This window comes from Pleuronectes platessa, chromosome 7 (genome assembly GCF_947347685.1).
Source record: "Pleuronectes platessa chromosome 7, fPlePla1.1, whole genome shotgun sequence".
In the NCBI taxonomy this organism is placed as follows: domain Eukaryota; kingdom Metazoa; phylum Chordata; class Actinopteri; order Pleuronectiformes; family Pleuronectidae; genus Pleuronectes; species Pleuronectes platessa.
In genome coordinates, this window is record NC_070632.1 from 17,527,642 (window position 1) to 17,599,242 (window position 71,601).

The 71,601-nt window shown below is 41.3% G+C and overlaps 3 protein-coding genes and 2 long non-coding RNA genes across 7 annotated transcripts; 1 reads left to right on the forward strand and 4 right to left on the reverse strand.

Annotated features, from left to right (window-relative positions):
* Nucleotides 1-12,834: 12,834 nt before the first annotated feature.
* On the reverse strand, nucleotides 12,835-20,831 carry hbp1 (HMG-box transcription factor 1). Its single transcript, XM_053427422.1, has 11 exons — nucleotides 20,736-20,831; nucleotides 18,860-19,038; nucleotides 18,590-18,770; nucleotides 18,065-18,188; nucleotides 17,797-17,911; nucleotides 17,153-17,271; nucleotides 16,620-16,776; nucleotides 16,246-16,390; nucleotides 15,375-15,662; nucleotides 14,186-14,327; nucleotides 12,835-14,087 (listed from the first exon to the last, which is right to left on the reverse strand). Exons 2-11 carry the CDS (start codon nucleotides 19,011-19,013, stop codon nucleotides 14,073-14,075), a joined length of 1,440 nt encoding a protein of 479 aa, XP_053283397.1. The 5' UTR covers nucleotides 19,014-19,038; nucleotides 20,736-20,831; the 3' UTR covers nucleotides 12,835-14,072.
* A 1,508-nt stretch (nucleotides 20,832-22,339) lies between these two features.
* On the reverse strand, nucleotides 22,340-30,345 carry LOC128443875 (cAMP-dependent protein kinase type II-beta regulatory subunit). Its single transcript, XM_053426066.1, has 11 exons — nucleotides 29,698-30,345; nucleotides 28,648-28,683; nucleotides 27,041-27,096; nucleotides 26,814-26,897; nucleotides 26,499-26,605; nucleotides 26,235-26,388; nucleotides 24,455-24,556; nucleotides 24,296-24,370; nucleotides 24,134-24,202; nucleotides 23,909-24,044; nucleotides 22,340-23,798 (listed from the first exon to the last, which is right to left on the reverse strand). Exons 1-11 carry the CDS (start codon nucleotides 29,969-29,971, stop codon nucleotides 23,665-23,667), a joined length of 1,227 nt encoding a protein of 408 aa, XP_053282041.1. The 5' UTR covers nucleotides 29,972-30,345; the 3' UTR covers nucleotides 22,340-23,664.
* LOC128443876 (uncharacterized) lies at nucleotides 30,136-36,281 on the forward strand. Its single transcript, XR_008339090.1, has 2 exons — nucleotides 30,136-30,441; nucleotides 32,720-36,281. It is a non-coding gene; the product is annotated as an uncharacterized LOC128443876 (long non-coding RNA).
* hsp90b1 (heat shock protein 90, beta (grp94), member 1) lies at nucleotides 33,359-40,567 on the reverse strand. Its single transcript, XM_053426065.1, has 18 exons — nucleotides 40,407-40,567; nucleotides 39,779-39,881; nucleotides 39,325-39,466; nucleotides 39,097-39,213; nucleotides 38,673-39,004; nucleotides 38,289-38,400; nucleotides 38,050-38,178; nucleotides 37,819-37,935; nucleotides 37,565-37,702; nucleotides 37,143-37,220; nucleotides 36,965-37,030; nucleotides 36,438-36,707; nucleotides 36,093-36,338; nucleotides 35,821-35,957; nucleotides 35,610-35,688; nucleotides 35,253-35,408; nucleotides 34,886-35,008; nucleotides 33,359-34,790 (listed from the first exon to the last, which is right to left on the reverse strand). The coding sequence occupies exons 1-18, from the start codon at nucleotides 40,453-40,455 to the stop codon at nucleotides 34,764-34,766; spliced, it is 2,421 nt and encodes an 806-aa protein (XP_053282040.1). The 5' UTR covers nucleotides 40,456-40,567; the 3' UTR covers nucleotides 33,359-34,763.
* A 4,168-nt stretch (nucleotides 40,568-44,735) lies between these two features.
* On the reverse strand, nucleotides 44,736-46,823 carry LOC128445048 (uncharacterized). Of its 3 annotated transcripts, none has more exons than XR_008339236.1 (4): nucleotides 46,769-46,823; nucleotides 45,920-46,043; nucleotides 45,630-45,807; nucleotides 44,736-45,138 (listed from the first exon to the last, which is right to left on the reverse strand). It is a non-coding gene; the product is annotated as an uncharacterized LOC128445048 (long non-coding RNA). The 3 variants fall into 3 exon arrangements; XR_008339237.1 differs by lacking the exon at nucleotides 46,769-46,823 and adding an exon at nucleotides 46,178-46,249; XR_008339238.1 differs by lacking the exon at nucleotides 44,736-45,138 and adding an exon at nucleotides 45,302-45,521.
* Between the last annotated feature and the right edge of the window lie 24,778 nt (nucleotides 46,824-71,601).

Here is a 71,601-nt window from a genome sequence, read left to right on the forward strand (position 1 = left end):
CCTCAGTAAGTGGATCACAGCCTGGAATAAGTCCTAACACAGCAGCAAATAATTAGGTGCAGTGGTAAATGGTGCTACAACTCCACTATGTTATTAAATTAACTCGGACGCCATGCATACCACTGTATGAGGCTGCAAAGCTCTGTGGGGAACATGCAAACATCTTGAATGCAGATCGTAACCACTCAGAAAGTGATGGTACAACCTGCAGCTCTAAACGCTCTCCAGCTAATCATGCAGAGGCTGCATGTCACGCCGTGTCTTCGACAGTTAGAGCAGCGGATCTCTCGGTAGTTCCCTCACACATTCACATTCTACATTTGCACCCAAGTCTGTTTAAAAAAAATGAAAGTAGGAGAACGGGGTTAGTCTCACGACACATGGTGCTCCAGGAATACCGGCAGGTGATAACTAGCTGAGGTTTTGTAGCAGGTGTCCCGTCACCTTCGCCATTTTCTACGCATCCCACCTGTGGGTGGAGGTGGTAATTAACTGTTGCTTTGTCATTTTTAGAGCGTTGCCATGACAGCTCGCTCTGTGTCTCTGCGTCCCTTTACTTTTCTCAATTACTGTCTCCTACTTCCCTCGTTTTCCCCTCATCCTTTCGTCCCTCTTATTACATTTTCTCTTGTCTTTAGCTAATACATTCCCTGTGTACAGTTTTCATTATATAAATATCACAGGAGTACAGTCAACATAGAATCTCCTGTGTTTTAGTGGGTGTCTGAGTGTGTTTTCATGAGTTTGTGGTGGTCCTGACGGGCTGACAGTGCCATCCATCATGCTCAGATAAGGTCATAGGCTCGGCCCAGTGGGCTGCGGCCTACAGGTAACAGCAGCTACAGCACAGTGTCTCTAGCGTCATCCATCCACAGGATGTTCCTGTGACAGGTCCTGTCCACTTCACTTTTTCTGCACTTCAAATAAAATAATATTTATAGCTGTTTGATGTAGGTCTGTGGCTGATTTACAGTCTCGTGAGTCAGTGTTTTTTCACGAGTTTGTGCCACTTTGTAGTTCAGCAGTTTCTTAAGTTTCAACCCAGTGGATTAGTTTTTCCTAAGTTTGACCTCCTTGATTAAGAATTACTTTATGTTGTGTCTCTCTGGTAATTCCAGAGAACTGCAATGATTAGTAAACTAATGAAATGGTTAAATTCACAGAAAATAAATCTACAACAATGCTAAATTAGTACATTTTAAGTCATTCAATCAATAACATTGTATTTGTATAGCCCATGTTCACAAACCACAATTCGTCTCATAGGGCTTTAACATTGTGTGACAGCCTCTGTCCTTAACCCTCAGCAAGAGTAAGGAAAAACTACTAAACACCTTTTTAACACGGTAAATTACGTAGAAACCTCAGAAAGAGCCACATGTGAGTGATAAGTCATTTATGAAATTAAAAAGTCAAATGCTCCCTTGTTCCAGCTTTTCCATTTTTTTTCTGCATTTTGAGACAATGACAAGGCACGGAGTAGCCAGGACGGAGCAAGGTCATTGCTGGTGCTTAAAGAAATCACACACATGGCAAAAAAATCTGACAAAAATCCAGGACCAAGTAATCAAATTATAGGTCATACACTGAGAGGCAACACTAGAAAAAAGGGGAGAAACATGAGAAAGTATGAACACAGAGTTATCAATCTGGAGGAGATAGACTAACCACATGTAGGCTGATATAATTGCTCTATTGACTGGAAACACATGAGTGGGAGGTGTATTCTACATCCATGACCTGTGTCTGCTCTATTACACATTACATATCCATAGTCATGTTATACTATGTTGTGAAGTCTACTTTCAAAATATAATCAAAACATTTTTAGGAAAAAAAGCAGAAGTCATATTAAAGTCATTAGAAAAATATGAAATGGGATCCCAATATACAGGTGTTGCTTTTTAATGCATCCATCCCCCTGCACAGTTTGTTCCATTAAAATTACGGTCTACCCTCTCGTGGCCATCATCGCCAGACAAATTGAGTAATAAAATGAAAAACTGCCTGTGGTGAAATATTTAATAAGGCGGGTAGTGAATATTAATGTTTGAAAGTGGAAGTGCGATATCATTAAAAGATTCAGTTCAAGAGAGTGATGACATTTGAGAGATGATATCTGAGGCCTGCGAAAGCTCCTCTTGCTGTTTTTTTTTACACTGGAGATGGAGAGCGGAGCAGATGAAGACCAGACATGCCAACAGCTCCATGCTGCCGTCCGTCAGTCACGCTTCTGCCTCTCTCTGTCCGATTTGAATGATCCCCTGCAACACTCAATCGCTTGTTATCTATTGAAATGTAGAGGTCAGAGGAAATTGATTGTGTTGTCAACTTGACCTTCTCAAGTTGTACAGCCTTTTGATGCTGAAATACAAAGTCATCAAATACAGCTTTGGCTCTTTTGTTTATGAAATGGCCATCAATGTATAGACTTTACAAAGAGATGCAGTCAATAATACTAAAGCACCAGTACCTTCTCACAAACCTACTTTACCAGTGTATCAAAGAGCTGGCATACATCTGTATAAAGACCAGAGATAAACAATCACCTGAGGTCAATTTACAGTCTCCAATTAACCCGACCCAAGTCTGCATGTCTTTGGACTGAAGGAGGACATGAGAAAAAATGTATATTCTAATAAATTTTGCTGTCACGTGTGTGTTTATGCTATTATTTAAACTGGAAATACTGGAAATAGACATTTTACTGCTCAGTATCAGAATATGTCCCCAACATCCCAGCTGCTTTCCTGTAAAACCAGCACTATTTTTTTTACAGTGTTTGAGGTATTACACACATGATGGGCAGAGCAGTAATCACGGATTTGCTCAAGGCTTAGAGCAGCTGCCGATTACGTTTTCACTGATGTCTCCAAAGAATCAATGAAAAATAAGGTGCTCATATCCAAAGCAGTGTCTGCTCTCCTTCTATTATTCTTGGCACAGAATAACTCTCACTCACGGTGGCATATTTACAGTGTGGAACATAAGCTGACTGCCAAGTTACTGTGTTCACCTTCAGCTCCGACACGACGTGCAGGTGGAATCAAAGCAGAAACAAAGTTCAAACAGCTCCTTGTTCTATGGTTGGATGATTGGACAGTAAATTTCATGACATTATATAAATGTATCAGCTGTCAGAGACTTTTAATACACTGGTTGGACACCGTGGGTTTATGAGGTCATTGCGGGTAATGTTAAAAACAAGAAGAAGGATTTCATTATGATGATACAGGATTTTGGGACCTTCTGGTGGTACAGCCCTAAGAATGGAACTATCAGTTGGTCTCCCACTTGGTAAAGACTTAAGTTCAGACTAATATCTTAACAGATATTATTTGAGTATACACTTAGATATCTTAATATTTAAGATATCTTAAAACGTAACTTCACCCAGTTTTGGAAATTCAAAATAGCCCTTTAGAATGCAGTGCTGGGGGGTTGGGGTAAGATGGTTTACAACACTAGATATCATTATTAGTTCAACCCATAAATGTATGTTTTTATTCAAATTTGGTAATAAAATAGTTTAGTTACAATTCAACGAACACATTAAAGTGTGTAGTATCAGTTTAATAGGAGTGACCCATCCTCTAACTGGATGGATTGCTGTAGAGTTCTGTTTTAACATTCATGATCCCCAGAGGATGATCTTAACGCCTTTGGCAGTCCCATTACATTTTATCTAATGCCTCAAGCAGGATTTTTTTGCATATTCTGTGAAAAATGCCTTGTCTTCCTCTCTATAGCCTGAGAGTGTCTGTACAGACATTGCAGTTTCAAGTTCCCCTCAGAATGAACCGTAAAACTTTGTTGATCCTCTTACATTTCCTCAAGTGCCATCGTCGGGTCAATGTTTATTTATTCAATCTCTCTGTTTATTACCAAATACCCCAAAGTCATGAATTGCAGTCAGTCTCAGTTGCACTTTGTATTTAGTGCTTATAAGCAAATGATAACAAACTGAAAACAAACGGAAGCAATGTGATGATGTACACAGTTATTTGTGTTTTATTCAATGATTTAGCCAAGGACCTTTCATCTGGTTATCTATCATTTTGTAAATAATTATCCAGAAGCGGCATTTCACAAAATGTTTTGATGAAATATAAAAAAAAAAGGGGTATAGGGCTCAATAAGAAGTCACTTCTCCCAACTCAACTTCGGACATGATGTATTTATTGTGAACATTTGTTGCTAAAGATCACTTGTTTCCTGTGCCTTTTTCTTACTTGCATGAATTTTTAATTTGAATTTTAAATGTGTTTTTTTATAAAACCTAAGCAATACAGCACAATACATAGATCTTTCAATTTAAAGTTACATAGTGCAAAAGATTGCATGGCTATAAAAGTGAGTGCCAGCTGCAACTGCAGTACACACACACACAGTGATAACCACTGACGGCCTCTTTCTAATTCATATGTAAATTGGTCAAGCCTGATTAAGTCAGGATTAAAATAATGAAATTAAAAAGCGAACGATCAGAAATGCTAATAGGTTTTGGGAGGAGTGCGTCAGACACCTGAGGGAATTTGTTGCCACGAATGTCTGGGTGGGTCAAAGCAGAAACTTTTTGTAATCTGCATTGTTTAAACTTTGTGTTTCCCTGCACTTTTGTTTGGATAATTTAACACTGTAAAACACATACAGTACTAAAATTATTTCCCACTGCACAGGCACAGCCAATGTACAAACACTGTCACTGCCCCTGCACATAAGTTAAGCAGTATACTTTTGAGTGCAATAGCTGTTTTCCTCTCTGTATTTTTTATAGCTCTTAAATAAAAAACTTCATCCCCCAACCCACATATTCAAATTGCTTTACAAAGACTTGGACCGGCCTGCCTGTCATCCAGCCCACATACCATCTGGAATGATGGCACTAGGGCAGTCCACTCCTGTTTGCCAGATCTAGGCCACAAGTAAGCCATAGCACTACCACATGTCAACCAAATGTGCCAAAGGTAACACAAATTAGTTTTGTGGTCATAGTCACATTTCACCACATGGGTCACATCCAGAATGCGCCTTGCCTAGAGCGCTGCATGTTTGCCAAAAAAGGCCCCTCGTTTCTTTTGGGATATTTGGGCCACTTACGGCACCATTGCGTGAAGTGGCCCACATCCGTATGCTTTCTGGGCTGAAATGATATCAGCATGTCGTGGCTGTGATGCTGCCGTGGATGAGATGTCAGACCTGTTGGCGTCTCTGCCTTGATGAAATAGAAACACGTTTATTGGTCCCCTGATACCTGCAGCTTATTTCAGACTTCTGAATAAGAAGCAAACAATGGTGAGTTAATGGCAAGGATTTAATCATCTATTAATTCAAATGTATGTTAAATATTGCAACAATCGATAATAAGTTCCTGTTGTGATCCTCCTACCCAGGACTGCACGACACACAACATATGCATATTAAGCTCCCATTCTCCCAGTTGATCATCAGAGCATGACGTGAGTAGAGTATCTGACTGTCTCTCTTTCTCATCGCTCTGTCTCTCTCTGTCATGTCCTGATGTCTCATTAGCTGTTTACCGTAGGGTTATTGATCTCCGGGAGACGTTGATTACATTATCAAAGCTTGAGTTTTCGATATCGTAGACGCAGGAAATGAGGAACCGAGGCTGATTGTGTTTACTGTTTTCAGTCATGAGCCTCTGTCGAAAACAGAGTATATTTTCTGGGAAAATATTAACCAATTAATGTACTGGAAGTCATAACGGCTCACCGCTTTATTTTATGACCATTTTCACTGGAGCTAAAGCTTTTTGTTTTCTAACTCCCTCTCTTATTTCCATGGTTTCAGGAGAGCAACTCAATTATCTTCTTTATCGATCAATGTGATGATTATTTCTTCAATTAATCATTTCATTTATGCTTATCACAGTTTCTAAGGACGGTCTTATCCAACTTTGTCTTTCTCTGTCAGATCTTAACACCCTAAACAATATGTACCTTTGTATCTGATACATAAAATAAACTGTAAACATCTAAGTGAGGAACTGAATGGAATTATTCTTATTTAGGGACACAACACACAAATATTTTATAGTTCCTTAGTTATAAATGAGGTCGTACTCGCATCATCATTCTTTTTAGGTTTGAAAAAAAATTATAATGATAAAGAATCAAATACAGCACTTTTCAACAGGTTGCTGCACAACAAGAAATCAATTGTTTTAAATTAAATGAAAGTACTTCAATTATAAGTAGTAATAACAGAGATAAATGACCAATATTAACCTGACACCTATGAAAAAAGTATGATCTAGCAGAGACTTAAAGACAGACACTGTCACAGTCATAATTATTTCCTCCTCACCTTCAAGGCCCTGAATAATATGGCGCCATTTTACCTTAAAGAGCTGTTAGTACCCTATCAACCCACTAGAGCACTCCGCTCCCAGAATTCAGGCTTACTTGTCGTCCCTAAAGTCTCTAAAAGTAGAGTAGGAGCCAGAGCTTTTAGCCATCAAGCCCCTCTCCTGTGGAATAATCTCTCACTTTCAGTTCGGCAGGCAGACACCATCTGTTCGTTTAAGAGTAGGCTCAAAACCTTCCTTTTTGATCAAGCTTATAGTTAGAGCTAATTAGTGCGACAGAACGTTACCTGTCCTATGTTCTAAAATAGGAAGCGTTTAGTTTAAAAAGGCATAGAGGTATTGATGGCTGATCTACTGAGTGGGCCACATGGTTTTCATCGTACTACCATACAAACCAGTAGCCAGTCAGATTGACCTTGAGCCTCAGTGTACCCCCAAGTTCGGCCTGGCAAGGCAAAAAATACCTGATGACGCTAAGACGCAAAAGGAATTTATGACACATGACACACGGAGCTTCTCTTTCCAGCTTCTCCTTCCTCTTCTCCATCCCTATCACATCGAAGTAAGTCATAGCTCATCAGTACATGTTACTGACTTGACCCCTTCCCCGAGTCCCTTTGCTTTATCGCCCGCAGATCCGGGCCCGCTGTGGCCGCACCATGGATTACGATTGTGGATCAGAGGTCGAAATGGTGGATCCAGTATGGCGGATTCGCTATCGTGCGGGCTGATCGTAGAGGTAATGGCGTAATGTGTCGCGTTGGCATCAGATAATGGTGGTGGACCACGACCGAGGCGGCAGCTTATGATGGATCTTAATAAGCGGCATTGGACAATGACTGTGGACTATAGTGGATCCGATCTTGATGGCGGATCATGATCTTGCTGGCTGCTAACCATAGACTATGATTGCAACAGGACTGCTTGACATATAGTATTGAAGTTATCCTTCAAAATGTTTACCCTCATCAATGCTGCTAAAAACTTTAATCTTGATGATGGTTTCCTACACCTCACATCTATTGCACTTCTGTCCGTCCTGGGAGAGGGATCCATCACATGTGGCTCTCTCTGAGGTTTCTATGTATTTTACCCTGTTGAAAGGGGTTTTAGTAGTTTTTCCTTACTCTTCCTGAGGGTTAAGGACAGAGGATGTCACACCAATGTTAAAGCCCTATGAGACTAATTGTGATTTGTGAATATGGGCTATACAAATAAAATGTTATTGATTGATTGATTGATTGATAGCAAACCTTCTGCCCCCCTTCATTTTTACTAGATTGTAAAATAAGTAAAATCCTGGCCTGAGGGCAGTCAACTTGTTCATCTAATGTGGATTGATGCCTCTGGACTGCTGCCGGATCCAGATAATAAGGTCAGTGCTTCCCTAACAGTTTACCAGATCAATATTCAATTTCCAAAGATATAAAACAGGGTAAAAACAGCAAATAATCACATTCGAGAAGTCAGTACATGTAAACCGCTCAAGGGATGAATACATCAGTTTGTCAGCTGATCAGAAATCTTTCCAGATGTGGATTGAATTCCCTGGAAATTTGTACAGACTTTCCTGGTCTGCAGAGGATGAATCTTAATCACCTTTTCCACTGGGCAAAAAATCCTACCAACACCCACTAACACCTTCATTTTGTCTGCACTGGGAATGGATATAATCTGCTCTCACTCCCGGCGCCAAATGACTTGGTTTTTACAGCTCTGATTGGCAGTGATGAAAACATGACACCTGGGTGGACGTGCTAATGTGGAAAGACAGCAGGTGAGAGAGCTTCTCAGTTTCTAGTGCGTTTGTGACTTCCAACATGACACAGTGGGGAATACACATAGGAAACTCCTCTACTGTCAATTCGAGAGGAGTTAATCACTTTTTTAGTACGTTTACACGAACACACAATTTTTGTGTGAAAGAGGTTTTACTGACACTCGTGTATTTTACACGTTTTCTCTGTAGCGCCACCTGCAGGTTGACATTGTTTGGCTCATAGTGAAATAGTTTGCCAACCACCGGCTGGATTGGCATCAACATTTTCACACTTCCCAGATGCTGTTTTCTAAACACTTAGTTGATCCCAGACTTTTCTCCCAGGGTCACCACGAGGTTGCTGTGTGGTTTTGAACAAAAGTCAGCTGTTAGATGGATTGCCAAGAAAATTTGCTGCAAACATTCAAGTTCCCCTCGGGATGAATTTGAATCCCTTTAATACCCCAATTTTTTTATATGGCACCATCATCAGGGTTAGGGTTAGGGTTAGGGTTTTTTAACATCAGCATGTTAGCATTGTCATGTCTTAAATTCTATACGTACATGATACATTTTGTGTTCATCAATTGATTGATTAATGTTGAGTAATTACTATTTAAAGTGGTATCGAAAGGTTATATCACATAGTGGTGACAGAGCATTTTCTGTTGATCTACAAAATCATTCACCTGGAGGCAACACGGCCCGATTTATGTGTGTGTGTGTGTGTGTGTGTGTGTGTGTGTGTGTTAACAACTGTGTAATCCAGGCAGAAGCTACAGTATGAGTATTAGTGTGGATTAGTTTGCCATGCAGCGGTTGTGTCCCCAACTCCTCTGGAGCTTTGTTAGACTCTTATGTGATTTCTGTCCTCTCGGCCGTGCTGTTGTTCGGCCGCCAGACCAAAGTGCAAATTCTATCAGCAGGGGTTTATCCAATTCGGTTCTCTGCTGCTTGAAACCTGTGGACCAAGAAAATGGAATGATTTCCCCCTTTTCGCAGTGTTCACACACCATCCAATTATAGCTCTGAAACAAGAGGGAGGGAGTAATGGGCAGACAGAGATGTGGGGAGTATGAAAGAAGAAAGTCGCCGAAGGAAAGAGACAAAAGAGCAGGGGAACACAGTGCCTGTGAAAACCATCACAATCTCTTATATGCAGTGTGTGCATTGGAAATCAATGTACTGCTGCTAACCACTGCTTCTCTCAAAAGGTGTTCTACACTAATAAATCAGACAGTAGTATTTTATTGAAGATATATACGGTGGCCCTGAAGTTCAAATCACTACCACAAACTACTACAAATCACAAAAGCAAAGCAGCAAATCAAAAAACACAGCAGCAAATCACAAAATACACCAGCTTATGAGAAACACCAACGAATCAGAAAACACGTCAAAACAATGGATTTGTTGTGGTGTGGCCTAGGGGGTAGAATAGTCGTTCTCCAACAAGAAGGTTGCTGGTTCAAACCCCACTCTTCCCCATCTGCATGCCGAAGTGTCCTTGGCAAGATACTGAACCCCTTAATGGCCCCTCATAAATGTTGAGTGACCTAATTGTAAGTCGCTTTGGAGAAAAGCGTCAGCCAAATGTAATGTTGTGATTTGCTGTTATGTTTTGCCTTCTATCTTGTTTTCTTATTTTCCGTTGTGTTTTCTCATTCCTCTTGTTTAACATTTGCCTCAGGTCCACTGTAGATAGGCAGTATGTATATGTGTATAGGCTGGACAATGAGTAACCAGAAACTCTAGTGTAAAATGCCAAAGATGCATTTGAGGCCACAAATGTAAGGGATTCAAAACCGTTGTATGTACAATTTGTTTATATCTGTATTGTGTAATATCGTCGGATCAGATTGTATCTTTTCAAATGAGTCCAGCTGCTGGTCACTGAACGCAAATGTGTCATTTATGTCCGGTAACATTTTAATTTCCTATAGCTCAAGTTTCATATCTCTGACAGGAATTATGCTGGTTTGGTCCAATCAGATCGAAGGGTTTTCTTCACTGCATCGGAATCTGTGCTGCTGCTGCCGCTTCATCTGTGAGATCTGAACTTCACAAAATGTCACAGTATCAGTGAGCTGCCACTGATGGCTGAGAGAGGAGAAATCCACTTATCTTTTTTACCTGCAGTCTTTCTCCAAATGTCATATTCTTTTTTTTTCCAAATTGACACAGTATGAAGTGTGACAAATGAAAAATGAACATGAAAAAGGATCTCTCAGGATTAGTGCAACAAGGGATCGATAATCTAATGATAGGGATGATACCTAGAGTTCATAGAAACTATTTTCCTCATAAAACAGCCTTATTTAAAGTCATGTGCTCTCATGTTTGCCATGACAGTGAGTGTGTCTGTAGGTTTGCAGGCTGTCAGGAGATGTTACACACCTCGAGAATTAAAAACGTGTGATCGTTGTGTCAGTGGACGCTGCCACAGGAGGTTATTTCATCCTCTTTTCTTTTTTTTTTAAGTTGCAGTCACCACTGTCACCTTTGCTGCTACAGGAGCTCGCCACACAAAGGCCAAGTGTCAAAAACAACAATGCAAACCTCAAAGAATTTGGGATGCAGCTGAAGATTATTTACCTCATTGGTTTATTTGCCCTTTTTTCCTTAGAATAATATTTGTTTATTCAGATAAAATGTCAATGTATTGAGAGAAAACTCGTGAAAATGTCCCACAAGCCAAGGTGACATCTACCAATCGCTTGATTTCATGTGATGTCTTGACCTTAGGATATAAAGTGCCTTGAGATAATGTTATGATTTAGTGCGATACAAATTAAATTGAATTGAATATGTCAGATTTCATTGGGTGTTACATTTCAGAAGTAAATGCAGCTGATATTTGGCATCTTTTTTTTTTTAAATGACCAAATTTAATTTATTTTAATTGTTTTACCAATGCATATCTGAAAATAAAACATTTGTTTTAATCTGTCGATGCATCAATTAATATCATGATGCTTATTTGGGTTTCATTCATTCAATTAGTTACGATAGCATATATTGTTATATAATTGGGAAAAAATCGTGAAAAAAACTTGATATATGACAAAATAAGTCTTGGCCATTTGGTCTTAATTTATTTATTCATCCTTTTCTATTATGTATTTTGACCAAAAGGACCATAACATGTATTCACTTAAAACATTTATGGTGTTTAATGGGTCTTGAATGTTTCAAAGTGTCTTAGTGAACCCTGCAAGCCAAAAACATGCACTGCATTACTCACACCCCTGCTTTTGTTTTAAGCCTCAAAACGTGCCATAATTACAAGAAGCCGTGTAAAAGAAATGAAGACATGTGTCCGTAGCAAAGTGCCAATTATAGATGAGCCAGACCCAGACACAAACAGGGCTCTAACACAGAGACACAGAGAGTCTGCTGTCTCTCAGTGAATTACTAAAGTTAATTGCCCCTAATTAGGAGGCTTGATTAGGGTTCGGCTCCTGATTTAAGAGGAAACCAGCAGTGATGAGCCCCGTCTGAATTTCACTATATAACTTCCTTTTAATGAGTTGGTTGTTTAATTGTTCCTCTTGAAAGACCTGATGCATAAATACAATCCATTTGTCACGGCTAAGATGGAGCCTCGCTTCCTATATAATGTCATTATATATGTCCTTTACTGATGTTAGCTGTGGAAGCATTTTTTGTAAGCTGAGAACATCAGCCTCCGAAAAATCCCATGTGAGAGGACACAGATGATGTGTGTTCTTCTATAATATGTTTATAGACAGAGGACGTTGATCCGCCTCGCACGACATTGACACATGGCTTTAATTTCGACAAGATTTGAAAAATGCTTTTAATTTCCGATTCCCAAAGCTGCTGCACGGCTCCGTTAGTTCTCCCGTTTAAACTCCAAACCTAGAGCCAGAAGCACATCGTCAGACCAAACTTTCCATTTACCCAGTATAAACACTGCATAAAGTATTCACGTCGGATCATTTCGGAGTTGCCTGTTACGGAGAGCTATAATTAGATTGCCTGGGCTTGAAAGGCTTGCAGGGTGTTGATCATTGTTATTTCATGAGGCATGCAGTGCTATGCATCTCACTCTCAGACCAACCGGCTTCCACTTCCAGACAAGCAAGGCCCTCAAGATATTCATAAATACAAAAAGAATAACTTCATAATAGCCATTAATCATTTGAGGCATTTCTTTTTTTTTTTTTACACTTATAGTTAGAAGATTTTTATTTTTGTGCAGTTGCGTGTTTGTTTCCTAAAGCAGATACAGAATACATGCAGGGTATATGGGTGACTCAACATAAAGTTTCTGAAGATGTTGGTCCACCACAAGCTGCCAGATCACCTCCAGTGCACACTGACATTCATTTGTTATCTGTTTGGACTCTTCCAACAGGATACTCCTTTATTCTGTGTTTTGATCATGACCCCTACAGATTGTATCATTGTCATCATGCACCTCTGAGCATAAATTGTGTGACAGCGCCCCCTGGCTGTATTATTTTAAACGTATTGAAATGGGTACAAATGCTGCATGTTAGCACCAGTTGTTTTTCAGATTTTTAATGATTGCACCGACATCGACCAGTGAGGGACATTAAGCAAATATTTCACTTCTAACTGCATCACTGCCTGTTTTTTGTAATAAAAGTACTCCTTAGAAAAGCTTATTATCTTATTCTGTGACCTCGTGAATATAAGATTCAAATAAAACATTCTATATTGAACTGAGTCAGCCCAGGAGTAAATAATCTTACCACAGTACAATTGCTACTTTGGAGGCTTTATTAGCATCTGTGCCTGATCGTTTTGATGTGGCAGGAAAGAATAAAAACACTCCAACTGTGTTGTTACCTGGAAACATCAAGCTTTAGACTAGTTGATATCCAGAGCTCTTAAAGCTTCAGACATGCCTGGGTTCAGAGTGTCAGAGAAGGACACGTGTTCATGGGAGGAAGCTAAAGGGACAGACAAAAGCATGAGACATAACACAGACCCAAGCATCCCCACAGGTTGTGATTACAGCTTACAGTTTATGAAAAAGAAACACTTGGATAAGATGCAAGTTTTAAAAAACAATTATTTATAATATGATACAAAGGATATTCTGTGCAAGAGGTTGTTTGGGGCTATGAAAACCTGTACATTATGGACAAAGCACTTAAAACTCATTTAGCAACCTGACAGCAGACCATGGCCACTGAGCCGCGACTGTGTCGAACAGCAAACTACCGAGATACTGTTTTATACAAATGGTTTCCACCTGTATACAATGGCTGTATATGATTAGATTACATATTTATATAAAGTGCAAAAGAAACAAGCACTTGCAGTGAAGGCCTGAAGTGCTGAGTGTAAACCCACCACCACATGCTCGATGCCTTCACATCACATGGCCGGGTGGCTGAGCAAAAGAAAACCCATGAACAGACTTGGCAGGACAGTAACGCAAACTGTTGGCCATATAGTTCAGCTGCAGAATATAGACTGTAATACAAAAATGTATGAAAGGGTTACCAATCTGTGCAATAGATTGAATCTTACAAATATAATCCATATGAACAGTTGTGAAAAGTTACCTAAAATTCCCCTTTTTGAATTATTATAAATAGACACTTGTTGTTTTCCTGCTCCTTCTACATTGAAGCATAGCACCACATGATGTCATCTTTATGTTCAACCTTGAATATGAAATAACCTGAAATTCGCCGGAGGATTCATTCCTCCTTATTTCAGGGGAATAAGACATCTTGGACGTTAAAGATATAAGAAAATATATGCACTGTTAGTGACTAGATTACATGCTTTGTTTATAGTTCATAATCTGGTTTGACTCTATAAATGTTTCAAGGTTAAAAGAAAAGGGATGTGAAGCCAGCATCACAGTTGAGTATCAAGAATACAGGAGAGCAAAGAGGCATCAAGCGGTCCATCAGACTCTGTCCAGCACCTCTCCACGCCCCAAAAAAGTGCCAGCAGCCAGGGATTCTGGGGGATTGACTACTGCTGGGAACCCTGTTAAAAGACGTGAACATCATAGTGTCAGGAAATGTTTCCGAGTACAATCTGTGTTTTGTTACTACAGGTCATGGTTGTGTGACTTTGGTTCTTACTGAGTTGGTTCTTTTGCGTTTCCAGCAGTCTGGATTGAGTCTCTTCTGCTCCTCAGCCAGAGCTTTGGCCTCCATCGTGTACATCCTCCTCTCCTCAGTCTTCATCTTCTTCCACTTGTCTCCCAGGATGACACTAATGGCTCTGGGGTGAAAAGTAAGAGATGGACTATGAAGGATTTACCTTTTCATACGTTTACCTCAACCGGATCTGTCATACTTTCTTTTACTCGATCATTTTCCATTCCCTTTACAATGAAAATATGTTTATCTCCAAACAACGTTACTAACATAACTTTGAACACACAGAATGTAAATGGTCAAAAAAGAAAACACAATGCTGCCTAATGATATTACTAAACTGAAATGAAAATAACACTTAGAAATAACATATTTGCTAGAGGTAGCGAGGCAGGACTCTAAATTATCTATAATAAGCTGGATACAACAATTATAACAGAGTGAGAGTGGCATCAAAGAGCGACAGAGCCCTGTCACAAGACGAGAGCAGAGTTGACCAAAAGCGGAGGATTTGATGAAAACAAGGGTGTCCACTTATTGTAGTATTACTTTGGATATAAACCCAAAGCCAAAAGGGCAATTACACATGTAAAATGAGCAAATATGCAAACTACAATCTGCTGAAGTGGTAGAAACACTCGAGGCAACACTTAATCTCCACATTGTCAAGTGCAACTGAAGTAAGCACTCTGAAGAGATTGAAGCGACACGATTCTCTTGTAAAATGTCCTTTATATTCAGTAACACTGATGTTGTGTGCCTTCATACTGGATATTACAATGTAACACGGCCACACTACAAACTGTAGCAGTGCTCTCATAGTCTTTTTTAGAATTTGGGATCGCTCTGTTCAATGTTTAGCTGTTTTGGAACCATTGCTAAACAAATATTTCTCTCTGCATTCGGGCCTCTCATGCTCACGATTTCCATAGTGTAGATTCTAACCCTAGTTTCTGTAAACTCTTTCTCTTTCTAGACTTTCTCATCCCGTACTTGGCAGGCATGCTCGCTTGAGCATTTGTAGTCGTTTTAGTCTTCTTCACTGGTCGGAGATGTTTTGTAAAATAAAGGTTGTGTGACACCTTGATAGAAACACTAACCTAAATTAGTTCTGATTTCATATATATGACAGTGTGGATGACTGCAGCAGAGGCTAGTGTCCTTTGTTTACCTGTTGTCCTTCCCAGGATACATCTGTGTGTACTCCACTCTGTACTTCTTGGCAAAGAGCATGAAGGCATTCATTGGCCGCTTGCATCTTGTGGGCGTGGCAGCGATGGCTGTCCCTGAGGTTTGGCTCCGGTTTGATTTGCTACTTGAGGATTGCGGGGAGCTGGAGCGCTCGAGCTTGTCACAGTCCAGACTCACAGCGCCTCCACTGGACAGGGAGGTCCTGCGCTGACGAGCCATGCTGCTGAGAACATACACTGCTGAGGAATCTAGTGGGGTGAAGTCGTAACTGCAGGATAAGGAAGGAGAAAACAGAAACATTGGTAAATATTATGAGTCTCTAATCATACACGTTTTTATCATTTAGTTTTTTGTAGTGTGTGTGATGTCACATCACACACTCCCATAAGTATAAAAAAATATCCCCTTGTCAGTTTCAAATTTTGCATCACACTCATTGAAATTTTCATTCGTCTTTCTTTTAAAAAGGTTTCAAATAAAGTCTTAAATCGTCTTGTAAACCATTGGAGATGTGCTATATAGTCAAATATTTATAAGCCAGATATTTACCTTCTTCAAAGAGGTTGTGCTTTTATTTGGTGTCTGTTTGCTAGCAGGATAACTAATACTAAGTAAATAGTGGTTATATTGAGGGTTCAGGGAAATACCCAGGAAATGCATGCAAGTCTGTGTAAAGTGACCTGTGACAACGTGTGTGTTTATACGTGTGTGTTAGAAAGAACTCAATACAAGTATAAAACAGTTCTTCAGACAGATGGATACAAAGCCCTCTTTGCTCTTCGGGTGGATAACTCTACCCCACAAGTCTGATACTTACACAAGGTAAGAACCGATTATTTAGAAGTGTGTACCTTCTGAAAGTGTCAAAAACGACTGAGTCATCACAGTTAATGGCATCTGGGTGGTTTGGTGGCAGGCACACGTCACCGAGCTGCATCTCATAGCAAGGGATCCCATGGTGCACCACAGTTAGGCTTGGATAAAAGGAAGACCAACCTAAAAACAAAGAAGGAAAATTAAGGATTACCTTAATCTAAAAGCTATTTGCATTTGGCAAATATTTCAAAGAAGGATAACGTCACATTCTATTATCTCTTACCAACAAATCTGACATTTATTTAATTATGTTTCTCAAAACACAGAAAGCATAACCTGCTCTCTTTTTCTAGTAAATTAACACTGTATTTCTATATTTACCTTAACAGGAAATATGAAGTTATTTTACCTTTATTTCTGACAAAAAATGGGTGATCTAGTCGGCATTCAGCTGTTAAAAAGCTCTCATCAGGTGAGCCGGGGTCAAAGGTCAGTTTAAGAGCCGCCTGGCCAAAAGATACTGTCTCCTCATGGCTCACCAGCTTCAGCCCCCCTAAGCCATATCTCTGTAAATGCAGTAAAAGCCGATTAAGACAAGGTTTTACTTACACACAAGTTGAACTATAAATGAACCCAACACTCAAGAAATTCTGAAGTAACTTAAATTTGGTGCCTCATTAACTGAAAGGTTAAGAAATTTACAAGAATGAAAAAGGACATCCCCACTGAAAATCACCAAGAATTTGTTTTATGACTCATTCAGTCTGTCCCCTCGTGGCCATTCCAAGCCATAATAATTTAAAGTTCACAGACAAACTGGGTCGATTAAAATTGCAAAAATAATGCACATAAGGTCTACACAACTGGACGAGTTTTCCACAGCATTACAAATTCTTATGAAATATTTTCAAGACATACAGAAGTTATTTATCTTTGTCTAACCTTGAGAGATGAGGGGGATGGCATCATGGTTTCATCCTCTGAGTCATCATCTGAATCCCTGAGTTCATCGGCTTCCTGCCACTCTACATTAGGGCCGCGATGGAAGCGCAGGCGAGTTCCTGAATAATAAGATGATGAAAGAGCAGATGTGTGTTGGTATCGATAAGAGGATATTAGGAAATGAGTGCAATGCTGCTGTTCAGACACCAGAGGTCATTAAAGTCATTTTTATCCTTGTTCAGATACTTGTAAAAGGGAGGATTCATTCAAAAAAGTGAAAACTAAAACTTCACCTCCACCCCTCCTTGTCATCAGCCTTTTAAGGCCAGAGCCGATACAGGAATAATCTGTACTTTTTTATACCATTACTCTACTGATAAACATGAATGAAAAACTTGACTTTCAGAAAAAAATAAATTGTGTGTTTTTTGTGAATTTTTGATGAAATGACAGAGGCATACATTTAGAGATTCATGAAAACATCATTGAATGAATTTACTGTCTTTTCATGGGCGGGGTACATGTCTTCACTAGACTGGATTGTGCCTTTAGGCTATAACGGCATTCTTTTCAAGAAAGGTTGACAGTCACTTCAGCTGGTGTGAATGTACTGTAATAGAAGCATATGCTGTGAGAGTGTGTACCTTTCAGGAAGCAATGCCAGGCTGTAGAGGGCCAGGAGTGAGACCAGGCCATGTCTTCATCATCAGAGAAGGACGAGGACATTGAGAAAACACCCGACTCTGATTCACTACTAGCCTGTCATAGATGATAGAAAACATCTTACAATGACTTGAGTAAAACAACGAATTTCAGTTTGAATGTCATGCAGAATTTACTGTTTATGGATAATTATGATTTTTAGGAATAGGGGATTTTTTAGAGTTTCAGAAGCTGGAAGAGAAAGGTTACCCTGATACGCCTGCTGCGCTCCCTGAGGTGGCCTCTGGACGGGTTGGGTGCGCTGCTGGCTAATGGTGGCCGTGCGTAGGAATGTAAACTATTACTGTTGCCAAAGATGTGGACTGGAGCTGATCTGTAAAAATGTAATAAATAAATATATATGAATTAGTAAGTTATAGTGTAATACACCACACATATGCTTACAAGATAACCAACAATACTTTTGCAGGGCGGATACATTTGTAAGACATGAGCATACATTTCTTACATTACATAGACATAAAGAAATTGATAAGTGAACATATTAATGATACTGTCTATAACATATTTGTAGCTGAATGTTATCCTGTAAAATACTTGGTTATTGTAATTTGATATTAGATTTCAGTTATGTGGCTATTCCTGCTTTCTGGAATCCCAGGTATACTAGTGGGCACTTGTTACTCTGTGCGATGACGTCTCTTTGTGTTTATGTCACATGTAGACAACCGTAAGACATAACTTATCTCCATACTACCACATATTTGTACAAACCTCTTATGTGGGGCATTCTTTAGCAAAGGGCTCTGAGGACTGGTGGCAATGTTGGCCAGTTCAGTGAGCCAGTTGGTCCTGGGGGAACAGCTGAGCTCCTGGTGAGACACTCCTGCTCTGACCTGAAATAACCCAGGAGCCCTCTGGTCCTCCTCCACCTCCTGTAGCTCTGGCATGTCATCTAAAGAGAGGTTAACAATATTATTCATAATACACATGAGGCGGGTAAAAATATAAAGAATGTGACTTGTTGCTGCTGCAGTGTTTTACCGTAATCCATGTGGCACCCAGGTGAGGAAGGCAGGTCTTCGTTACACTTGAGTGGATCAAAAGACTCGTCCATTCCCACAATGTCCTGTAGTTTCCTTTTTTCTCTTTGCCTATTTTTTAAAAAAACTTGGCGACGGGTCCGTTTACTAAGCATCCATCACCATGTTCTGCCACGTCGGCTGGTTTTAGACACAACAAAAACACAAAATTAGAGCTTTCACAGACAAAGTGTTGAAAGGTCTACTAAAGCCATTAAAAAGGAAAAATAGTTAATATTAGGAGAATAAAGTTGCAAATTCACGAGAAGTAGGTGATAGGTTTTTGGGTTTGTGTCATTATAGAGGGGGCATATCAGATCAGCATTTAGCCTGTTTTAAAATGTCCCTTGTTCAGTTATACTTTACTGAATGTTTCACAAATAAGAAAAAATGTTAGCTTATCTAATCTTATCATCACATCAGAACCAAATCATCATAAGTATCAGGACCTTGAAAAGATTGTGTAAGTGTCTGTTTAAAGTAAGAAACACAGACTCGGAGGAAGTTGCCTCTTTACTTGAGGACAAAGTCACAATGTTACAAAATGATTCTCGAACAAAAGAATAATATAGCCCAAATACATACAGAGTGAGACTGTAGCACAGTTTTTTTTTAACAAATTGTAATTGCATACATAAGACTAAGTGTTAATATGTGGATTTTTTTTTTTGTAGTCAAATTTAGGTTTTCATTGACACACGATGAAAAGATCCATTGAGTGAAGACACTAACACAATAAACATTGACTGTCAAAGATATGTGAGGACTCCAGTTAAATAACAACGGGTCCGATCGCCACAATAGAGTCCATGTATGGTATGGACATGCTGAAAAAGGATAGGCGGTCTGTGGGGACTCCTTTGTCTGTGAATCCACACAGTGCAGCGCTGTGGCTGGTCACGTGCCCCGCTGCGTGGAGGCCTTGTTTATAAACTTGAGAGGATGTCGCGCATGCGCAGCAGAGCTCATTCATTCATGGCTGCGTAGCAAAAGTGATGATTTTAAGGAATTCGCGTTGAAAAGTGTTGAGTGAATGTTCAAAAACAGCGAGAGGATAAAACTACGAAGGGATATCAACGACAGGAAGAGACAATTGTGTGCTTATATGGAAATTGTCTCGTGTTTGAAGACATGCAAAGTATAAAAAACAGTGTAAAGTATCAAATAAGCGGTGGGCCTTGTACTATACGGTTTTTAAGAGAATAAATAATGTTTATAAGCGATCTGACAAGCGAACCACAGTCGCTGCGGGGTCGGAAAACCCGTCGCTCCTTCCCCGTAAAGGCGTATTCACTTGAAAGACGTCGTGTGCAAAATGTGATAAATGCATAATGCTGGTTTAAAGTGCGTGGCGTGGTGGTTTAAAGTCGGGGCCTGCTGCCCCCCCCCCGTCCTCCTCCACAGCAGCAGAGTCCTCCGCTCAGACCCACAGGCCGTGGCTCTAACACTGTAAACAAAAGAATGTCAACAAGTTGAGGCATGACGCAACCACCGAGCTCCGTTCGAAATGAATGACAACGAAGCGTCCCTGAGCTTTAACAAATTCCTGACCACACGGATCCCAGGGGCTCAGGCGCGCTGGGCTCACTGGTTTCAGCCCACGGAACTGCTGTCGGGTGGGTTTGCTATCATCAAAACAACAAGCGTCACAGCGAGAGATAGAGAGAGAGAAAAACAGTGGCGAGCCCAACCTGTGATTCTACGTGGAATAAAAAGCGTGACAGCCCGGTTCAAATACAGCGCTAGGCTCGCGGAGATGTGGACGACACGATGCTAACGATAAAAGCGACTTTCGACGGATTATTTCTTGGGGAAAAAGTCAAGAAGTTCCCACTTACCAGACCTGTCGCCATCAAAAAACTATCTGGCATTCGCTCGATGGGTGGGAATGAATGTCTCCAGAGGAAGAACGCTATTGGTGGGCAAGAACGTCAATAACGAAAGTTCTGGTATTCTATTGGTTGAAGCTGTTGAGAAAAATACAGAAGGCGGCGCCACGTTTGTTGCTCATCACGTCATTGGATGAAAGTGCGTGCCTGTTATTGCCCAGTAACAGCTGATTGGCAATAACAGGAACAATACATGTTATTTTCCTCTGCAATGTTGCGACTAAAGCAAAAAGAACTTGGACAAATGTCTTTCTAGATTCTAATGCTTTTTTCCCCTATTGTGATACAATCGTTTCAGTTGCCGGGGTACAAGATCTAGTGCGTGGACAAAAGAATGACGATGAATGAAAAAGGAATGAATGGTGAAGAAGTGAGTGAATGCACATCTGTGAACTGGTGGTATTTCCTTTGTTTTATTTCCTGTATTACGTCCTGCCGGAATGAAATCAAAAGCTGCATGGCCCAAAACTTTTCTGTACATAAATGATTGGAATTCAGAGGTGATTATAATTACACCCCCTGGCCGTATAGCATTATTAACAATCTCTACTCTAGTCTGGGTGCCCTATTAATCAATGAATGTAAAGAGCCCTGTAACCCAGGAGTAATTTATGATTCTGAGCTGTGTTTTCATGCTCAAGTGACCAAGTGGTGCATCCTGCTTTGCCCAGCAGTTTAACTAAAATTAGATCATTCCTTTCTTTTACAGACTTGTCATCCAAACTCCTTGAGATCCTCCAGCAGAGCCCTACTAACTGTATGTTCATCATGCCTGGTTTCTCTGCGATGAAGATGGTGTAGTTATATTTCATAAAATGGAGCAATATTTGCTTTATTATTTTTCATATGCATACTTATATATACGTTTGAATGATGTACTATTGCATGCTGGCTATTTCAGAGGTCTGTTAAGTAAGTGGCACAATCCTCAGACCCCAGTTAGCAGCTTCTCAAAATAAACTTTCTAAAGAGGAAGTGAATTTTGCTGCCATGGTGGCGATCACCATCCATGAATTTCTGTATCAGTCTCATAGGGTGAAATAAATAATGATAGAATTAGCAGAATAATGTGGTGGTGATTTTGCCCCACCCCCACTGACTGCTACAGAGTGCTGGCCAACTGCTTATTCAATTTGTATTAATATTGAACGTATCATGGGTCAAAATCGCCAGTGCACTTCCTTGGGCCCTTAACAATATCAACCACATCTTCATCCCCCACTCTATCCTCTTTCAAGCCCGTCCCCCAATCAAGTTCTTACCCTTTTAACCCCTGCCCAGCCAACCACCTGCCCCCTTGACCCCATCCCTTCTCTTATTCTCCAATCTATTGCTCCTGACCTTCCTCTTCTTCTCAACCATCTAATTAACAATTCCTGGTCAACTGGCTGATTCCCTAACTCTCTCAAAGAGGCAAGAGTGAACACGCTACTCACTGTATAGGCTGAAAAGATGAAAGTGTCTCAAGAAATGTGAGCCACAGACAGAAAGACATTTGTGCAATTAGTAGGCAAATTATTAATATTATTATAACACTAGTATGACACGAAAACTATATAAAAATGTCCTTTATTGTCATGAAAAGTGAAACATACAGTACTTTCATCCAGTATTATGGGTTCTGCCCTCAGAAATGACCAGTAGCCTACAACCTGCACAAAGGGGGGAAATCAATTCATAATGTTTAAATGTTAAAGCAGCTTCAAACAGTTAAAGCTGCAGGAAAGCACAGACAAAATACAGAATAATTATTCATTTTAGAAGAAGAGAGAGGGAGAGTCAGAGCGACTTAGATTCCTGTTGACAGGGAACATCAGAATATGTGTTTCCATAAAGAAGAAGCTGCTGGCAGAGGTAGACAGCAATAATGAATGTCATAATTATAAATATATGTTTCACCGACACAAAAACAGACTTAAATTTGACATTAAAACACAGGAAAATCAATTGTCTCAAGACATTGCCCATAATGGCTGCAGTCTAGTGGGGTAACTTATCAAATCAAAGGTGGGTCTGAACATCAACAGTAAATACTCAGTTCTAAATTGTATAGCAATGTGTTGTATATTCTTACAAAACTATCAGCTATCTCTCTGAAGACTCTTTTTGTTTTTTTTATTTATTTTCAAAAGGCTAACAGCCACAAACAATTTCCAACAACGATGTACATCTTATGAACACGTATTTAAGGGATTAAAATCTCATGATAAACAAAACGTGTTTTGTAAAAGTACTGCCAAGTGTACATTCTCATGTGATCAAATATGTGAAAGATGCTATTTAAACACAGAATCAAATCCACTCTCTTTATAAATTGTTTATCCGTTCTCGTGTTCTGTTGCCTCGTGCCGTCACTGTTCGTTCTCTTGCTCCAAAAATATTGACCAGAGAATATGACGTGTTTTACTCACAATTATCCAGTAAGAAATTTGCTTTGGCATCTGGTTTTAGCAAACAATATAAAAAAATGTACAAACAATATAATACTGTGGGTGTAACGATAACACTGTGGGATATAAGGTGAGAGTTAACAAAATTGTTCGGAATACAAATGAACAATGCATCTGACACTGATGAGTAAAATGTACACGTACGTCTTTTAGGTGAGTGAGTCGTGACAAATCGAAATTTAAAGAAGCTGTAAGCAACTCTGCTTTGGCTCACTTGTAGTCGTAACACTCTGTGGCAAACTCTGCTGAAATGAACCTCGTCTCATCTGGGAATCTGAAGCTGTTTGTTCTATTTACCTTATACACAAATAGCATCATGGGTATTCGCATTTCTTGTAAGAAAAGCCGTTTAAGTGACTACAGGGGGAGAACCTCCATTTAAGCCTTCTGTTTTTTCCTCCACTGATTCATGGTCCATTGGAGCCATCTTATGCACTGTGTTGCTCAATCTCAGGGCTACTTCCAAACAGGGTGACAAGCTGCTCCTCATAGTTAGCAATGTTTCTCTTCATGATGTCCATGCACGGGCCCAGCAATCTCTCGAAGGCTTTGACATCCATGACTGAAAAACACATCAAGACAGAGGTCAAAGAGAGTAACATCAAATCAAATCAAAGTGGTACAGTGGAACATTTACGTTCTGGATTCAATTTATAAATGATCATCAAGTACCCAAGCATTTCACACTCCCCACAGCATAAGCCGATGCCGCTCTGGGCTTGTTTGTGACAAGTGCCAACTCCCCAAAATACTGGCCCCTTGAACATGTGGCAATGTCCACCTCCTCTTCCTCCTGGTCTTTTTTCGTCTGGTAGGGAAAAAAAGACACAATGACATACCAGAAAACACCACTGTTTTTTTAAACCTAAAAATTAAAGGGAGACCGTGCAAACACACCCTGCTTCTTTTCATGGTGATTCTAACTTGGCCAGACTCGACAATGTAGAAGGAAACCGCTAAATCCCCCTGTAACACAAAGCATGTGATGTTGAATGAGTGGCTATGGGATTTTATAAATGCTTCATCAGAATATAAAATAAAAGGAGAGAGACTCTTCACCTGTGCAATAATCTGCTGTGAATCATTGAACACCTTGGTGGACAGAACATCTACAACCTTCATTCTCTCAGAGAGCTGTAAATGGACACATATTTGGTTATCAGACGATTCACTGTAAATGCATTAAGCAGTTTCCTTACAGAAAGCCAATCTTCTAACCTCTAATGATGTGAGCAGTGGTAGCGTTTCGATGAACGCCTCATACATCTTTCTCTTCTTGGCGTTATTCTTCACTATGATCCTCCTGAATGTCAGACGATCCTGCAACAGATATTTAAAAATGATTTCAAGACAGTGTAAAAAGGAATATATTTTACTTTATCTGATCCTGTGGTACTAGGTCAATGATATGTTATGTACATATGTTTTACTGGATGGATGGATGGATGGACATATGTTAATATCTTATTTTCCAATCAAAAGCCCTTATTATTTTTGATATCTCCTCTTGAACTAGGAGGTATCTACTGAACATAACAGAATAATACAAAAAATACACCTAATGGAATGGAAAAACAATCCAGAAGTTCCATAAAGTCAGGTACCATCACCTTTTCAATATTGCACTTGTTTTCCTTAATTTACTAAAATTAAGTATTACTGGGTTATGATTCTCTGGAAGCCTTTCACCATATAACTGATATAAATCCACATTTTGCATTAGGGTTCACTGTAAACCAGATTTTAAACAAGCAGAGAATCTTCTGCAAACAAGACACTACTCTCGACATTTCAACCATATGTGATTCTGACTGTTTCAATATTAAATATTCAGAACTCTTCAGGTTTTAAGTTACTTCTGCGAGATTACAAGCAGCTTAGACACAGGTTATAGCCAGCAGAACAGCAGAGGTTCTAGCTGACATGACACAACCAATCCCATCCAAACAAGCCAGCACAGCTCTGACCTTGTGGTAAAGTAGTCAGAGTCAGTCCTTGTCCTTAGAACTCAGAGTACTCTATTGTTAATATGTGACCAGGCTGCCCCTAAATTACAGAGCATTTTAAATCAGACTACCATAGTGATAGTACTATTCGTTCAGAAGCTCCTCAGCAGTGCCATCCCTCATCAACCTGAGGGGAGTTTAACAGGGCTGGATTCTTGTAAACACACAGTACAAGTTACCATGCAGGGGATTCAGCTGCAACCTGCCCAGTCTGCACAGACACGACATTACAAAGAGGTTAGTCACATTTTAAAAGGACACAACCTTCACTGAGTCATTAATAAACAGGCTGGGATTCGGTAGCAGCTGAATATTCAAAACAACTGTCGTGGCCACAGTTCTTACAGTAGTTTGGATTTGTTTAAGGAAAAAGCCTTTAAATAGATGTCATTACATTACATTACATTTCAATTAGCTGAAGCTTTAATCCAAAGCGACTTACAATAAGTGCATTCAACCCCGAGGGTACAGACCCAGGACAACAGGAATCAAGAAAATACAGTTTCTTCAAAATAAAGCAAAACTACAAAGTGCTATAAGTAAGTGCTACTAAATTGTTAGTTTCAACATTTTTTAAGTGATAGTATTTTTTATTTTTCTTAAGTCTGTAGGTATGTTTTTAGTTTGCAGCGGAAGATGTGTGTTCTTTACATATTACTAATTTCTAACAACTTAAATCATGAACCTAAATTCATCAGAAGTGTTTGCTCACTAAAAAAGATACGTAAATATTCTTCATCTAAAAGCTGAGCTCTCTATTTGCACCACAATATGATCTTAAAGGTTCTGTAGTTATATACAGGGGACTTCAGTGGGTTTTATTCAGTAGCATGTGTCAGTACTTCACCAGATTATGATCTCACTCATGATACCAGGTACTAACACTGCTAAAGACGACCTGGGTGTTTACTGTAAATCCTGATGACAGCACAGCGGGTGACAAAAAGCTGAGCACGGAGCAAACTGTGCTCCTGCGTGACGATTTAACTCACTAGGCACCAAAGGGCTCCAGGCGAGACAGCGACTATGGTGGCCGCCCTGGGGGTGTTGTACATCAGTGCTAGCTCTCCAAAGCTGCCTCTGTTGTCATAGCAGCCGACCAGCTTATCGATCCCATCAACCTTCACGAATATGTTAAACTTCCCACTGAAAGAAAATACAAAAGCAAAATAATGAATCAAATCTTGTCATCAAAGCTACGTTTCTCACAACCAATGATCTGAATCAAGAGCAAGGGCTTTCCAGTCAAAATGTACCTTTCGAGAACATAAAAGTTGTCTCCGTCATCATGTTGATCAATAATGTGCTCGTCTTCTGTGCAGAACTTCTCAAACATGGCATCCAGCACCTGAGACATCTGTTCCTGTGGAGTCGTTACAGAGCAGCAGCGTTGAACAACATCACAATGGAACAATCGCACGGAATGAACTCTGCTGTTTTAGCTGCTTAAAAATAATTTGCACGGTGCACTGAGCTGTGGCAAAAAGCTGCTGGCCTCAGGGCGCGCTCTCCTCTGTGTCATTTAAGAGACGGCAGAGGACAAACTGGAGCACATGAAACAATCCACTCACTTGATCCAAATTCTTGAACAGAAGAATGTCCCTACATGCTTCCTGTAGTCTCCGTCTCTGCTCATCGGTTTTTGGGTGGGTGACCTGCAAAACAAAGCACACACATGTGTTGTCACCCTGAGGGAACTTATACAGAATCATTATTCAAATCCAGAGCTACAAATCGGGATCCTGCCACATTCAAGAGAAATTGAAAGTAGAAAATTGTGAGGTGGGGCGCAGCCTACCCATGGCTCTTTATCCTCATCATCATCATCATCAGGATTGAATGCTTCAGCACACACTGCAAGACATAAACAAATAAGTGTTCAGTTAGACAATACATTTTTAACCAACTTATACTTCTCAGAAGTTTCAGAACCTGAATATGTAAGACATGTTTTAATCATTGCGCATAGATAAACTCCTGTTGATCTTATTTGTTATATTCTGACAAAAATGTCTTTGATTTGGTTGTAAACTTGCTGATCTTGTATGGTAAATCACATATGGAGGATAACCAAAATGATCCACAACTTCACTGGCTTTTTGCATAGGTTTATGAATCATTACGAGACGCTTAAATGTATTGATAAGAAGAAAAATAACATGACTGTAAGAATATTTAATAATCTCTTTATGAAGGAATAATGTGAGATTTGTATTTCCTTTCCTTTTTATCTATTTATGTGTTGATTTGTCTTCTGTCCTCTATTCTCTTTGTCTTTGTAATACTATCTATTTTTTTTGTATTTAAATACAAATTTTCATCTACCTATCTGTAAAGAGAACATTGCTGTTTTGTAAAAGAAAAAAATACTACTACTATATTATAATAAAAGCCTTTTGCTCATATTGCAATACCACTGCCTGTCAAAGGTCTGTGAGGTCTCTGCCATTTTAATCAACTTTACAGGGACTTACATCTTTGGGTAAATAAGACAATGTTCTTATTGGGCATGTTTATATGGGCATTGCAGTAGCAAGGTATTTATCACATAACTGTGATGGTCACAGTTGGACTCATAGCCAGGAAAACCTTGCTGCATGGAATACCTGCTCTGTCTAACACCAACATTTCAAGCATTCTTTCTCTTGCCAATTTTTTAAAAGTCTGCTGGCTATTTGTCTTTAGCAGAGAGGATATTAATTTCTCGTCTGAAATGACAAAAAGTAAGAAAGAATCATGATTCAAGTGCTACTGAATATTTTCTCCTCCTTATCCTTTCTAGCGTGCAACCATCAATTTATCTTCCCCTTTTTATTTAGTGAAATGCAACACGTGAATCTTGATTAGACACCTTACTACAATGTGTGATGAGACAGAGTTAACAAAAAGGGGACTTACATCGCATATAATATAATATACGATGTTGCAGAAAAAGGAAAAATTAAAAAAAGATAGAAGGAATGCAAATGTATTTGTGTGTGTAAGGTGGGGCTTTTTTTGTGTGTGAGTGTGTGTCTGAGGCCACCATTAGCCCTAATTCAACAAAGTTGTTTTATGAAGCTACAACCTTACTATAACCATGACGAAAAGATTATTAGAAGTCGTACATTGCCGTATCTCCCCGTCGTTTTCACGCAGTGATATTATAAATAAGTATTGATACAAAGCACTTTTACAACCTCTAATTAATCAACTCTGTTAGAATAAACCAAAGACAGTGAGACAAGACAGATGGAAAAATACTTCAGTCCAGCTCGTGCTAGATCAAATCTGACGCAGCCTACATGTTCATGTGTCAAACAGGTTTTGTACAGTACATCTCAACACTCACACAGTCCAGAGTTCTCCTCTTGACAGAGAAGGCTTTTAACTGGCTGTTCAGACAGGAAGCAAAGGACAACTCACCTGATGCTCTTCTGACGAACCGGTTTATGACTGGGGCTGCAAAAGCATAGAAATGTACAATTAAATTCCACCATTAAGTTACTGCTTCTTCCAGTAACTTCATTATTACTGGTAATTATCAATTTATTGCTGCATCTGCAGTGGCACATGTGCAGCAGAGTGTGCCAAGCCCTTAAGGATCCAATCTTCATTTGGGTAAAACCAGAATAAGGACGGTTGCTTTGAAGCTTGTCTGCCACTTTGAATCTAATTTGAATTAGAATAACACATTTAGATGTAAAACAAGTCCAAACCTATGAAATATACATAAGACAAGAGGTATCATTCATTAATTGTCGGCCAGCCAGCGTTTTCCGGGTACACTCATGGAAAATATCATCATGACAAGACACTGGAGTTTAGATCGATACACAACTGTGACTCAAAAAATACTAAAATATGTGATTTGATGTGAGAATAAAGAGCCCTTATGTAATCATTGCAGCCAGCCTTGGGGACCCCACCGCTCATTGGGATGCTGTGTCAGGGCTCTGGGTTGCTATGCTACTTGCTGCATCTTCTCTAGCTATTGTGATGAAAATGAGCAGTTTATGAAAACATCTCATCACATAACATCATGACATCACATTAGAGGTTTAGGTCCTATGTCTATATCTGCAATTGGTCTTATTTTTGCATGTATAACCGGGGTATAGGCCCATCCGGCCTGCAACTGAAAAATAACAAATGGTGCAAGGTGTTACTTTAAATAGGGAATACATCTCTGGTTGCTTCTGATCCTGCAGCTATTTTAAAGGCTGTCCCTCTTTTGAAAACGTGTCTGCACAGATGGAGGGCAAGTCATGTTCTCTAGGCATCATTCAGCCTCTGTGACCATATATGGAAAATGACAGTGCCGTGGTGGTGGTGGATGCAAGGTAGAGAAGAGCCGGAGCATCGCTGCGCTCAATGTGTCCCACATCATCTCCAGCGATACACGCTCACAATACGAATCAAAGCAAGACCATCCACCTTGCCCATTCGCCATCTTCTCGAAATACATTCTCCTACCTATGAATTCCTCGTCATCGTCGTCGTCCTCCTCCTCCTCCTCTCCGTTCTCCGAGTCGATCTGCATGGCTTCGTCAATGAAGTTGACCGCTTTCCCAGGTCTCGGGGCCGAATTCTGGTCATTGCCACGCGAGGCCTCTTTGGTCTCCCGGTCCTTCAGCTGGGTGAAGTACTGCAGCGCGAACTCGAGCAAATCCCTGGGCTGGCTCCTCAACACTTCCACGGTAAAGCTCTGTAGCAGCTCCGTCAGTCCTTCAGGAATTTCTATACTCATTCCTGTTCTCAGTCTATGGATGTGGACTAAACCGGTTTGCTGCGATTTTTCCTTTTTTGAGAATTCAATCAAAGGCACATAAGCATGCACGCAAAGATCGGATGAAAAAACAAAACAAAAACAAAGCCAGCGGATCGTAGCAGACGGGTGTAGTCAGACCACCCAGTCAGTCAGCAGCAGGCCATCAGCATCAGCGGCGGATCCTCGCTTTTTCCTTCAATGAAAATGGCTGTGGGTTTTTTGGTCCAAGCATCATCTTCTGCTGCTTCTGCTTCTGGCTACAGGAAGCCCACGCATGTGACCCAGGAAACCATGGCAACCACCTATCCAGGGATTGCGCACGAGCAGCAGCAGAATCCGGCAGCCGGTCGCAAAATACAAATGAGAGACACCCTCGGCTTTCATCAGTCACACACCGATTTTCACTGAGAGAGATGAGACCGAGAGGACAGAGCCTGGGTCCATGTTATGTGAGTTGCATATGTCTTGTTTTGGTGCTTATGTTTATTCGCACAGGCAGAAAATGTCTTCCATATGTAATAAGAAATCTACTTAAGAATAAAAAATTTGGTGAAAATGGCCATTTAATATATATAGCATATACAGTGTGAAATGTATATTATTAATCATTTCTAAAAAGATCAGACTGGTACAAATTATAACTAATAAATAAACAGCTTTGCACTGACTCTGTAACCACAGCAATTATTATTCATTTTATTCATAATAGCCTTAAGGCAAAGGGTTATTATAAAGGGACAGTCCCTTTATAATAGTGTCAGGACATTATAACTCATTTCTTATTCCGGAGAGAAAAAAGTGGATGCTTCCAGGACATTGAAAGGGAAATTTAGTGAAAATACAATTTTTGACTTTTTTCAAATGTGATGGTAAACACACATATAGATATAAATAGATAGATAGATAGATAGAGAGAGAGAGAGAGAGAGAGAGAGAGAGAGAGAGATAGATAGATAGATAGATAGATAGATAGATAGATAGATAGAGAGAGAGAGAGAGAGAGAGAGAGAGAGAGAGAGAGAGAGAGAGATAGATAGATAGATAGATAGATAGATAGATAGATAGAGTAATATATATAATGTTGTGTTTTGTAACGGACAAAACTGAACAATCTGAACAGTGGTTCTAAAATGGGGTTCCAAGATTCCAGATTCATCCATTAAAATTATCATGACGATATATTTTCTGTGTTGATGTGATATATTTGTAATAAATGTCTAATATCTTGCTAAGACAATTCTCTTTTGCTCTTCGTTCACATAAGTAAGTGTAAAAAATATAGGTTGAGTCAAGTTATTCAATGGGACATGAGGCGGTCCCTGAATATATTTATATAGGGGGTCCTTGACTGAGGAAATATTGACAACCTCTCAATTACACATTGACATTTAGACTTTCTGACAGTAGCATAAAACCTCTACATCATCTGTGGCCTTACACCTGTAAAACCAGTAACTCTGTCCAGCTCTAAACTGTAACTTTAAAGTTCTCATGTTACACAAAACAGCTTATGTATTTATAATGTCCCTTTAAACAAGTCACAGTTAATCCGAAGTGCAAAAGTGAGCAATAACGTATAACCCAGAAGAAATAGTGGAACAGATTTGAATGAGATTCATTCAAAAGCCTGAATGCAAAAGTGATTTAAAGTGAAAGAATCCCATATGACATCACCAGAGCATTTAATCCTTGATTGATAGAGAGAAGTCTGTGGATCTGAAGTTCGTGAGTTGTTTGGGACACTGGTGCAACTGGTTATGTATAACTAAAAAAATAAACAACGCTGCTAAATGTGCAACATCCTTGTTGTATGTGGGCTACATTAAATAGTTATTATATGCTTATTATAACCTTGATGAGAAGAAAATTGCATTTGATATCTACTGTTTATATAAATTCTCTGTGCCTCTGTGGCTCAGTTATGAGACCCCTCCCCCGCTGTGTCCCATATCTGTCACCCTTTATTAAGAAGGCACAACATTCTCTCATTCGTGCCAAACGTATGCCTTGTCCACGGAGTGACTTCTGCTATTATTTCTCAAACTCTACATTCAAAACTGCAGATGTCCTCTGTAAACTGTCCAAAACAGGTCCACTTTATCTGGACATGTACAGTAAGCTATTAACCCATACAGGCATCGAGTGTAAGAAGACATAAGAGACAGTTGTTATTAGAGAACAAACACAGTGCACCACTGCTCACTGAACCGTAGATCCCGAAGATTTTTTCTGCTTTGTGCTTCTCAACAGACCATTGGAGCTTTAAGCTGTGCAATTACTACACTTCAAATTAAAGTGAATCATCTTTAGGCTGGAAGAACACTGGATCGGTCACTTGATGTGGTTAAGTAATGCGCTCCGTTAATATTTGGAATAAGGCTGAGTATTTACACATTATAACAAGACATATTCAATTGACTGTATTTGACATGTTGATGACAGCATTTATTAGATACATTCAGTTTAATGTTATCTAACACAACAGTCAAATAAATCATTTAAATGTCTTTCTTCTGTTTGCAAAAGCCTCCTGCAGAATAATACAATACAGTTCATCATCCTGTGTGTTTGCTTATTCTCAGCAGCTGATAGCTGCTACAGAGGCAGCGTCTGGACCTCTCAGTTCTAAATTGTCTCTGGTGTGAAGTGCACATGTAGTGTGTTCATTATAAATGTATTAAGACAGAGCTGATTATGATCAGTTTTTTCTTTCTTTTTTTATCCTAGTGGCAACATTTCACACATTTTAAACTCAAATCACAAGTTGGGGATAAAACCTCCTCACTGACATGATGAATGGTAAAGAAAAAAAGAAAAAAGACTGTCCTTAAAGGTAAAGTATACATGAATTAGGTCATATTTCTAAAATTGTGGAGAGCTACCTGGGAACAAAGAGTTATTTCCTCGCTTTGTTTGGTTTTGGGACAACGTGAAGCATCATTGGTGAGTATTGTCACTACTCTGAAATAAGTAAAACCAGTATTGCACCAAAACGTAAGAAATCTGATATATTAGAATCAATTGTGCCACTGAACGTCTACTGCATATTTGAACTTGTCTGCCAATTCAGAGTCTAAAAAGTGACACACTGAAAGTTATCTTTTTGTGCCATCCATATTTTCAAAAAGAGTGACTGTGCCACCTGCTGGACATGGCATGGTATTTTACAACCTTGTTACATTACATTATATTTTGTCTCTACATGATCAGTTCTGATTAATGTCTGGTCTGCGTATACACCAGATCGATAAACACCTACAACCTTATCAAAGTGTTGCTCTATAAAGAAACATGCATTAGATCATCAGTTATACCCTGTGGCATTTATATGTGATATTACACAAGAAATATAATGTGAAACCTCACTTTGGCTGGTGGCAATTTTTATTATTCCGTGAACTATGCAACCATAGAATGACTTGAATTAAAAACAGTTATAGGTATATTTTAAGATGCCTGTATCACACATTTTGGACATTTTAAATAGTACAAAAATATCATACTTTGTTGCAAAAACCTTTGCAAACATTCTAAGTTTAACAGCAGTAGCTCCCACTGAACAGTAGATACTAAGTCGATACAATATATCAGATTTCAGAGGTGATACCAAGCCACATAGATGCTGCTGATGTGGTTGATGCAACAACCATGCAGTACACATTGTATTCATGATTACCTGTGACAACAATGACCCTAACAATTCCCAGATGCATATAGGGTTAGTTTTGATGATAGTTTCTTTTATCATTTTTTAAAGTGATGGCAAGTTAACATGATCTGTTAACACAATATATCTGATTCTGCAAAGGTGTAAAGCTGAAGTGCAACAAGAAAACATACCACAGTAAAATATAAAATAAAACTTTGTCCTGTTTTTCTTCCACAATTATAGCTTTTCTCTTCCTGCTCTTGTGTAGTTACGTAGCCGCTGCAGATAGACGTACAGCAGTGGTCCAGCTGCCCGGCTGGACAGCCCATGGTACCATCAGAAATAATGAACCACCTGAACCCAACATTAAGGCTGAATGTGTCTGTTGTCAGGGTAACACAGGTGCATGTAGTGGTGGACTGACGTGGTGCAAACATGTCTATCCTAACTTGGCGTTGATTATTGTGACAAATGATAATTGAAGTTTGAAGAAGTACTGGAGCAGATTTAGATGTAATTTCAATCGCTTGTTTATGAATGGTTTTTATATACAATAACCCCTGGCAAAAAGACGTGTAGGATATGCAATGATTTAAATATAAGAGAATATTTCAAAGCAATCATTTCCACAGAATAAACCCATAACCAAGAAACCGCTTCCTTCCTGTGTAAGATTTTACAGCCTATTACCCTCAGCATTTTATTGATTTTGCAATCTGAAAACAATGATTTGATCTCTAGGGTTTGTGATCATCTGATGTTGCTTTTGATTGACAGCAACGTTGCTTGCTCTGGCTTTACTTCTTAAAACATGTCATCTGCACTTCCAATCAGGTTGTTCACCTACAGCGCATTTCACACACAAAAAAGAAAAAACTGTTGCTCCTTTTTCCAGGAGATATTTATTCGATCAAGAGACAGGATCGCATCTTTCCATAAACAAGTCAGTTAAATATTAACAAATTTACAGTCATGAGGAATGTAAAATAAAAAAAACAAACAAACAAACAACGCCCTCCCTTAAAAAACCCAAACCTCAAGGACCCCTCCCAGGATAACGACCACAATGGCACTGGAGAAACTGTCCAGCTCCATTGTTAAAGCGCTCTTCCATTCAGTGCTTCACAGTTCATCTTTGTCAGATTTTGTCTGCAGAGGAACAAAATCAAAGTGATGAGTAAATATTCCAGAATATGAATTCTTTACATCGTCAACATGGCACAATTCTAGTTAAGTGCTCTCACCGTTTCTTCATCGTCATCGTCGTCTACGATTTCATCTTTATCTTCAGAGTCGTCCTCCGCTGGCTCCTCCTCTGGCTCCTCCTCTGGCTCCTCCTCTGGCTCCTCCTCTGGTTCTTCTTCAACCTGTAGAACAATGACATGATTTTAATCACAAGTAACACTAAACAGACAAACCTATTATTACACTTCTGGGCGAAATAAAGAAGATGGGGTTTGCATAAGACAAAGGGAAAGTAGACACTGCTTAATAAAATCAAACAAGGGTGTGTTCACTGGCTCTGGAGGAGATGACTTGAAACTGAAACTAGAAACCATTTGCTATGCATATGCAAAGTAACCCAGTATGTTGCAGCTGGCATTGACTTGCCTGTTCATCCAGAGGTACATTCATGCTGAGTCGAAGCATGCGCTCTATCCTGTCTCCGTAAGACTTTGTGTCCACCAGCTGGTAGCCTGAGCGCAGCGTGGCCGTCTCAAACAGAACCACGGCCAGATCTGATGCAGTCTGGTCCTCAGCGTCATCCTGAGGGACAAATGGAAATTAATTATTGATTCTCTGCATGGATAGGAAGATTTTTATTCAGATTATTCAACTACCATGTTCCCATATGAGATGGGCAGTGTATTTTATTGTATTGCTTGATGAGAAACCTTACCCACATTATTTTCTAAATCACATTATATGGCACAATCAAAATGGTTAAATTATAGTGGTGAAACTTACATTGACTCTGTTGAGCATCTGCTTGATGAGAGGGTGTTTAGGGTTGATTTCTAATGTTTTCTTCTGGCTGGCGTAATAGCTGAGGAAGAGAGAGAGGAATTACTATACAAGCTTAAAAAGTCAAGCTGACCAAAAAAATCTCATAGATTTAGATTTCACAACTGTGAAAATCAGCATATATTGTTTGAAAGCAAATATCATCAATACTAACTTTGTGGAAATGTCTTTTCCTGTCTGGTACGCTTGTGCCTTCATGATCCTCTCCATGTTTCCTGACCAGCCGTACTGACTGGCAACCAGAGCGCAGGGTGAGTTGGTCAGCCTCTGAGAGAGGACGGCCTTCTCAATCTGTAGGAAAGAAGCCAGGATATGAAATAATGTGGCTTTTGGAACAGACGTAACCAAGCAACTGCAGCCAAACTATCACTTCAGCGGCTGCTACTCATTTACCCATGGACTGAATTTGAATAACTGAATCTCTACCTTGTCCTTCAGGGCCTTGTCCTTCAGCCAGGTAGTAAGAGGCTCGAAGCTCTTCTCCAGGGTCTCCCGCTTTTCCTTGGCCATATCGCTCTCGTCGAATTTGATGCCCTCCTTTGCCACGTTCTGGAAACGTTTTCCATCAAACTCGGGCAGCGCCTGAACGCAGTACTCATCCACAGGCTCAGTCAGGTAAATAACCTCGTACCCCTTTTTCAGCAGCCTCTCGACGAAAGGAGAAGCCTCAGCCTGAAGAGGAAAACAGTTTATCAATGGTGGGATTCCTACTTGGAATTTACCATATTTAGTTTTGAATTGTTTGTATCATCATTCCAACTCCCTTCTCACCTCTTTCCTGCTGGTTCCAGCCATGAAGTAGATCTTGTCCTGCTTCTCCTTCATGCGCTCAACATACTCCTCCAGGCTGGCCTGGACTGTCTCACTGTTGGAGGTCTGGAAACGCAGCAGTTTGGCCAGTCGGGTCCTGTTGGAGTGATCCTCAATGACACCCAGCTTGATGTTGGTTCCAAACTCCTTCCAGAACTTCTCATTGTACGTGTCCTCTGCGATCTTCTTGATCATGTCCAAAGTCTTACGCACCAGTTTCTTACGAATCACCTGAACCCAGACAAGATAAGCAATTTCTTATTTGACAGTTTCCACTTATAATAAATGTAATGGATTCTGAACATTTTACTTTAATTTTGAACTTTTACTTGGTCCCCTTCTTTCCCCAGACTTCTAATTTGAAATGTGCTACATAAATGTTTGTTTTTCCATGATTAAAAGACCAGATAAATAAAAAATGGGATATGTTTAATTAAAGAGAAAAATAAGGGGAATTGAGATGTATTCATTTTAGCTGTGAAGCTCACCTTGAGCAGTTTGTGCTGCTGCAGAGTCTCTCTGGACACATTCAGGGGGAGGTCATCAGAGTCAACCTAGCAAAATAAATATAAATTAAATCACAATGCTGGCACCATTACATCAATGTCTGTCCGGGTCATAATAGTACACTTCTCTGCCATAACATTAGCATTAGAAATCACTTACCACTCCCTTGACGAAGTTCAGGTACTTGGGCATCATGTCGTTGAAATCGTCTGTGATGAAAACTCTTCTGACAAATAGCTGTGACAGAAAGAGACATTTATTTACAAATGGAGCTGATGAAGCTGTTAAATAATTTGGAGTAAGGCTGGAAGCTTTTGCTTGAGACTTAATTATAACTCATTGCTGTTAAATCCGTTGTTTTGACTTGAGTTTTATTCACAATTATATTGTTTTGTCATTGTACATTTTAATCTTGCAAAATTGTCACTGTGTGTTTTAATCCTGCTATGTGAATGACTTTGGGCGTCATATTTGTATGGAAGGTGCTTTCTAAATAGAATTAAGTAGAAATTCCTTAATGCCATCCTTTTAGCACATAAGATCCCTTAAAATGAAGACCGAATACTGTACGAGTAACATACCTTAATGTAGTCGTTCTTCTTGGAGCCGTACTCGTCAAACAGGCCGCGGGGAGCTGCAGTTGGCACAAAGAGGATTGACTTAAAGGTGACCTCACCCTCAGCTGTGAAGTGGATGTGAGCCAGAGGGTCTTCAGTGTCCTGTTGGAAAACAAAACATTTGTTTTAGAACTTAAATTTAACACTTGGTGAGTCTTCAATGCACATGCTCAATCTACACTGAGGTACAACATCAGAGTTACTGTGGAGGTATTTACCTTAGAGAAGGTCTTGTAGAAAGCTTTGTATTCATCCTCCTCAACCTCCTTAGCTTGTCTCTGCCAGATGGGTTTGATATCATTCATCAGCTCCCAGTCCCACACGGTCTTCTCAACCTACAACAAACACGATAAAACATTTTCAAAAATAGCCCACAAATATGCATTTTCAAACAATAAGATCAATTTACTAACCTATTTACATCAACCACTACTTAATGAACATCCTACCTTCTTTGTCTTTGGTTTGTCTTTGTCCTCTTCCTCCTCTTCTACCTCAGCCTCCTCTTCGGGTGTCTCTTTCTCTGGTTCATCTGTTGCCTCAGCATCTTCCTCGATGGGCTCCTCAACTGTCTCAGTCTGGCATGTAGAGAGGAAGAGATGAAATGCCACTTCCATATATGCAAGTGTCCTGATAGACGTATACCTGGGATCAAGTCTGAGTCAAGGTGTGGAAGGAAATGTCTTACCTTGCTGGCCCAAAGGTAGATGGGGAAGTTGATGAACTGAGAGTATTTCCTGATGAGGTTCTTGATGGTCTCAAGCTCCAGATAGTCTGAGGCCTCCTCTTTCAGGACGAGGCTGCAGTCAGACAGAAGATGAGCAAGATTCAATTTCACAGTCAATAGTATTCTAACATTTAAGACTAGAGTAGTAACAGTAGAATAGCATTGAAGGTTTGAGTAAGTATAATGGTTCCATGTAAATTGTAATGTATGGACATTCATAGAGTATAATGATTCGATTTGGGAACAGACAGGGGGACTTGCAACCTGCTATTAGACTGGAGGAACAGCAGTTGATAATGACATCAAAAACCTTTAGCAAAAGGTAAAAACAAGTTGTTAACGTACGTGATGGTGGTTCCTCTGCCGAGCGTGTCCCCGCGGGGGTCCTCGACGACGGAAAACTCGTTGGAGTCAGATTCCCAGATGTGCTGAGTGCCGTTGTTGTGCTTTGTTGTCACAATGACCTTGTCAGCAACAAGGAAAGCCGAGTAGAAACCCACACCAAACTGTCCAATCAGCTCTGAGCTGGACTCTGCCTCAGACTGCGAATCTGTCATCTTGCTGAGGAACTCGCTGGTGCCGGACTTGGCGATGGTGCCCAAGTTCTTCACCAGCTCTTCTTTGGTCATTCCAACGCCAGTGTCAGTTATGTGTAGCATGTTCTTCTCTTTATCAGACTGGAGATGGGAAGAAGACAGACAAATTACCAACAATGCAAGGGCTTTTTACATCAATACTATAGGTTGTATCATACAGCAAATGTACACACTTTTATTTTGATGGTCAGCTCTTCATTGGAGGCCATTGCATCTTCATTGGTGAGAGACATCAGGCGAATCTTATCTAAAGCATCTGAGGCATTTGAAATCAGCTCCCTAAGGAAAATCTGCAACAGATAAACACATAATTTAGGCTTTACTGTCACACATAATAGAAAAGAGGTTATTTTGAAAAATGTTAACAGTATTTCAAACATATATTGTTTATTCCTGCTCACCTCCTTGTTCTTGTAGAGGGAGTTGATAATCAGCTTCATCATGCGGTTGACTTCCGCCTGGAAGACGTGTTTTTCTGACTTGTCTCTTATATCCTTAATCTGAGCTGCATTCAGCCCATCCAGCTGGATAGCCTCCTCCTCTCTGAGGACACAGATGTACACACAGGTTAAAATCATAGTGCACACGAACTCCCCGCTCTAGGAATCAATAACCAAAGTTAAAGGCCAGACACATGGTTCCCTGGTCTCAACGGGGGCGTGTATTAAATCCTTCAAAGCTTGGCCACCACTAACAATTCCAAGGTTGATCTGAGCGTTTGTGTGCACAAGCATGGTCAGGCCGACCTTGTTGTGTTAACTTAAGGTTTAGTCAACCTTCTCTGATAAAAACACTGGCGGTGCATTCAGTGGGCACAATATGAAAAAGAAATATTCCAAAACAAGTACCACCCACCTCTGCACCACCTCATCATCTGTCCTGGAGCCATCCCTGCTTTTACCCAGGTCCTCCTCTACTACGCCATCTACGTCAAGTTCATCCTCTGCCTTCACAGCAGCTGCAGAGGGACAAAACAGTTGTTAGAAATATAAGACAAGGCACACATATAGTTGCAGATATGGCTGGAGAAATGTCCAGGATGTCAGTTTTTTTTGTCAATGAGTCTGAAACGCTACAAAGACACGTTGAAAATCACTACATAGGGATGATAGGATGTTAGGAAGGCTGGCTTGTATAGGCTAAAATATGGATGTGCGTGGATGCAACAGCAAATTAGCTAGCTTCAGACAGCTTTAACATTCATGGTGTTCCAGCTAGGAACTTCTGGTAAGGCACTAATGAAGAACAGATACTGGCGTTGCTCTGTGAAATGACTGGTGGCCTAATAATTGAGAAATATAGGTAACAAACGGACGACATTGAGCTTGGGAAGTGGACGTATTCAAAAACTGCAGTCACGAGTCACAAAGAGAAGCAGAGCAGAGAGGAAGAAATGTAAGTTAGCTCGCTGGCTAACCGTGCTAGCTACAACCCTGGGGTAATAGAAAGATAAATGTGAGATAAGAATGTTTCTGCTACTCACCGAAGGCTAAGAGGGCGAAAAGCAGCGCTGGGAGCCAGACTCGTTTCATTTCGACTGACGACGTGAGCGTGGAGCTGCTGTGAGACAAAAGCCGGGGAGCAGCGCACGCAGCACAGCCTTTAGCTCGGAGACTGACAGGCTGCCTCTCCCACAGCGGCGGCACACTCTGTCAGACCCGGGGCGGCCGACCAATGGCTGCGCACCACGCACAACGTTCCGCCAACCAGAGCGCAGCACACGGCACCGCGTTGCCCAATCACCTTCTTCAACATAAGTCGAGAGCCGAAAATCGTGGCCCGACACCATTGGCTGAGAATGAACGATCAACACATCACTTCCGAAAATGTACCTCTCATCGTGGTGAAAAAAATATTGGTCAACACATTGTTTGAACTTTGATTTGGTTCTGCGATGTCACAGCAGTGTAACAGGATGATGTTTGTGTTGTGGCTCTGACTCCACCATTATTCTTTCTCTATACTCTTTCCTGTAGCCGTTATAGAGACATACATATAGTCATAGTCCTCTATACATGTGGATTCATATTGATAACAATTTTATGTGTAGCCTTTTTTTGTTTTTGCTGCCACTACACTTTGGGTTATACATAAAGTGTATTGTTGTTATTTTTTTCAATTTTACACTTCATAGTATATGAGGATATGATCACACACCAGCTCCACATCTCAGGGAGACACTGCTCATCTAGTCAGATTAAAATGCAAACTTCTGAGATTATGGCGTTGTAGAGTCACATGTGAATATGTAAGGACATATTATCATCAAATGTGCACATTCTGTTTGCTCAACCTGTCTCAGGAGATCTGGGCCACAGGTTTCGAGTAGCAGCTATTGTTACACTTCTGGGTGTGCGTGTGTTCATGTGTGTGTGGTCCAGGTATTACTCGGGTTGTGGGGACCTAAACTTGACTTTCTTATGGAGACAAAAGTAAATGTCAATCATTAAACATGAAGGTGAAGACATGTAATGTTAGGTTAAGTTTGAGGTTTAGATTGGAAGTAAGGTCAGGGTTAGGGTTACACAAACAGTAAGTATCCAGTAAATAAATGTAATGTCCTCTGAAATCATAGAAACACAACTCTATCACTGTGTGTGTGTGTTAAAATCTCCAGTTTATTGAAGAAGAGAACTGTGTCGGAGAAAAATGTTGATACATTAACGCACCACTATAGTGCATTATCAAAATTTAGTAAGGCCTTCATCTTTTTAGTTTTTCTGGAGCTCGTTTGCTGTAAAGTTGATTTTTTTTAATCAAGATCCTGTTCATCTCTGTAATTCTATCGTAGCACGACCATTTGCTGCTACATACGGGAATATCAACAATTTTTACTGAATATATTTGGAGATTTTTCAAAGTAAAGTCCAACATTTTCACTGTTTACAATTTTTCAAAGTAGAATAGATTTCAGGATACTTCAGAGTACTGTAAAAACACGTGTGCCTGTGTTCAGGACCTCCCTGTCTACCTACATACATGAATATCAACGATTTTTACTGGATATATTTGGAGATTTTTCAAAGTAAAGTCCAACATTTTCACTGTGGAATAGATCATTTAAGGATAATTCAGAGTACTGTAAAAACACTTTGCTCAATAAGTTCAGAGAGAGACTGATATGCCTGTGTTCAGGACCTCCCCGTCTACCTACATACATGAATATCAACGAGATTGTTCAAATTTTCACTGTTTCCAATTTTTCGAGATAAAAAAAAAAAGATGTCAAACGCGCGCCATCGTACTGTCTTTTCTTTATTTGCAGGAGCAGGTTCGAGTACACAATGCAGGGAGCCGGGTCAGTCCAACATCAATAATCTCAGGGTCACGGATAGACGGCCCTCAACGGGAGCGACCGGGCGAGCCCCGAGGCGCGCGTTTTCGGGTCGCGGAGACCCAGACCGGAGAGATGCCCCCCAAACCCGGGGGGTCGACCCACCCCACATCACACCGGCGAGCAATTTGGAGCGTGTCACGTGCCATTGTATAGTCATTTCTTTTTTTTTATTATTATTATTACCGAGCAAGAACAGGTTTCAGAACACAACACTGGGATCCGGGGGGTTGCCACGAAGACAGGTCGGGGTCAAAGAGAGTTACTAACAATGCATCAGGGTACAAGTCGGGCCACCATCCCCACCCTCATCCCGTAGCCGTGCCGTTCTCCCTGACAAGGTCACGTTAAGAGCGTTTCACCAGAAAAAATGTTCTCCAACAGCTTTGGTCGACGTCCCGTGAACGGGAAGAGGACCAAGACGAAGAATAAGAAGACGACGGTGAAGAAGAAGAAGATGAAGATGAAGACTCGGACGACTGCGTCGACGACGATGATGACTACGACCCTGTGCATGACGCCGCTGCTGCAGATTCCTCATCGTGCACATCCTCGGAAGAAGAAGAAAAAGAAGAAGAACAACAACAACAACAACAACAACAACAACAACGACAACAACAACAACAACAACAACAAGTAGACAGCTGCCGCGTTAAAGTGCCGTGGGTGTGACAAATACATCTGCAAGGGATGTTCGCTTTTCTATTGCCCTTCTTGCGCGTGCTGATGTGTGGTGGGCTGTGCGTGTGCACGTGTGCGTGTGCGTCTGTGTGTTTGAAACAGAGGGGGGACGCAGTGTTGCCAACTCCTCAGTAAGGAAAGTAGCTGTTGGCTGTCCTAAAAGTAGCTAGATGTCGCTAAATGACGTCATCGCATAATTTGCATAATGGTAATCACTATAGGACGTACAGAAAGTGAGAAAAAAACACCCTAAATATGTGAAGAACTTAAAATAAGCTTTCTTCTACAGAAGCGTATTACATTCACTTCACAAAAAAATAATGTTTTCGGAGATAATTATCTCGGAAATTCCGAGATAAATGCCAAATTTTTTTTTTTAATAAAAGCGAACCTTGTGCCTTTATCAGCCAGATGCTAAACAACTAAAAGTAATGCTTTTTCATTAAACAACGAGGCACACCTGCCATTTAGCGATCTTTTTCGTTTTTCAGGAACTACCTTTTCAAAATAAAAGTATAACATTTCTCCTTACGTCTAAACCATTTCAAAATATTCAGAAGATGACTATTTTGGCTGCCTGACCAATGGTCAAATTTTAATTTCAAGGTCCTTCAAATTTAAATTTCTCATTGTAAGATCTGCCTTGTTCTGACCAGTTTTACAGTTGTTTTCCATTTTTTACACGTTTACAATTAAATAAAAGATTTAAAGATATAACATGTTGTCTTTATTGGTTTGGCTTATTGGTATTAACTTTGCAGATAATCCCTGGTAGATAACTTGTCATCCGCAGAATTGTAAGATAGAGTGTGAACAGTATTACAAAGGGTAAGCACAATAAATACACCAACCTTTCCAATAAACAAATGTTGTTGCTTATAATTATTACTAGTAGTGACATCTGTACAGGCATGAGTATTACCAGTAGCTATATCTGCATTCTTTATCAAAATGGCACAGCCTAGACATTAAGAGACAACCAATTGCATGAGTACTTTTACTTTTAATACTTAATGTAAATTTAAAAATAAGTACTTTTTACTTTTACTTAAGTAGGATTGTTGATGTAGTACTTTTACTTTTACTTAAAGGGGACATATTATGCCCACTTCACCACATTTGATATGGTTCCTTGGGGTCTTAATGAAATGTCTGTAACATTTTTTGGTAAAAATACCACAAGGATCATTTAAAACAGCACCTTTTTATTCTGTCTAAAACAGACCTCCTCAGATCGACCTGTTTTGAGGGCCCCGCCCCCCTCTCAGCCCGCCCCCATCTTACCCCACCCCCTTTCACCCCTCTCATCCCTCCCCCTCCTCACCCCTCCCCCCTCTCATGGAGGTGTAGGACATAACGTTTTTACCTCCATTAATTAGCCTGTGTGTTTGAATGTGTTCTCACTACAGAATGCATTCAACATCTATAGGGCAGATTATGAGCCTTTATGTCTAAGAGGAATAGAGCAGTAATTTTTTTTTTTTTTATGCATGAGATATCAGTCATTTCTGCAATACAAATATGACTGAGGAATAAAATACATAAATTACTCTTCCCTCTGTATTACTTTGCTAACTGCTCATCTTACACGTGTCAATTGTTAACATGTTACATATCAAACATTAATAGCACACAACTGTTTCTATAAACTTTTATTGTCAGAAAGATTGCTAGAAAGAATGCCACAGAGCTTTTTAAAAATATTTATTAAATGTACTGGCTGGGACAGAGGTAATAAATACAAAAAATACCAAATATAATGAAAACATTGATTACAAAAATACAATTTGTGCCATCAGTAGCCATACTGTAAACAAAGGAACACTTTATATTTGTGTGTCACCTTTATTCTCTAAATACAATGTGAACTTTGCTCAGCCGTTACAGGTATTTGTCGTAGAGAAGCTTTGTGAGCTGGTGTTGAGGCTATCTGGGCCGGAGAATAAGGGTGGTCCTGCCCTCCTGCTCGGTGCTCCAGATACGCAGAGTGTTCCCTGATGCTCAGGGAAGTTATACAGGGTTCAGACCTGCCCTTGATTGAAACTCGACACATAGCTGGCTATAACTTCCTGCTTGTCAGGTTTCTCATACTTAGCAGAGAGGTCCTCAGGTTTTGAGATCTTCAGCACCTCATTCACATATGGGGCCGGGTCCTGAAAAACCTCGTGAAAGATGAGGTCCAACAGGTTATCCACGTGATCTGTAATACAAATTGAGGGGAAAAGTTGGACATTTTGCACTTTTTGTATTTATCATTTTCTTTTTATAATTATTTTATTCTATTTATCATGAAGACGATAAATAAATGGTCTTTAAATCGTGAAGACCATTTAAAGACAGCAGTTAATCGATATGTTATTTATGTTTCACATACTGTTTGTAAATTGTTTGGCTTTTAAATAGAGCCTGTGAGAATCACGGAAGGTTGCATCTGCTTTCACCGGCTTTTCTGTGCACTCGCCCTTCTTATATATTACATCTGTCCCCCGCCGACACACAGGACACACCTCAAACAGCTCCAGGAGGCAGTTTTCATAGACAATATATGTGGGTGTCTTATGAACAGGGTTGGAAGATTCCATTCTATTAGAACGACAAAGATTTCACCAAAAGGCTGCAACAGCTTAAAAAGTGTAGGATGGTAATCCATCTGATTATTGAAATGTTTAGATTAAATATTGAGTCACTCACGTCACATCTGCTGACTCAGTCAAGACTGTGATTGAGTCATCAGGATCATAGGTAGCATCCTGTGGCTCTCCGAAGTCCATACTTGAACAACTTGGGTTGTCCTCTCCCTCCTCCAAGCGAGGTCTCTTACAGCTGAGGTCCCAACACCGACATCAGTGCAGCACAGTTTTCTGTGTGCCTATGATAAAACAGACACAGTATCCATGGAGTCACAACAAATGAGATGATGTTACAACTTTAACACGGAGACACAATCAATGACATGACGAAGTAACTGAGGGTAAACCAACCTGTACTTTTGTAGTGAGGTCGCAGTGTTTTCATAGAAAGCTGCGTTCCATGTGTGCGCATCTGTGGTGGGTCCGTCTGGCATGCTACGTGATGTAGCCTAGCACCGTGAACAGATGTGCTTGCCTGAACACCAAAAGCAGCAATGTTATTCATGTTTGTACTACGGTCATGCACACAAGGATACAAGGGCACATTTCCCCAACTAGGGCTGGTAATGAATAATCGTTCTAGTCCCGCACATTATGACAACAACATACTCCGGTATCTTGAACGAGCGGCCGTAGCAGCAGCTGTAGCTGGAAGTTAGGTTCGTGAGTGTTGTGCTCTCCACGCTCTTTCCCTCTGTCCGCTCGCGTGTCCTCCGTGGTGTACTGTGCCGCCGATTTTTTCCCACGGCAGCACTGGGCTGGAAGTTAGCTACAGCGCCAGTAGCAACCTTAGCAGCTACTGACGGCCGGCGCAGCTACTGGCGGCCGGCGGCCGCGGCAGCTACTGGCGGCCGGCGGCCATAGCTAACTTCCAGCTACAGCAGCTACTAGGCACACACCAGCAGAGGGGGGGAAAGCGCGTGGAGAGCACAACACTCATGAACCTGCCATGCGAACACCGTTCACCGTGGACTCCGACGCCGTCTTCTCGCTAAGACTCGCCAGCCGTCCTCGATTAATTGTTCAATAACGTTATTAACAGTCGAACATGAAAACTCCTGTAAAGTCTCTCCCTATCCCCCACCACTACATACCAGCCCCCCACCCCCTCACACACGGCACAACATGCTAACGGCACTAGCCTCCACACAAAATGTCTAAAAGAAGCAAATACCAGAATTATTTAAAAAAAATACTTACATTTCCCTCGTCTTCAGTATTGCGATGGAAAGATGGCACCGACCCCTCTTTCAATTACAACCTTTTAGAGAATCCAGCGTTATATTGGCCCAGGTTGATAAAACAGTCCGATTCAAAGTGTTGGCAGGAACGTTGCCATCATATATGAACTCAATCCATCTCAATCTTGTGTCTTCTGAAGCTGGAGTCACATGAAGACATTTGTGCTGATTTGTGCAGCCGACCACTGAGCATCTCGGTTGTCGGAATTGATTCATGCTGCTGTTAGCTTATCCAAGTGTTTCCAAGGCCAAGGCTTGCAAGAATGAAATGGCGGACACCTGTGGACCGAGCTTCTATAAAGTGGGAGGGTCCATCTAGGGGTGGGTCGAGTGGTAGTGGGGGAGTGCATAGAGCTATGGGGGAATGTACTAAATGGGCATTTTTCGACTATGACGTCTATTTCGGGGGAAATTCCATTGGACGCACTTTAGCACATAGTTTCTGAAATAGAGGAACCACAACAAATCGCGGGAGTGAGTTTTTGCGACGGTAGACATGCCAGATACCCAAACTAATGTGTAGAAGCGCTACAAAAGTGGAATTTTCATAATATGTCCCCTTTAAGTAAATTTTTTCCTGAGTACTAAACTTCAGTACTTCCTCCACCACTGGTTATAACCGTATGTGAACTTAAGGCCTCAGTATGCTTCTCCGAGTCCGTTGCTGAATGACGGACGGACGGATCGGACGGACCCTTTTTGATTTATAGTTCTACGAGCCTTTTTGTTGTGAAAACAATTCACCGCCAGAACAGTAGATGGCGAAACGGAAGTTGAGCTTAGAGAAGCCTACCTCATGAGGTATATAGAAGAAGTCCACGCTGGTTTATTTACGTCCTCCCGGCTCCTCACACACAGTGAACGATGACAACAGAAAAAGGATGTTGATGACGCGACAGTTTTTGCTGAATAAAGTGACACCCAGCGGGTCAAAATGCTTTTGTTATCGTGTCTTAACGCAGCGGTTTCCCGGTCTTGTTTCCAAACTGCGTTGCTAATTCAACAGCTGCAACAGCTTGAAGCTACACGGAGGCAGCTAGCTTCCCCCAGCTTCCACACACAGTCAGCACGGACACCCGATACTAGCTACTACCAAGTGTTTGCTTCTAACCTGACGGTGTTTGAGAAACAGTGTCATGAGAGCCGTGGGATTAAAGTCAGCGGGTTTTTGCGCTGTTCCCACCGCAGTTAGCATGGTGGCTAGCCCGCTACCCCCGTTATCAAAGTTCGTTATAACCGTATGTGACCGTACACACATGCTGTAAGTGCTCTAACCAGCCACCGTCAGCCGGACAACGCCGCTGGCTTAACACACTTGTCACATTAATCATAGAGTCGTAGTTGTGATTTTGGTTTATTGTGGTGTAGGGAATGGAACAGGAAGTTTCCATTCCGAAATGCTGGCGTTAGCGGACCAATCACAGCCAAGTGCTATCCGTGGGATGTCCGTCATTTCGACGTGTAGTTAGAAAAATGAGCGCGGCACGAAAAGCTCTCCGAGGAGCCTCGGAGAGGCACGGAGAGGGCGTTCCACGTTGGAGAGGGCGGTCCTATCTGTCCGTGTCCGTCAAAACGCAGAAGCATACATTGGCCTTTACACAAATGCCATCAGGGCTCTAACCAGCCACCGTCAGGCGGACAACTCCGCTGGCTTAACACATTTGTCACATAGAATCCTAGTTGTGTTTGGATATTGTTATATAGAGAATGAAACAGGAAGTTTGAGCCCGGAAATGTGAGATTCCGGAAATGATGTCGTTCGGAAATGCTGTCGTTATCGGACCAATCATAGCTAACGACTATCCGTAGGCTCTCCGCCATGCCGTCTTGAGTTAGAAAAATCTGAGCTGCACGAAAAGCTCTCAGTGGAGCCCGGAGAAGGCGTTCCACGGCAAAGAAGGCGGTCCTATCTGTCGTGTCCGTGAAAACGGAGAAGCATACATCGGCTTTTAGGCTAGCTATACTCTCGTGCACACCCCTCGTGTCCATCCTTCTGTTAGCAGCTGTGACCCAATAGACTAATAATAATTCCATTCCTGTCTTCCATTCGCTTCAGGTCATAGCATTATTATGTTCAGTTTCTCATATTGTGTTAAAAACTGCAGATCAGTCATTAGCAATGAAATACACTACACTACATGAACTGATATTAGGCTAATCATTTGGCTGCCTCCCATGCCCTGAAACGGGAACGATGTGAATGCCTACACCATCGTTGTCAGACAGTTGGACAAATCAATGTCAATGTGTATGTTGTTATCTGGAATTTATCACGATGTTTAGTCAGATATTGATAACGATAAGTGGTGGCTTTACAACGTGCACGTCTTTCATGTTCATGCTCATGCTCAGGGGTCTCGGTTAGCAAGAATTGAGGATTATGAATTGTGATGGATGTAGAAATAGAAAACCTTATGTCAATCAGTTTTAATGTCAGTGTGTTAAATTAACACCACATCGGTTCACATACTGGTGGAAACATTTTCTTTCTTCACAGATGAAAAATCCAACTAAACTGATGGAATTCAATCCATCTGTGACCCGCGAGCAAACCGCAAATCTGCCAGCACCCACCTGAAGCAAGCAGGTAAAATTTATCCTGGAATTTCAATGGGTGGCCACATACGTGTGGCACAGGGAGAGATTGATAAGCTCCTGGTTAATTTCATTTGTGAGGGTCTTCATCCATTTTCTTTGGTTGAACAGCCTGCATTGACAAAAAGGTATATCAACCCTCAACCCCCAATGTAAGGTCCTTTCCAGACCCACGCTTATGAAGAGAATAGAGGGAGCTGTCAGCCACATGAAGATGAACTTGAAATCTCACCTAAGTAAAGTCAGTTATGTTGCCACCACCACAGATTGTTGGTCTGCGCACCGGCAAAGTTACATAGGGGTTACATGTCATTGGATTGATGAGGAGACATTGGAGAGGAGATCCGCTGCACTTGCATGCAAGAGGTTAAGAGAGTGACACACCTTTGATGTTATTGCAGTTGCCCTGGATGGAATACACTGCCATTATCGAATACGGGAAAAGGATGTAAGAACCACCACAGATATTGGCTCAAACTTCACCAAAGTATTATTGGTGAGCAGAGCCAGTCTGAGGATGCAGAATCAGATAAAGACCAAGATTCTTCAGCTGAATCCAGTGACGACTACCTAGACACATTCAGCATCCTAGAGTAGGATAATGGCTTTGAGTACCGGCTTCCCACACACCAAAGGTGTGCATGCCACTTGCCACGACAGATGCTGACATTGCAGAAGAGAAGAATGACAGCTACAAGAGGCTGTCACGTGCAGCCTTTGGGAAATGTCAAGACATGTGGAATAAGTCAGGTCGCTCATTCAAGGCAGCAGAAATTGTGGAAGATAAATGCAATCTCCAGCTCATCCGACCCAATCACACGCGACGGAACTCAACATACATGGCCGTGGAGAGAATCATACGGATCATTCAAGAAAAAGGGGAGGACGCCATCAGGAATGTCTGTGAATAATTGAAACTGAAAATGTGAGTTTTAATTTATATTCCAAAAGTATGAAATGTTACTAAAAAATGTGTAGACATGTATGGACATATATATGGACATATATATATATATATATATATATATATATGTCCATATATATGCAATCATTAGAATCAAAATCAGAAGGTATTTATTGCCAAGTAGGATTACACCTACCTGGAATTTGCTCTGGTTATTGGCGCATACAATGAACATAAAAACATAAAAACACAATAAATATAACACACATAAGAAAAACAATATATAAAATAAAAATATATAAAAGATAAAAGATGTAAAAAATGCACTTCTACTCAGCTACACATCTCAAACCTTCCCTGTCGGAAATGTATTAACAGTTTTATGTATTTGACTTGTGTTGTACAGGTTGTGTCCAGCGAAAGTGGCTTTTCTGACCGAGTACTACTCTGTGATGAAACCTTTGGTAAAGGCCTTAAACATTCTTCAGTCAGCAACCAACACACACTTGGGGTGGCTCATCCCAGTGATCTTTGAGTTACAGGCAAAACTCAGCAGGCAGGAGACATCCTCCAAGATGTGCCTGCCACTCATCAGAGCGATTCGGCATGGTGTCCAAAAGCGCTTTGGAGAGATGATGGAAGACCCAGAGCTGATCACAGCAGCAATCCTTCTACCAAAGTTCAAAACTGGCTGGACTGAGAGGACTGATATCATAGAAGCAGGTATGATTTCATTGTTTAATATCATACTGCAACCAATTGTTTACTGTAGTTCTCGCCATTTGTTTTCAGCCAATACAATGTTATAAATGCTATAATTCTGTATATACTGTAGGTCTGTCATCTCAATGAACAGGTCTAGTCTATGTCAGACAACACCTTGACCGGATGGTAGAGGCTGGGGTGGAGCAAGTTGGACAACATTCATCCGCTGAAGATGATTCTTTGCCTTAATGAAGTCCAGAAGGTCAGAAGGTACAGGGGAGTTAGAAGGGTACCTAGCCTGTGTCTCAGTCAATAAGGATCTGCTGATCTGCGAGCGACTCTTCAGCTGTGCTGGATTGCTTTTCACTGCAAAGCGAGCCCGGATCAGCTCTACTCACCTTGAAAATCAGCTGCGGCTCAAACTCAACAAGAAGTTTGTAGACTAGTGCTCTAAAGGTGGACCAAAGTTTAACCACAGCGGCATTTTAACTTTTTTATTTTAGCTGTCATGTGGTTCATGTCTTGACATGTCCTCCCAAAAGTTCTAAAGTTCTAAAAGTTGTAATGACATGTCAAATGTTTAATGTTTGACATGTTTAATGTCATTGCACTTCTCATTGCGCTTCTCCTTTAATTAAAAATAACTGTTTTTGGATTTGATTAATGACCCCTTGACCCTTTTGCACTGTATAGGAGCGGCCCCCATCAAGTTATTGGAAGTAACTAAGTAACTTTTACTTAAAGTACATTTTAAATGAACTACTTTTTACTTTTACTTTAGATGCAATGTGTCCAACGCACCACGGTTTACAGTTGAACATTATGAACTTGAAAATGTGCCTAATGTCTCCTTGTAAAGTGTGACTTTAGAATGTAGAATAAATAACGAGTGACAGATTGCAGCACAGCTCCTGGTTTGTGTTTAACAAGCCGTCTCCCTCTGTCCATCTCCTCTCTTCACAGTCTTCATACAACCCGGGACAAAATGCTGACTCCCCCTCTCTAGTGGACTCTTCCCAGACAAAGCCAATAAATGCACAGCCACAGAGTCGCCCGGTGAGTGTCCCTCCAGTGTTTCATTTACAGCTCACCCACCTCAGAGCAACCAGCTGTTGTGATTGTTATGATTACCGTTGTTATACCGAGTTGGGACTTTGGGTTTCTGTGCTGGCTGTAGATATTTTATATGTACTAAGTTATAAATTTGATTTGTAATGTAAATCTCATATAGTTCGATCAGTGTAGTCTAAGTTAAGATGGGTAGTACTAGTAACACATTAAGACCTTTTGTGCAAAATCTCCCAAAGCGACAAGCATAGTAAGAAGTATCCAAATATGATATTTTCCAACATTCTTTGTTTAATTACACTTAATATGATTGGTTCCTTTCAATCAAGAGAGCAAGACTAACCGGACCTGAGTCAGAACATTCACTCATGCAGGATATCTTTTTTAAACATGTTGTGTTTATCACTTATGACAATTTGGAATTCTAAACATTGTCCAAGGGCTTAGTGATATATCAAGAATTATCACGATAAATGTCACATCAGCTTTTTTTTTAAGATTATAGGCAGATTTTTGCTCCTGAGTGATGATCTATGTCATTAAAGTCCTTTTCCTATGTTGTTAATTAAATTTAAAGGGAGATTTAAAATCTGCCTTTAAAGGAAGTCACTAGAGTCCTTTTCCTTTGTTGAACTGTCTTTATCACTCAGTAATGTCAGCGTCACTCTGGACCTCTCCTCACATCCAACCAGTTTGCTACAGGCCCTTGACTGACCCATATTCAGGTAATTTACCCAACTGTACATTCCCATCGCTTCTGTTCTTTCACCATCATCATCATATCAGTTTGCTGTTGGTACCTGCATGCAAAAAAAAAGATCACGAATTATTCCCTGGTTATTGGTAAAACTTAATAAAATTCCTCACTGTGAAAGATGGTGAAGTCGTCTGAAAAACTGAACTTGTTTGTACTTTAGATTAAAGCATGGCAGCATGCAGAAATGAATCGGCTTTCTCTGGGATCCTACTTAATGTCTTCTGTGTTTCTCTCCCATCTTACCTACAGTTATTCCAGAGGATCAGATAAAGACTGGTAGGCTCTACATCGTGACTAACACGCCCTCCAGACAGCCTGTCTCACAGATTCCTACATCCGTCAACCCAACTAATATGCCAGCCAGAAAGCCCAGGGCACCCAAGCCTGCACCCCAGCAGGCTGCACAGTGCGACGTCCCACAGGTGAAACAAAACACACTGACCTGTTTACAGTTAATGTTTGCTCTCATTCAGGAGTAGGGGAACCTTTTTTCCACGTTATCACGATATTGCATATTAGGATCAGTAGCATGTACTCAAATATGTTCTGCAGATGGCTCACATTAAACAGAGGCAAAAAACCCATTCTCTGATATAACTGAATGATGACATCTCCCTAAAAATATTTATTTTGATTCACAATATCTGGATCCACAATAGATTTCACCTGTTTATGGAAATTACCACTCTAAACATCAAGATCCTTTGAAAGTGAAACTGTAACATTAAAACATAACCTCCTTTGTGGAGGAACTAATCAACTGTCTGGTAAAATGGGTGTGGATGCAATTTGGAAACTGAAAATGTTTGGGAACTCTGCAATTCATTTATCATCATGTTAACGTATATATACTTGTTAATAGTTGAATGTATGGAAAATGTGCTAAAATAAAATTCATACAATTTAATTTGAATGATTATGTCAGCTGACAAGAGCCTTTCATAGACATATCAGTATTGGTTTTATTTTACAGAATGAAAAATATAAAAAAGATAATACAATTTCTATATATTTTCTTGTATTTATATTTTTATTTAAATGTATAGTTCATGTCCACGGTTAGTGGATTTGATACATCATGTATAAGTTCTTAGCAGTGTGTAACACAGCTGACGGCTCACACACATTGTGTCATTGTCCTCCCAGATCCGTAACCGGTACCCCGATCAGCGTGGCAGGGATTTCAGAGAGGAGACCATGGCAGAGGTTCGGAGGAGCAGGTATTCATCCCCTCCTGGAGGTCACCGCTCCTCTAACCTCAGCCCAGAACAGGTGAGGCCCTCTCTCTCTCTCACACGCTCAGACACTCAAGCTTGCCCAATCTCTCACCCGCAGTAGTTAGAGATAGTGTAGTAGAGTAACGTATTAACATGAATTTCCCACGGGATTAATAAAGTATCCATCTATCTAGCTATCTCTCTAATAGTGGAATGTGTGGGAAATGTGCTTAAATTAAATGCATACAATTTAATTTGCATGTTATAAGATAAAATCATAGCACTGATTGTAAAAGTTCACCATTTCTGTTCAATGTTTGTATTTCCCTCCCTTTTTTTTTGGTTGATAATAAGTTTCTCCTTCTCCTCTGAACTTGCAGTATCGCCACAGGCAACCCTATGTGAGGCCTCCTCAGCAGAATCATGACCATCGCACCTACGAACCTCGTCCTGGGCCAGAGGGGAGGCACCCTGACTGCCCAGAAAAGCCTGTGTACTCCGGTGCGAAGAGAATGGTGAGTATCTTAGAAGTTCCTGTTGGGCGCTCCAGGAACTACATCCCTGAGTTCAGTTCAGTTCAGTTCAGTCGTTGACTCGAGTCGAGTTGAATAGATTTGAATTGAGGTCAGTTGAGTCAAATGGTTCAGCTGAGCTCAATGGTTCATTTCAGTTGAGTTCAGATGTTAAGTTGAATAGATTTGGTTTAACTTTAAGATTGAATTGCTACAATATGTTATGAATACAATGCAAAAACTAAATTTTCTTACACAAAGCTATAGAATAACTAATTGCTTGCTTATGATGTCAGCTGATAAGAGCCTTTCATAGACATATCAGTATTGGTTTGATTTTACAGAATGAAAAATGTAAACAGATAATACAATTTCTCTATATTTTCTTGTATTTATGTTTTATTTCAATTTATAGTTCATGTCCACGGTTAGTGGATGTGATACATCATGTATAAGTTCTTAGCAGTGTGTAACACAGCTGACGGCTCACACACATTGTTTCATTGTCCTCCCAGATCCGTAACCGGTACCCCGATCAGCGTGGCAGGGATTTCACAGAGGAGACCATGGCAGAGGGTCGAAGGAGCAGGTATTCATCCCCTCCTGGAGGTCACCGCTCCTCTAACCTCAGCCCAGAACAGGTGAGGCTCTCTCTCTCTCTCACACGCTAACACTTGCCCAATCTCTCACCCGCAGTAGTTAGAGATAGTATAGAGTTAGCGGCAGCTCATCAACCTGTATCTTTAGCTGAGGGATGGAGAGATTGTTACCTGGTAGCAGTGTGAGCGCTCCGCTCTAATCCTTGATTCACAAAATCTGGATCCACACTATATTTCACCTGTTTATGGAAATTACCACTCTAATCCTTTGAAAGTTAAACTGTAACATTAAAACATAACCTCCCTTGTGGAGGAACTAATCAGCTGTCTGGTAAAAGGGGTGTGGATGCAAATTGGAATCTGAAAATGTTTGGGAACTCTGCAATTCATTTATCATCATGTTAACGTATTAACATGAATTTCCCACGGGATTAATAAAGTATCCATCTATCTATCTATCTCTCTTATAGTGGAACGTGTGGGAAATGTGCTTAAATTAAATGCATACAATTTAATTGGAATTAATAAGATAAAATCATAGCACTGATTGTAAAAGTTCACCATTTCTGTACAATGTTTGTATTTCCCTCCCTTTTTTTTTGTTGATAACAAGTTTCTCCTTCTCCTCTGAACTTGCAGTATCGCCACAGGCAACCCTATGTGAGGCCTCCTCAGCAGAATCATGACCATCACACCTACGAACCTCGACCTGGGCCAGAGGGGAGGCACCCTGACTGCCCAGAAAAGCCTGTGTACTCCGGTGCGAAGAGAATGGTGAGTATCTTAGAAGTTCCTGTTGGGCGCTCCAGGAACTACATCCCTGAGTTCAGTTCAGTTCAGTTCAGTCGTTGACTCGAGTCGAGTTGAATAGATTTGAATTGAGGTCAGTTGAGAAAAATTGTTCAGCTGAGCTCAATGGTTCATTTCAGTTGAGTTCAGATGTTAAGTTGAATAGATTTGGTTTAACTCTAAGATTGAATTGCTACAATATGTTATGAATACAACGCAAAAACTAAATTTTCTTACAAATAGCTATAGAATAATTTATTGATTTGCTTATTATGTCAGCTGATAAGAGCCTTTCATAGACATATCAGTATTGGTTTGATTTTACAGAATGAAAAATGTAAAAAAGATAATACAATTTCTCTATATTATCTTTTATTTATGTTTATTTCAATTTATAGTTCATGTCCACGGTTAGTGGATGTGATACATCATGTATAAGTTCTTAGCAGTGTGTAACACAGCTGACGGCTCACACACATTGTGTCATTGTCCTCCCAGATCCGTAACCGGTACCCCGATCAGCGTGGCAGGGATTTCACAGAGGAGACCATGGCAGAGGGTCGGAGGACCAGGTATTCATCCTCTCCTGGAGGTTACCGCTCCTCTAACCTCAGCCCAGAACAGGTGAGGCTCTCTCTCTCTCTCACACGCTCACACACTCAAGCTTGCCAAATCTGTCACCCACAGTAGAGATAGTGTAGAGTTAGCGGCAGCTCACTTACCTGGATCTTTAGCTGAGGGATGGAGAGATTGTTGCCTGGTAGCAGTGTGAGCGCTCAGCTCTAATCCTTGATTCACAAAATCTGGATCCACACTAGATTTCACCTGTTTATGGAAATTACCACTCTAAACCTTTGAAAGTGAAACTGTAACAATAAAACATAACCTCCTTTGTGGAGGAACTAATCAGCTGTCTGGTAAAATGGGTGTGGATGCATTTAAGAAACTGAAAATGTTTGGGAACTCTGCAATTCATTTATCATCATGTTAACGTATATAAACTTGTTAATAGTTGAATATGTGGGAAATGTGCTAAAATTAGATGCATACAATTTAATTAGCATGTTATAAGATAAGATCATAGCACTGATATAAAAGTTCACTATTTCTGTTCAATGTTTGTATTTCCCTCCCTTTTTTTTGGTTGATAATAAGTTTCTCCTTCTCCTCTGAACTTGCAGTATCGCCACAGGCAACCCTATGTGAGGCCTCCTCAGCAGAATCATGACCATCGCACCTACGAACCTCGTCCTGGGCCAGAGGGGAGGCACCCTGACTGCCCAGAAAAGCCTGTGTTCTCCGGTGCGAAGAGAATGGTGAGTATCTTAGAAGTTCCTGTTGGGCGCTCCAGGAACTACATCCCTGAGTTCAGTTCAGTTCAGTTCAGTCGTTGACTCGAGTCGAGTTGAATAGATTTGAATTGAGGTCAGTTGAGTCAAATGGTTCAGCTGAGCTCAATGGTTAATTTCAGTTGAGTTCAGATGTTAAGTTGAATAGATTTGGTTTAACTTTAAGATTGAATTGCTACAATATTTTATGAATACAATGCAAAAACAAAATTTTCTTACAGATAGCTATAGAATAATTTATTGATTTGCTTACGATGTCAGCTGATAAGAGCCTTTCATAGACATATCAGTATTGGTTTGATTTTACAGAATGAAAAATGTAAAAAAGATAATACAATTGCTCTATATTTTCTTGTATTTAGGTTTTATTTCAATTTATAGTTCATGTCCACGGTTAGTGGATGTGATACATCATGTATAAGTTCTTAGCAGTGTGTAACACAGCTGACGGCTCACACACATTGTGTCATTGTCCTCCCAGATCCGTAACCGGTACCCCGATCAGCGTGGCAGGGATTTCACAGAGGAGACCATGGCAGAGGGTCGGAGGACCAGGTATTCATCGTCTCCTGGAGGTCACCGCTCCTCTAACCTCAGCCCAGAACAGGTGAGGCTCTCTCTCTCTCTCACACGCTCACACACTCAAGCTTGCCCAATCTCTCCTGTTTATGGAAATTACCACTCTAATCCTTTGAAAGTAAAACTGTCAAAATAAAACATAACCTCCTTTGTGGAGGAACTAATCAGCTGTCTGGTAAAATGGGTGTGGATGCAAATTGGAAACTGAAAATGTTTGGGAACTCTGCAATTCATTTATCATCATGTTAACGTATTAACATGAATTTCCCGCGGGATTAATAAAGTATCCATCTATCTATCTATCTCTCTAATAGTGGAACGTGTGGGAAATGTGCTTAAATTAAATGCATACAATTTAATTGGAATTAATAAGATAAAATCCTAGCACTGACTGTAAAAGTTCACCATCTGTACAATGTTTGTATTTCCCTCCCTTTTTTTTGTTGATAATAAGTTTCTCCTTCTCCTCTGAACTTGCAGTATCGCCACAGGCAACCCTATGTGAGGCCTCCTCAGCAGAATCATGACCATCACACCTACGAACCTCGTCCTGGGCCAGAGGGGAGGCACCCTGACTGCCCAGAAAAGCCTGTGTACTCCAGTGCGAAGAGAATGGTGAGTATCTTAGAAGTTCCTGTTGGGCGCTCCAGGAACTACATCCCTGAGTTCAGTTCAGTTCAGTTCAGTCGTTGACTCGAGTCGAGTTGAATAGATTTGAATTGAGGTCAGTTGAGTCAAATGGTTCAGCTGAGCTCAATGGTTCATTTCAGTTGAGTTCAGATGTTGGGCGCTCCAGGAACTGCGTGTAACACAGCTGACGGCTCACACACATTGTGTCATTGTCCTCCCAGATCCGTAACAGGTACCCCGATCAGCGTGGCAGGGAATTCACAGAGGAGACCATGGCAGAGGGTCGAGAGGGCAGGAATGCTTCACCTCCTGGACGTCACCCCTCCTCTCCCCCCACCCCACGACAGGTGAGGCTTTCTCTCTCTCTCTCTCTCTCTCTCTCTCTCTCTCACACGCTCACACTTGCCCAATCTCTCACCCGCAGTAGTTAGAGGTAGTGCAGAGTTAGCTGCAGCTCATCAACCTGGATCTTTAGCTGAGGGATGGAGAGATTGTTGCTTGGTAGCAGTGTGAGCGTTCCGCTCTAATACTTTCTGCTCTCCACCATGTGTGTGACAGACAGGGCACAGCGCCTGTGTCATTTACACGTCTCACTTTCTCATAAGAAGATCACCATGACTCTACTGTTACATGTCTGTTGGCTGTCACTCAGGACATTATCTAATTAAAGACTTGCTGATAATAAGGTGTAGGTAGAGGCCATGACTTGTGAAAAAGCACTTCTCACATTATTTTCCTCATAGCTGTACAGTAAATTCAATGTACTGTTTTTCATTTTATACTTTCTTCCTTCCCGTCAATGTTTCTTATCACTCGCTGTCTCTTACAGTAGATTTCCAATGTACTGTGTGTATGCTTCTACAGAATCCACTCAGGTCCGCCATTCCCATTCACTTCTCTCCTTTAAACCTGCACTGTGGCTCTTTTGTCTCTTTTGTCTCAAGAACTCCAAACGGCCTGGTAAGCAGACTTCTAAAGCCGTCGACCCCACTACTCAGCCAATCGTGAGGAACAAAAAAGGGGCCTCCAACACCAAACCTAGGCCAGGTCTGACCCAACACTCTCACCATTCTTTTAAGCTATTTCCACAGATCCTAAGAGGAAGGAGTGCCACTCTTAACAATCTAACCGAGGCAGTTTTAACTCCAGAGCTTTTAACATGATATGAGAAACATTTCTCATGTTAATGGAGATATGACCAGTCAAAGTCAGAGAACCCCTAAATAATAAACGGTGAAAGACCATATCTCCCTTAATTATGATCTGTGATATGTCAAATTTGGCATATCACAGACCCAATTGTAAAATGTAACATTACACCCTCTAGAATAAGTTGAATTTTATTTTACTGCTGTGTCATTGCCTCCAATGCCATACCATGCAACTTTGGACCAGCCTAGTTTTTCCCAGAACTCGCTGCACACTGAACATTTTCACTTTTGGTTCACTAACAAAGTTTGATGTCAGCAGGGCTCCTTGAACTTATGTGGAACCTTTTTGTAGAACGTTGTGTTATCGGTCTTCCTGCGGCGGTTTCACATTCGCAACCTCCACAATGTTGCCTTGAAAAAAAAGTCCCTGTCTGGCTTGTTGAACCAGTCACAGTCACAAAATGTCAAAGTTTTTAACAGATTTAAAAAAAAATTATCACATTACTTATATGTGTAGAACTATTAAGTGTAGTTTGTGGTACAAATATTACCTTTTGCTGATTGAATACTGAATACATGTATTCATTTGTACTTTTCCTTTTTCCAGATGATGCGCCAAAACTGCAGCCAGCTGCACAGAGGTCTTCCTCAGCTGGGCTTGTGCCACCTGATGTTCAGCCAAAGAAATCAGGGAATGCTTGCAAACCAGCTCTGAAGAGGGAAAGCCTCCCAGAGGAACCAGAGTCAGTTATAACACAGGTACGACCAAATATACACAAACTGAAATCCACAAAGCAGTGGGCATATATATAAATTACATATACAGACTTTTCTGATAATTAATGTTAGTCTATGTATTGAAAATTCCAGTACATATGATGTTTAAATCTGTAAATATAGATAGATCATTGTGAGTATTTAATTTCCGTATAACTAGTAGCTTTACAGCAAGACTAGTTTTTCACGTGGAGCGAGAGAATGGTCTTTGTGCTTGAGGACCTCAGAGTTTAAATACCTTTTGTGAACTATTCTCCTCAGGACCTGTTCAAGAAGGTTCGCAGTATCCTAAACTGGCAGACGCCTGAGAAGTTCCTCCAGCTGATGAAGCAGGTGAAGGACTCGCCCATCGACACAGAGGAGCGGCTCAAAGGAGTCGTGGACCTGCTCTTTGAGAAAGCCATGACCGAGACCAGCTTATTGGTGGCCTACGCAAAGATGTGCAGCTGCCTCGCCACGGTAAGCAGGTCGCTTACTTGAGCAGAGAAGTGTGTTGACTTTGGAACGAGAGAGTCTTGTGTTTGTAATGTAATTGTTTGAATTGGATTTGGAGGTAGTACATAAATATAGCTTTTTCGTAAACTGTAAATTCATCAGATACAAAAAAACGATGGAGGAATTAAGTGTAATCTTTTAACCATCTATCGGAGGGGTGTGCACGAAGTGTGTCAATATGCAGTCAACAACTTGCTAAATGTTTATGCAGCAAATGGATCAGTTGGTTCATATTCAGCTCCGCCTTGAGGCAGATAATGTGGTGAAAAGTAACACAATTCAGTACAGTGTGATGATGAGGTTTTATTGTTTTGATGCCTCTAGAGTCTACACCAGACGACACACACTATTTATTAAGGAGTTTGAAAATCAGTCACAAATAATGCTTTAAAATACAATTTATTAAACGTGCATATCCTTAATTATAGACTCTATTAACAAGAGTTCTAGAGAACCTATTACATTTTCTGTCTACCATCATTTGATAACATAACCTTACATATATTAGTCATTAAATCAAAATAATCCAGATACGAAGATGTTCATTTGTTGATCTATGAAAACAAATTATTTATTTTATTTGAATGCTTAAGTTCTCTACTGACTTCTTTCCACTTACTGTTCATTTGCAGCTCACAGTGCCCTGCACTGACAAACCCCAAAGCACAGTGAACTTTCGCAAGCTGCTGATAAGCCGCTGTCATAAGGAGTTTGAGAAGCACAAGGTCGATGATGTGGTCAAGGACATTACCCGGCGTCGTTACATCGGAAACATAAAATTCATCGGCGAACTCTACATGGTCAAGATGCTAAATGATTTCATCGTGCATGACTGCTTGGACAAGCTGCTTGAGAACCCAGACGAATTGGCTTTAGAGTGTCTTTGCATCCTGCTCACCACCATCAGCAAGGACATTGAATTTGATGAGAACAAGGTGAGCTGGTGGTAGTACATTTTACATAAATCTTAATTTTTTTTTATTATGGTCTTAAAAAAGTCTGAAGTGCTACAGATTGAAATCTTAAAATATAATCTACAGGATAATATGCGGCTGGTTTCCCTTTCCAAAATTAGATATTAAGAGAAATGCGTTGTTTGCAGGGATGAAGATGTGATGTGAACCTTTTTGTGAGCAGTGTTTTTCACATTAGTGCAGCGAAGATCAGTTCATGTCTCTGCTTTCATCCCCCCAAAATGTTTTCTTCTGAACGTGTCAAATAAGTGATTTCAAGAGGTGATTCTGATTTACACGGAAAAAGTTTCCAAGACATAAAAGAGAGAGGTTCAGCTGTGATTCATCCCACAGCAGCTGCTTACAAGTAGGTTATGAGGAAACAGGAATATCCCCTCAGTGTCCCCACTCGGTGACTCCCAGCTGGACTCAGCCGGAGTCCTCAGATACTTGGAGAGACATGAATGATCCGATGGCCTTTCTGATCTCTCTCTCTCTCTCTCTCTCTCTCTCTCTCTCTCTCTCTCTCTCTCTCTCTCTCTGCTGCACTGTGATATGTGATCTGATCCTCATCTTATACCAGTCACCCTGCAAACAAAACCTTCTGACCACGGAAACTTAAATCAACTCCAGACATCCCTAGTTTGCTTCCTACTGAAATATATTTCAGAATGTGGTAATGAATCATGCAACTTGTCCTTCAGAGGAGTTTCATCCTGTTTAATATCGTTTCCTCAGCACGGAAGCTTTAATGCTGGACGGTTACAGTGAATTGCATCCCTTTGTTTCTGGCTATCACGGTTTTCATGCTGCTGTTGATGGAATGTTCCGGTCTCATCTCGGGCGGTCAGGACTATTCCAAGTGATAAACTGGACAATTGGTCAATTCTGTAGAACAATAATATCTGCAACCTGCTGTCCGGTAGATTGAATGGAGTCAAGCTGAACATGACCTTCATGTCTCAAATTAACCGTCTCTCTCCCTCTGTGTCTCACCACTCTCAGATGGATCGCTATTTTAACTATATGGAAGACATCATCACAGAGAGGAAGACGTCCTCTCGGATACGGTATATGTTGGAGGATACCATAGACCGGATATTGGTGAGTGGGTCTTTGCGATTATTCTTTCAATTGCACAACTGTAAAGAGTCCAACATTCAAATTCTTCAAAGTAAGATGGATTTTACCACAGAGATTTATTTCACCGATCTGTTTGATGACCAGGAACATGATACTGGATATTCTGGTCATATTCTGTTTAATGAATATCTACACTGCTGTTGTTAAGGAGTTCTAACGCTTCTTAGAAGGACTGATATAGATAGATACATAGATCATGGCAAAGAAATGTAAGAAAATTCCATAGAAACGTTGAACGGGGAAAAATGGAAGAAACCTGAGGAAGACGTGATAACTATTGATCTTTAATGAATTTATCAGTGTGTCATTCGAATATTCCTCTGTGATTGACTGATTCCTCTGTTTATGCTAATATGTATCTAGCACTGTGTGGTAAAACCCACACATGCTCCTAAATTCTGTGATCTGTCAAATATAAAGAGCAAAGAAATCTTTTTTACAATACAGAATCTGTCTGATTCAGGTTTGAGGTCATTGTGGTTCTGTAAATTTTTTTTTCTTCAGCTAAATTTGGTGTCTCAAAAAGCCGAGCAGGGTCCACAACCCGTTCGGCAGATCCACAAGGGGTCAACGAATGCAGAGCAGGAGGAGCCGCGGAACGTGCAGCAGCAACTGCTCTCCGGGGGCACCAAGACACAGCCAGGTCAGGCCTGCAGTCTAAATCCTCTTTAAGGCTTAGAATCTGATATGACCAGTCAAAGTCAGAGTACCCCTAAATTATAAACTTGGAAAGCCCGCATCTCCATTAATTAGGAGGCTGTCACAGTCACAAAATGTCACAGCTTGTAAACAGATTTATATTTTTTTATTACATTACTTATATATGAAGAACTGTTAAGTGTAGTTTGTGATACAAATATCACCTTTTGCTGATTGAATTCTGAAGACATGTTTTCATCGGTACTTTTCCTTCTTCCAGATGATTGGCCAAAACTGCAGCCAGGTGGTCAGAGGTCTTCCTCACCTGGGCTTGTGCAGTCTGAAGCACCTGTGGAGACACCGGAAGCTCAGCCCACTCCTCCCGCTAGTGGACCAGAGCTTCCCCTCCCCGCCTCGCTCAGACCCCCGTTCACTCTCCCGTCTCCACGGGCCAACTCAAGTGGACGTCCGTCACACAGGGAGTCAGCCTCCTCTAACTTGTCCTCAGCCGAGGAGCAGACACCCTCCGCCCCAAGAACTCTGGCTGCCTTGTCTGAAGCAGCCCCCAGGGCTTTGAACGGACTTGCAGAGCGGGGGACTGAGCTCATGCCCCCTGCTGAACTCCAGCCCCAGGAAGTTCCCAATCCTCCACAGAAGCAAGTCTCTGAAGCCAGGAGAACTCTGGAAAGGTATGAGATGACAACGCTGTCTGATTTTAAGGATCCTCTTGTTGTTAGGTTTCTCTGAAACATGAGGAGAGTGTCTCTGTGATTATGATATTTATCTCTCCTGTCAGCAGGATATTTATAACTCTGATTAACTAGTTTCCATTGACTTAAAAATAAATTTGTTTTGTTAGTAGGGTTTTGTTTCACTTCTGTTGAGGGTCAGTGATAATAATAAGTAGAAGTTCCAAACTGGGTGAAAAGCTTGATATTCAGAGTTTCTCATTTACACTGACATCCTTCCTGACTCTTTGTTTATTCGTCCCCCACCAGTCGAAGCAGTTCTGGCAAAAAGGGACGAAAGGGCCGGAAGCGCAAAGACCATTAGCTGATCTCCAAGAAGCCATCAAAGTCATAAGCGGTCAACAAGGACCGCGGCGCGTGCCTTCAGGTCGAGGAGACCCCGGCCGACATGCGACAGGCCTTACGTCTTCACGTGTGTCGTGTGCAGCTATAAAAAAATAATAAAACTGAATTTCTTTTTTTTAATTATTATTACTGCGCAAGAGTCTTCTTCTTCTTCACATCACTGAGCAAGAACAGGCTCGAGTACACAACGCGGGTGGCCGGGCGGGCACAATGTTGTGACAAAACCAAGGTCCTGAACCGGTTACTCTTTAAATTATTAAAAAACAAGTTGGATAATGTTGGTCAAGGGGAATGTATAATAATGGGGGGGGGATTGGAACTGCTGCACAGACGTCACTTTCGACGGAACAGGACAGGAGCTCGTGGACGTGTGGAGGAGGAAACATCCTTCCACCAGGCAGTATACCTGGATCAAAATAACAGATGGCAGGGTCAGTGGGGCCCGGCCGGACAGATTTTACATATCCGCTCCTTTTATCACCCGTGTGGCAAACTGTCAAATCCACCCGGTTGGTTTCACAGACCATCATTTGGTTTTAGTAGAGCTACTTTTATCACCTGCTAGAAAGCCTGGATCCTTTTGGCATTTTAATGTTAAGCTTTTAAATGATTTAAATTTCTGTGGGAATTTTAAATTGTTCTGGGCCAACTGGTGTTCCAAGAAAGACTCGTTTCCCTCCCTGAGTCAGTGGTGGGAGGTTGGCAAGGGTCAAATTAAAGTGTTCTGCTGGCCAACAGCAGTAGGTACTGCTGTTGGCCAGCAGTAGGTACCTACCAACACGGAGAAATTAAAAGCTAAAAGACAAAACTCCTTTCTCCAGGAGAAGGCCAAAGGACCTCTGGTTCGAGCTCGTTTCAAGAAATTAAAAGACATGGACGCACTTACCACGTTCTTTTTTAGCCTGGAAAGATCCGTGGCCCAGGGGAAGCAGATGGTGTGTCTCCGGCTGCCGGATGGGAATATAACATCAGAACCAGCCGAGATGAGGAGACACGCGGTGGAGTTTTATACCGACCTGTTTGGGGCAGAGGAGTGTGACGGGGAAGCTGTGGCCTCCCACAGATGAGTTCAGGTGAGCGAGACACCCTGAGCTCCGACATAACTCTGGAGGAGCTGACGACTGCTGTATCACAGACGGCTGCAGGCAAGGCACCAGGTCTGGATGGATTACCAGCAGATTTTTAAAAACATTTCTGGAGCATTATGGGACAGGATCTGCTGGACGTCTTGAAGGAGTCGTTTGGGAAAGGGGTTCTTCCAGCCTCTTGCAGACGGGCGGTCTTATCACTCCTGCCAAAGAAGGGAGATCTAACCCTGCTGAAGAACTGGAGACCCGTCTCTCTTTTATGTAGTGACTATAAGGTTTTATCTAAGGTTTTAGCAAATAGATTCAAGGTTTTTATGGAAGTGTTTATTGGTGCTGACCAATCATATTGTGTACCAGGTAGGTCAATGCAGGACAATTTGTTTTTAATGAGAGACATTTTTGATTTGTGTGCAACATATAACATTATTATTGGCATTATTTCCATTGACCAGGAAAAAGCCTTTGATCGTGTCGATCGTTCATCCCTGTTTGCCACACTACAGGCTTTTGGTGTCGGGGAGCGCTTTCTGTCCTGGGTGAAATTATTATATAATGATACGTGTTGTGTGGTGAAGGTGGGGGAGGGCTGAGCAGACCGGTACCAGTCCAAAGAGGGATCAGGCAGGGATGTCCAATCTCAGGCCAGCTCTACAGCGTGGCCATCGAACTTCTCCTTTGTTGGCTCAGGACTCGGCTGAAAGGCCTGCGTCTGCTTGAGCTGCCTCAAAGTCCCTCGATAATATATCAGCTTATGCTGACGATGTAAACATCCTTGTACAGGATCAGGGGGACATACAAGAATTGGAGGGCAGACTGGCATTATATGCGAAGGCTACGACAGCAAGAGTGAACTGGGAAAAGAGTGGGGCCTGTGTGATTGGTCAGTGGGACACAGGGAGAGTACCCGTCTCCCTGGGAACCTGACATGGGGAGTAAAAGGGTTAAAAGTCCTCGGTTTGTTTTTAGGCAGTGAAGAGATAGAGAGGCAGAACTGGGAGGGAGTGCTGGGGAAGGTGCTGCTCAAGTTGTCTAAATGGAAATGGTTGCTACCCCAGCTGTCCTACAGGGGAAGAACTCTGATCGTCAATAACCTGGTTGCAGCGTCCCTGTGGCACAGACTCCAGGTGCTGACTCCTCCACCGGGACTCCTGCAACAACTACAGAGGCTGCTGGTGGACTTCTTCTGGTCGGGCCATCACTGGGTGCGGGCGTCCGTGCTGTACCTCCCTGTGGCAGAGGGGGGCCATGGACTGATAGACATCATCTCCAGGACGGCTGCTTTCAGACTGCAGGCCGCCCAGAGGCTGCTGTACGGCTCCACACGGTGCTGGTCGGCTGTGGCCCGCCTGCTGCTCTGGAGAGCCGGGGGCCTCGGGTACGACAAACAACTGTTCCTGTTAAACTCTCCTCTACACAGACTGACTGGGCTCAGTCAGTTTTATACCTCTGTGATAGATGCCTGGAGGACTCTCACCATCACGAGGCCTCCTGACCCCACGCCTGGGATGTGGCTCTTTGAAGAGCCACTGTTCAACAATGAGGGAAGCTGGGCCACCTGACACAGACATCACTGGAGAGGCTGGGGGCGGTGACGGGGATAAGATCTACCAGGATGCTGCGGAGCCTCGTGGATGAGGTGTGGCAGTCACTGCCCCAGCCTCTTCGGACCTTCGCCCAGAGCCAAAGCCAGGCTGACCAGTGGACAAGAACAGAAGAATACCAGTTTCCTGTCCTGAATGTGAGTCCTGCAGTGGGGGAGTGGAGAGAAGAGAGCGGCCGACTGCTAACCCTCAGGACTCCAGCACTGGGCTTTTTCAACACCTCTGCAGGGAAACAGCTCTACAGCAGCTGTGTGAAGGTCCTGAACTGTCGCTCTCTTGAAGGAGTCAGGGAGTCGAAATGGACGGAGGTTTTTGGCTCAGATTATTCCCCTAGTGGCAGCTGGCGGGTCCTGTATAAACCTCCTGTGGAGAAACGGATGGCAGACATCCAGTGGAGAATTATACACGGAGCTCTAGCTACAAACATATACAGAGCTCACCTGGACCCAAGCACTGAGGGGGGGTGTCCTTTCTGCTCGCTGCCAGAGACCCTGGAGCACTTAGTAGTGTCGTGTCCCAGGTTAGCTGACACTTTTAAACAACTACAGGAGTGGGTGGGGGGTTTAGGAGAGGCCTTCTCGCTACCACTCTTTGTTTTTGGACCCAAGTACTTGGCAAGAAAAAAGAACTCTATGGTTTTAATGAATTTTATTTTTGCTAATGCCAAGATACCAATCTGGATTAGTCGAAAAAACAAAATGGCGGGGGGAGGCTGGACAGATCCACTGCTCTGCCTGAGGGGTTTGGTGGCAGCTAGGCTCAGAATTGAACATGCGTATTTTACACTGACGGACAATCTGGAGGGTTTCAGGGCTGTGTGGGGGGTGGGACAGGTCCTGTGCTCACTGGGGGACAACCGGTCTCTGGTTTTAACATTTTAACAGAACATCTGGTAATTTTATCGTTGGTGTATGATGTATGTGTGCCTGGAATGTTTTTAACATTTTCTGTTACACATAATTTTTAATAATTAAGGATTTATTTTGAAAATGGGACTTAAATAAAGTTATTCAAAAGTCAAAAGTCTTCTTCTTCTTCTTCTTCTTCTTCTTCTTCTTCTTAGCATAACTGAGCAAGAACAGGCTCAAGTAGACAACGTGGGCGGCCGGGCGGGCCCGACATCGCGACTCTCAGGGTCAGGGAGACCCCGATCGGAGAGACGGCACTCAACGCGGTCACACCAGGTCGGGGTCAAAGAGAGTTACTAACAATGCATCAGGGTACAAGTCGGGACACCGTCCCCACCCCCATCGCCTAGCCGTGCCTTTCTCCCCGACGAGGTTGTTGCGGGTGGAAATCAAAGGCAGGAGTCGTCGTTCTCAAGTTAAAATTAGGCAGGTTTATGCAGAGGTCACAGGTCAGGAAACTGCGGTGTCCAGCAATTGAACATGCATGGGCTTCTAATTCTATGCAGAAGGCTACACAGAAGAAAAAGCGCTTAAACAGAGTGCGCACATAGTTTATATATTGGGCGTGACAGGGGTTCTTCTTGGATTGGTCAAAACTAGATGGAGGCCGCTGCATCTAGACGGGGCAGTGCCTCATCCTCTTGGAATGTCGCGTGATGAGGATACTGTACGTGCAATCCGTTGTCGTGGTTACCAGAGGTGATAATGTTCCTGTGTCAGTGCAGCTGCGTTAGTGTGCTGTGTGGGAGAGATTTTAGGCCAAGGTCTGCTCATTATCTGTGTGTGAATTGAAACAGGGAGCTGGGATGTGTGGTACAAAGTGTTGACTGTTCTACAGAGTGTAATAAAGAGGTCAAAGGAATGTATGTGGTGTATGTCAATATATCTATGTGTAATGTATGTGGTGTATATCAATAAATCCCCCTTTCCTGACCTGATAGGTGTGGACAACACGGGGAAGGCAAAGGGCAGAAAAGGACAAGGCAGAAAAACAAACCCAACTTAATACTCAGCAAAACACAAAAACAAAAGCGCCAAAACATTGCTGTGATTAAAAGAATCACAGCAAAACAAACAATCCAACTAATATAAGAACGTCAAAACATAGCTGCGATTAAAAGAATCACAGCAAAAATTTAACACAAAAGCTAAAAATATAAGTCTAATACTGTGGACTCTGTTAAATGATTAAAATGAACAGAAAAATAGGAAATTAAAGTAAACACTCCGGCGTCGGTTCACAGGTCCCTCCGAGAGAATCGTCATCATTGAGAGAGACAATGTAACGCACAAACATTTCCAGCTAGGTTCAAGATTGAACATTCTGAGAATCAAAAGGTTATTGCTAATAATCTGTATGAAGGCCTAATATCTAACTAAAATACTTCTATCTTTATTGTTAAGAATTCTGTCAGACACAGACTATAGTTAAAAGTTTGAAATCCTCACAAACGCTCTCATGGGTGTGACCACTTACTGGGGAGTTCATGTACCCCTCAACCTTCATCCCATCCAGTGCAAACCCGTCCTCATACATCATCATCATCGTCGCATCGTCATCTCCATCGTCCTCAGCTTCCTCAGCTTCAGCTTCACAGCATCAGCTTCCACATCCCCAATTCAGCAATTTCAGAGTCTGCGGCCATGTCGTGTCATGGTGCGTAGAGGTGGAGAGGGCACTGGTCACCCAGCCACCAGGGGCAGTTTGGAAAAAATGTCTTTTAAGAACTTCCTATAGCAGTGCACACACATAACCCTCTCCTGCCAGTAGCAGATCCAGGGCCATTCATTTCTATGTGACCACACAGGGTACAGGAGCAAGCTGTTCAGATATCAGCTTCTGTCAGATCTGCTCCAGGAACAAAATTGTCAATAATTGTCAGTGAGGCTTTTTCAATTTTAAGAGTCAGTGATCTGGATCTCAGCCTTGTAAAGAGCCTTTCGTGGAATTGATACTCGCCTACAGGCCAGGTGTTTAAGCTTGCACTGTACAAGCCAGGCGCAGGGCGTAGTCGGTCAGGGTGGAGGAGGTGGAGTTGACACCGGATGGGAGTGGGTTGTGAAGACATGAAGCCCAGATCCCAGAGTTTGAAAGGAAAACAAACAGAAAAGTGATTAATTTACTGCGATGCGTAATTGAGATTAAAATAGATTATATAAGCTTATAATTGAAAAGAAACAAACAAAATAATCGAAACAAAACATACATACCCTCCTTTTGTGGTCAACAATTTCTATAAAACTTTTGAGGAGTGGTCGGCCAAATCAGTGGACATTAAAAACAAAATTAAACACGTGGCATAAGAGTGACAGAAATCTTTGGCATTTCATAAGATATTAAATGATTCCTCTTTATGTAGAACTTTTGAGACCAAAACCTTTCACCTTTCCTCTAATAGATTAGATGTATTGGAAATATCTGAAACAACAAATTTGTGCCAAAAAGTGTAATTTTAACAATTCAGTTTGGAATTCTTTACTTCTGAATGAAGCCATATTAAAACAAACAAACAAACAAACAACATAGAAACAAACAAACAAGCCTCTTTGTGATCTTAATGCCAGTTGTAAGCTGTAAGGCTTCTGGCCCTCCCCCTTTTCATCCTCTGCTGTGCACGTCTTAATCTTTCTTTGGCAAGTCCTAAATACATTTACCCCTCCCGCCCATACATACAACATATATCAGATGGCAAGCGCATATACCACCTATAGTTTAGGAAAAAGTCGTTTTCCAGTCAGTTTGTCGCTCCGTCAGTTATTTCTGTGTCTCACTCAGCCAGCTGACCTTGACACACATTTTCTCATCTCTATTCACAGACACACACACTCCTACTCTCACACACACATCTGGGAGGTATCGCCCTGCACACAGACGCACGAACATTCACAGCCAAAGCGTGCTCTCTGCCATGTTTTTTTTTAAATTTCGGGCAGAGACAGCACTCCCTCTTTGGAGATTCAACGGGCCGCGCCCCAACAGTTTCTACCACAGTCACTCAGTCAGTTTTTCTATGTCTCAGTCAGTTTTTGACCTTGCCTCCTTTTTCTCTCCTCCCCTCTCCTTTCCAACAGGCACACACTTCCATTCATACTAGTTACTTCACATCCTCTCTATATTATATAATCAATAGTAGTATAATCATTTTTGTATAAGTAATTTCCTCTTTCAAATCCTTATTCGTAACAGCCTTCTGTTATTTGTGCCCAATTGAAACAATGGTGTGTCTGGTTAGTAAAGC

Coding starts and splice junctions, on each gene's coding strand:
- hbp1 (XM_053427422.1), bottom strand. CDS start 19,013: ATGCTTAGTAAACGGACCCGTCGCCAAGTTTTTTTAAAAAATAGGCAA. Junction 18,771..18,859: donor TGGGTGCCACATGGATTACG/GTAAAACACTGC, acceptor ACCTCTCTTTAG/ATGACATGCCAGAGCTACAG. Junction 17,912..18,064: donor AGCGCAGCAGGCGTATCAGG/GTAACCTTTCTC, acceptor CATCTATGACAG/GCTAGTAGTGAATCAGAGTC.
- LOC128443875 (XM_053426066.1), bottom strand. CDS start 29,971: ATGAGTATAGAAATTCCTGAAGGACTGACGGAGCTGCTACAGAGCTTT. Junction 26,898..27,040: donor ATGAGGATAAAGAGCCATGG/GTAGGCTGCGCC, acceptor TTTGTTTTGCAG/GTCACCCACCCAAAAACCGA. Junction 26,389..26,498: donor AACTTTTATGTTCTCGAAAG/GTACATTTTGAC, acceptor ATTTTCTTTCAG/TGGGAAGTTTAACATATTCG.
- hsp90b1 (XM_053426065.1), bottom strand. CDS start 40,455: ATGAAACGAGTCTGGCTCCCAGCGCTGCTTTTCGCCCTCTTAGCCTTC. Junction 39,214..39,324: donor CCCTCTACAAGAACAAGGAG/GTGAGCAGGAAT, acceptor TATCTGTTGCAG/ATTTTCCTTAGGGAGCTGAT. Junction 37,703..37,818: donor TCTACAAGACCTTCTCTAAG/GTAAATACCTCC, acceptor GTTTTCCAACAG/GACACTGAAGACCCTCTGGC.